Source organism: Equus quagga, chromosome 12 (genome assembly GCF_021613505.1).
Source record: "Equus quagga isolate Etosha38 chromosome 12, UCLA_HA_Equagga_1.0, whole genome shotgun sequence".
NCBI lineage: Eukaryota > Metazoa > Chordata > Mammalia > Perissodactyla > Equidae > Equus > Equus quagga.
Genome location: NC_060278.1, coordinates 2920807 through 2992895, shown reverse-complemented (window position 1 = coordinate 2992895; position 72089 = coordinate 2920807).

The window sequence follows — 72089 nt, the reverse complement described above, 5'->3', positions numbered from 1 at the left end:
CCTAGTTCTTCCATGGGCCTCAATACATACTTTCCTTAGGCTGAGAATCTGCCCAGGAGGATTCCTGCCTATCATGCCACCAGATGCCTAGCAGAGTCACATCAAGAGCTCATGGGACACAGTCACCCATAGGGCCAAATTGGCGCCCCATGTCACAGCTTTAAGACTTGAACAGAATAGTATTTTTATATTCCCTTGATTTCAGGTTTATATAAACCAATACCAAACCTGGAATGAGAAATTTTAGTAGGTGTTTAGATGGTCATTCTGCAAATAAAAATAGAATTCATGAATCTATAAAGTGGGATTATTTCACTCTTTTCTCTATTCTCATCTCGTGCATGACACTATGGGAGAGTACTGGGAGGTGACTCATTTCTCCCGAGCTTGAGAAAATCACATTGTCTTCAACAGAGACAAAACCAAGTAAAATAATACTAAAAATAAGAGAAAGAAAGGAGTTACTCAGATAGTCTTTTCAATCTTTTGTCTACTTTGCCCCCAAAGCTAGTTTGGACTATAGCTACATAACATCAGGCCAAACTATTGGCCAGCAAAAAATTACATCATTTAAGCAATCATTTTAGCTATATAAGGCCAAGCAATTGGTTGGACCTACTTTTTTCCCCACTAAAATGACTGATTCATAGATTTTCTTGGTTGGTTGGCATTTGATAAACACATACTAATGCAGACACCAGAAGGATGTCATTACCAACCTCGATTTTAAAATATCCTCTTTCTTTTCTAATGTATCAAATACAATAAAAATAATTTTGTAGGCACTGTGATATGTTTTCTTAGTTTGTTTAATCATGCATTCCATATGGCTCAAGAAATAGAAAGCATGTTTAGGAAGAATATGATATTCTTCTAAGTTTATAAAGAAAGTTCTTCTAAACTTATTAAAAAAAGTTCAAATCTGGGTAAAAGACAAGGCTTTTAAACTATTTCCCATTATGAAAATGCTAACAGTACAAACCTCCTTGTTTTATTTTATATCTTAGAGTTACTGAATCTACCCAAGATGATTGCAATCAATATTTGTTAGAACACCAACAGAAGAAAGCCATCTTTCAGAACTTGAAAACTGAAAAAGGGTGCTGTTGCCTCCCCCCAAAACACAACCTATAATGTTATGTATCTGGGTTCATCCTGAGGTTAGAAATCTGCCAGTTTCGGAGGGAGATAAGCAACTGCTCCAAAGTATTTACAGACTTTTCAACATTTCCTTGTATTACTTTACAAGACAAATACAATCAACTGATACACTCCCAGAAAGAATATCAATGTATTGCTTTTTCAGTTTCTTGTGAATTCTAGGCCATTAAAGATGTAATTAAAACACTTCCATGCAAAGAAAGCCCAAACTGAGGCAGCTTCAATCCACAGCGGCCTGTCTCCTCAGAACCTGTAATTCCTCTGTTTAGCTCAGTGCATTAAACAACAGTTGCCTGTTATTTGGGGACCCTACTGTTCGTTGTATGTACAAAGCAGCACCTGTGTTCAACAATACCCGGTTTTACAGAACGGCAGCTCTTCCTGCACTACAAAAAGATGACAGATCAGCACTTCACCACCTTGGTGTCGTCTCAGGCTGGAGGATTCCAATGATTGTAACACAGAAAACTCACACGTTTTTATAAACTACCTCAAGAGATAACAATAATTTTAATTCTCTTGGCATTCTAACTCATGAGCCTAAAAGATAAGCTTTTAGAAAACAGAGAGAGTTGAGGGTAGCACAATCCTGATAATAAAGTGTGGCAATTCCCAAAAGACTGGGAATCCTTGAGATAAGTCGTCTATCAAAAAGTAGCAGCTTTATCTGGGAGGCCTGCACCAAATTTGAGTGGCCCCTAAAATTTTCCATCATTTCTGATTTACCCTGATATTTGGGCTACACTGGGTTAAGGAGCGTAGCTTAACAGTCTCTGCCAGGTGTCTGTTGAAGAACAGAGGTTGTGGTGAAGGATTTCACATAAAGAGATCCCTCTGCGTGTATCCTGATAGCGTGAAGGGGTTGGAGGATGAGAAATTATACCGAAACACAAGCATTTGCGTTCATCCAATCCCCTGAAAACATTCAAAGCACCAACTAGCGCACGCTCTTCGTGCTAAAAACTGTGAAAGACACTTGAGATGGGAAGCCTTCAAATGTGCATTACAATCATGGGCTGGCACATATCCATTATTGGTTGAATCTTTCATTTCTCAGCTACTCTCTGATGCCTAAGTGTGAAAAAGTCAGTATGCCTGAATTGAATTTTTAGATTGCTTTACGTCAATACACATTTGTTTGTTTTCAAAATCAACAACAAATGCAACACTAAATGCTTTCGGCTGCTCAGTTGTGCAGCCTTGCCTACTGCCTTGTGCTGAAACACGGTTCACTCTCCTGTGCACAGGCGGCTTCCAGATCAGCCAATGGTGCCTGTCGAACTCCAGTTCAATGAAGTGAATTAAATGATAAAACAAACCTGCCCTCCAGTTACTTACCATTTTCCCTATAGAAAATAAACATCGGTGTTTGTACGTGCGTGTGCGTGTGCCTGTGTGTGTGTAACCACAGAAAAATGTTTCCCCGTAGCTCAGAAATAGATGCTGAGACGGTCATGAACGGGGATGGATGCAAAGGCAGTGTACCCAGTTTTGTCCAGGGCTATCAGATCAAACTGGAACCCAACATTTAGGTCTGATTTTGAAGTGAAGTTGCAGTGTGTACTGTCCACAAGCTGGAGAAAGTTCTAATCCCTCTGAACAAGCAGGCATGTGGGAAAAGGCGGACTGGAGTGAATATCAGAAATTTTGTTTCCAATTAGTTCCACAAATCCTGTGGATATAGCCTACAGTTAAAAAACAACCCTATAAATATGCAAATGTAAAAAAATCCATAACTTAATGAAGACAAAACCCTTCCTGATTTCTGGAAAGAATCTCTTCCTATCCAAACAGTGAAAGAAATATCAGCTGTTCTTCCCGAGTGAGGGAGAGCTGCTGTCCTCCAGAGATGGCGGAGAGCAGGGGCCCCACCCGCCGGGGCCCCTCCCTCCCTGCTCTTGTGTTCTGGGAAAGAGATCAGGTTGAGAATCTTCAGCATATTAACTTAGAGTTTCAAGGATGTCCATTCACTCACTCACTTATCATTCATGTCGGTGTCCCAATCCAATGTACACATCAGGATAGATGCGGAGAGGGCTGATGGCCACTCTGAGTTTATTATAACCAGCGTTTCAATATATACATAGCTTACAGCTGTTAAACATACACAGGTGTTCTGGATGAAGTAATTAGCGAATGCCAAGAATTCTTAGTGATTTCTCAAGGAGCCCTCCCTTGGCCTCTGTTTTGATATTATCATGTTGTTGCTGTGCTCCTATATTTTTATCTCAGAGCAGGCAAGGTCTCTTAGGCAACGGTCTCTCTGGCTCCCGATATCAGTATCGTTTCTCCATCTGTGCCCCCGGGCGGCCGCCGCCTGGCTTAGGTTGCCCCCCCAGGGGGTCTTACCTGTCATTGGCTAACCGGCCTTCTCACCTCTGGGTCACAGTTTGTTGGCAAGCTTTTTCCAGTGATTATTAACCCTTCCTGTGTCAGGGGCGGCTACAATTCATTCAACTGTGGATTAGTTCTTTCTATATACGTCTAAGGATCCCTCCTAAGTGCCTCCAGCACCACAAATATGAGCGGGGAAAGACTGAAGAACTGGACAGCATTTTCTTAAACTGAAGTCAGGGAAAGTTACTGCCTATGCGTAGTCGAAGAGAGAAAAAGAAAGAAACTCAAAGCAGAAAGGGCACTGTATTCCGATTTCCTAGAATTCCTCTACAGCTGGAAAAAGCCGACCTGCAAGGTCGAAACCCTAATGTTTGACCATGGACTTGGTCACAGGACAAGTGGCAGGAAGGTGAGTAGTTACCTAATGTAAGTGTTTCCTGTGGCCTGGCTGTCATTGATTCCACTCTGAGACAACTTGACCTGACATAGGCTTCCTCTAAGGACACCCCACTTCTGGGACACCTAATCTTATCACACTCACACCTCCTGATTTCCCCTGTGTTCAGTATTGTGCACAAACATTTAAATTCTACGTGGAAAGACTATACAGATGTCATGTTAGATAATCTGCACTTATCAACTTTATTATTAGCTTCAATTTATGTTATAAATCTTTTACCTGACCAGGTAAGTCTCTCCACCTGGGAGGCAGATGCCTCTTTAGTCATAGGTCATCACAGTCTGAGAGAATCTGACCACCTTCTTTTCTGATATTACTTTCTCTGTGGTCTCTAGTCCTGGACCCTGAAGATACAAAACCTCCTGGTGAGACACAGGTAACTGAGAAGAGGCTGGTGTGCAAATGACGGTGGAGCAACCACCGGGGCAGGTTCAGGATGGGGAGGAGGTGGACGAGGGGCTTGGGTAGTGCATTAGTTTCCTATAACAAGTTACCAAAAACCGAGTAGCTTAAAACAACAGAACTTATTGTCTGACAGTTGGGAAGTCGGAAGTCCAAAGTCAAGGTGTCTTCAGGGTTGGTTCTTTCTGGAAGCTCTGAGGACCCATCTACTCCATGCTTGTCTCCTGGCTCCTGGTGGCTCCTGGTGGTCCCCGGCAATCTCTGGTGTCCCTTGGCTTCTAGCTGTATCACAGCAATCTCTGTCTCTGTAGCCACATGGCTTTCCTCTCTGAGTATCTCTGTATCTCTTCTTCCCTTCTTATAAAGCCATCAGCCATGTTGAATTAAGGGCCCGCCCTGCTCTCCAGTATGATCTCATCTCAACTAATTACATCTGCAGAGACCCTATTTCCAAACAGGGTCACATTCAAGGTATCAGAAATAGGACTTGAATCTTTTTGGAGCACACAATTCATCCCACAATAGGTAGCAGATTGTGGTAAAGGATCTCTGTGTACTAATATTAGGTATAATTTTAATATTAGTCAGAGGCTGCACAAGAGAACTGGGGAAAGACATAGGAGAGATAGAAAAAGCGGAGAAGCTAGGACCCCTAGAAGGAGGCCACTGTGGCAGTCCCGGGAAAGGAGGTGTGATTGAAGCAGTGGACCAGCATGGGGACGCAGAGGAGAGGCTGTTCTGGCCACAGCTCCACTCCTGTTTGCCAGCTCTGCTGAAAGGACATTCCACACAGAGCCACTGTCGATGGTTTGGGCCTAACAGTCTGCTCATCTCACTTCCGAAGTATGAAGTTTGGAGGTCCTCAGCTCTCCTCTCAGATATACAGTTCCACAGGATCACTAGGACATGTGGAACCTACACTTGGCTGCATGTTTATAAAATAGTAGCTAAAAAGATGCAGACTAAATAACGGGAATATTTCCAACCAATTTGACCTGTTAACAACCTTAGGGCCCCAAAAACCTCAGGGCAGAGGGGTCCTTCAGAGTCCTTCCCAAACCACGTGACCCTGATTGGGAAGAGGTGTGTTTGTGTCTCCTTAGGGCTACCCTGGGATGGAGGAAGGCACCGGAAGTGAGGAAGTCCATCCCATCTGGGAACCCCTCTGTGTGGACCTGAGAGAGCAGTTACAGCGGCTGATGGGTCCCAGTCCGGAGGCGGCCTTGGCTCTCACAGCAGGAAAGAGGAAAGGGGTCCAGGGAGGGCCTCGGCGGGGGGAGTTTCACTGGAGACTGGAGGAGCTGCAGCGGGCGCAGAGGCGACGGGCTGCACACACATCTAGCCATTTCAGAGCTGCTGTTTGAGGGCAGCCTGGGGAACCAACAGCTGCTGGAGCAGGGTCACACAGATCTAGCAGGGCTGAGGAGAAGGGCCCGGCGAGCGAGTGGGTGACTCACAGGAACTCCTGCCTCCTCTCGTATTCTCTGGTACCACATGCCATTCAGCATATGCTTTTCATCAATTTGCGTGGATAGAAACCACCAAAGAAAGACGTTTTTTAAATGTTAGGAAATTACCCAAGAAGGGAAAGCTTCTAGAACTTGTCAGTGGTGACTATCATTTTAACATCATGCTGGGGTTCAATTGGTGGGGACAGGGGTGACACTAACATCCTTATTTGATGTGGGGAGACCAACAGGGCCAAAGAGTGAGCCTAAGAACTGGGACACCTTACCTTTTCTATGAATAGTTTCCCATAGATTCATCCTGCTCCCTCCTGCCCTCTTGCCACCAACCAGAGATGGAATCTTCTATTTGTCTCTCATCATAAAGCTCATCACTTTTTTTTTTTAAGTGTGTTAAATTTGACTCAGGTAATAGAATTCTGCAGGCTGCTGACTTGTGAGAAAAGTAAGACAGCTGTTTTCATGTGTTAAAAAGAACTTGGATCGACAGTTAACATAATCTACTGTGAACATTTTTCCCCACTGCGGGTAGATAAGTATGTTTGGTTTGAGCCATTAAATCTCTACATTTGCACATATGCATTGATATGCAATGAGCTGCAGAGAGCTAATTGTCCACAGAATAGTGTGACAGCTCACGTTCAGTATGGACACTCTTTCCCGGAGTCAATCACTTTCAAAAAGAAAAATAAATCTTAATTTTTCCTCTCAGCCAACAAGGACAACTCCTGTGTTCTTTTGACAAGATGTGGACAGACTCCGTCCATGAGGGCTCATATTAAGACTGAGCAGAAGTCAACGCACATTTTCACCAGTGAGCGCAACTGTGATCCAGTAGTGTGGAGATCCAGAAGCTGAGGACTTCCTCTCACCAGGGGAGAAGGGGAAGCCGTCAGAATGTGAAGCAGGCCCGTCAAAGGGCTGGCAAAAGGCAGGAAATGCTGGGCGTGCTCTCTGAATTTTCAAAATGCCCAAGAAGAGGGAAAAGCCAGAAAAAATCAGCATAAGCTCAAGCTAAAATTGGGAAGATTTGTGCTCGACAAAGGGAAGAAGGTCTGTGATCAGGGATATAACAAACCCTGGAACGGCACACTGCAGGGGAATGGCTCACCCATTCCACCGTGTCCGTGACATCGGATGTGGAGCGCTTGCTGTCTACCTTGCTCTGGCGAGCTTTTCTTGTACCTTTTAAAATATATAAGTGATAAATAAATAAATACTATAATGATGTGCTAAAGTAAGGGCCAGTCTTCCTCAGCAAAAAGAGAAGGATTGGTGGCAGATGTTAGCTCAGGGCTAATCTTCCTCAAAAGAAAAAAAAAGTAAATTATAACTAACAAATGAATAAAATAGGTAAGTAAAACATAAATACTAATTATCCAAATTTTAAACCTTACAAAGAAAGCTGAAGGTTCCCTAGAGCACAGCCTCCCCAACTACACCCAATTTCAAAAATGCACAACACACTAGTCAATTTGCTCTGTACTTTTCCAGACCTTTTTCCTAAACACACACACACCCCACCAGTGTGTATGTATATCTGGTGGGTAGCATTCTATTCATATATGATAGATACTCTCCTACTATACATATTATTCTGTATTTATTCTTCATTCCAAAAGTATACATCTTGCTTATCTTCCCATGTCAGCATATATTGATGCACCTTTTGCAAGGTATTGCATAATATGGATCCAAATAGTTTATTCCACTATTCCCTCATTGTAGATACTTAAGCTGTTTTTAGTTTTTTCTATTACAGACAAGGCTGAAAGTATCAACTTATAGCTGCCATGCGTTAGAGAACCCACTCCCTCCCACGCTTGCCAATACTTGATATTATCACTGGGCTCTGTAAGGACAAGGCAGACAGCCTCTCTGCCCTGGGTGATTTGGACATTCACTTATTGAAAGGAGAAGAACAGAAAAGAAGATCTCTCAAGGTCCACGCGACTCCTTGATCCAATGACATAAGGTAAGAGGATTCTACGTGCCGTTTTAGAGAAACGTCACCTGGAATGGGCATATTTTTAGGAAATACGTTCTCACTTTGACTTGGATACACATACTCACTAGAGGGGATAAAACTGGCTGTGGGATGAGAGGCCTCCTTCAAAATTAGTTGGTGAATGTACCTCTTTCCAGGTTTTTTTCTTAGTACAAATCTGGGTGCCACGGGAAATACTGGTTATTTTAAGGCCTTTTCCCATGGACTCCCAATCACAGGGTGGGCTTGGCCAACTGCTAGGCTCTGAGGTTAGACAGAGATAAAGGAGACACTGGCTGTCCCTTCACGGTGTGCACAGCCAGAATCCATTACCTTCCAACAAAAACCACAAAGACAGACGTGGGGGAGTCCATCTTTCTGTGGTGAAACAGCACTGTTTGGACAGTGTTCTGAGTGCTATTGTCACTGTTAAATTCCCGATTTTTTCTTACCACTGACATTGGCAAGTGCTTCACCCCCAAACACATCCTTTTCCTCATCCATGGTGCCCGATACACTGGATTCCACACTGGTCGCCATTTCAGAGCTGCTGTTTGAGGGCAGCCTGGGGAACCAACAGCTGCTGGAGCAGGGGGTCCCTCCAGCCCTGAGAATAATGTAATAATTGAAAACAGAGAGGCTACGTTTAGTCGTGACCCAGAGGAAAACAGATGTTTGCATAAAGTGACCAATGACCCTAGGTCACGGCCCTCCTTTAAACTTTAAACTAGCCTTAAGTAAGATATCCATTTTTTAAACTTTGAAAATCAAAAGAAAACCAACTACCCCTTGTTGTAAGGATGAATCACGGGCACTGACTTCATAAGTGAGCATATTACCTAAAGTGGTACTCAGGTACCAATTCAATTAAAGTCACAAGTGGTAAACTCTGGATATGCTACAGACAGAGCAATTTATCTATAGATGTTCGCATTTTGCCGAAAACAGAATACAGCCCCTTCTATAGATGCTCTTCCTACTTTTCTAAAGATTAATTGCTTCATTTAGTAGGCATTCGTTATCCTTCTCCCCCATCCAGATAAGAAGGACAATCGAGGGGTGAGCAGTTCACTCGGATCTCCAGGGGCAGCTGGTGAACTGAATGAGAGACAGAGCTGTCTGCATAAAGGAGACATATCCAGCCAGCATCACAATGGCCACCATTGTTTCCTCTGCCCACTAGGAGCTCATTGTGGATGGATGGGCCTTCCTCCAGGGTCCATAATGAACTCTGGGCAGGTGGAGGTAAAATAAGCCTTGGATGGAACCCACTGCTGCCAAACTCTCAGAGGCTTGTATCTGCCAATTGGGATGATACCCATCATAAATTGGAATTGCCCATTATGACGGTCCACCCTTGCCAAAGGAAACTGGCTACAAATCAGCAACTCCTGGCAGGGATAACTTTGAAAAATTGACCTAGGATCCAAACTTGGATTGAAAAATGCTCATAATCTTTGACCCTGTAATTCTTCTACTAGGCGTTATTCTAAGGAAATGATCTATTTATCTATCTACACACAAACACATACACAAACATAAAGATAAATAAATATAACAACATTCTTCATTGAGAGCTACATATACTAAGTAAAAATTGGAAACTCTAAGTGGCAAACAATGGAGTATTGGTATTATTAATTTTTGAATATCCATGAAGTATTAATCTGTTCAGTCTTCAAAAATCACATTTTTAAAACATAGTTAATGTTATGGTAAATACTCAAGATAAAAAAATAAGTGGAAAGAGGAGGGCATATAATTGTATATTTAATATGATGTCAATGTAGTTACTTTGTGTCTATAGATGTGTATTTCTGCCAGCCCCCCAAAATATTTAAAGGTGGTAGGATTATGAATCATTCTATTAAAATGTTCTTTATATTCTTCAATACTTTCCATATCTTCAATGAACATATATTACAGTTAGAAATAAATATGCATTTAGAAAGATTTTAGTCATGCAGATGAAGATTTGCTTTTATCACTCAATATCTCCTGAAGACATTTATACAACTCCTAACTATTATTTTAAAAAGTGAAAACCCTAATTATCTTGAACTAGCCTAAGCCTTTCATGACTCTATCTAAGGATACTTCTAGATCTATGGAATTTAAAATTTCAGTTTATTAATCCTTTAATGCTATCTTTGAAATATTTGGCAGTTTCAAATACCTCTCTCCGTAGAAAGCCAGCAGTTAACACAATCTGGTCCCCCAGGTTCAGATACTAAGGGCAGCAGTCTCCATGAGTCAGTTTTCAAATGTTTTACTTATGTCCACTTATTTGTATTTCTCACAAAAATGCCTGCAAAGCCAGCAAGAGGAACAGCTTAGAGCACGAGGAGTTGCTTTAATGTTACACAAAATTGGGGGGAATTAATCTGCAGATTTTTGTAAATGTACTCATGGACCATCGATTGCATTTACAACTATTGCTTTCTGTTCAATTTAATGAATTAATACATATTTAAAAACTGCTTCTCTCATGTGCCACATTAAGTAATTAATTGATTGACTGATTAATTAATATGTAAATTCCAAGCCAACACAGAAAGAAAATGGTGAAAAAAAATTCTTGTAATTTCTGAAGGAAAAAGCAAAGTTTCCAAATATATTACTCAAATGTTCTCTGGGTTTTTTTCTTCTAGTTTTTACCCCTTAAATATCAGCGTTGAGTTCAATACTGTGCCCAGGAGAAAGCATCTCCTTTGTCGGGAACAAAGCGACACTGAGTAGAGGTGGGGAGGACGACAAGCGTTTCCTACAGGGTCCCAGTTCTCTTCCTCCTTCCGGTCATTGGTACCTCTGGCTCTGTTTACTTCAGGCTTCTACAGCCTTTACCATCTCTTTCCAAAATCCAAACACTAGCCAAACTCTGCTTTCAGAAAAAACAATAACAGACAAACAAAACCCTGAAACAAACTCACTTTAAGTGCAATAGAGGAGGCACAGTTAAAGTCAAGAATCAACCAATGAGGAGGAACAGTTTTGAGAAAAGCAGAGTGAGAAGAGTAGAGGGGGGTCAGGAGAGAAGGGTAGGTGAAGGCAGGTAGGCTTCCTGGGGGGACCCCAGAGAGTCGTGAAGATGGAGGTGCTTGGGCTTTGATGCCAGAGAGCCCTGGTTTGAATCCCTTGGGACCTTGGACAAATTAAACTGAGCCTCTGTTTACCCATCTGTAAAATGGGAAGATTGAGTAGGATTCTGGACCAAAGAGAGGGCCTAACGCGTAACTAAGTGCTGAAAATGGCTAATATCAGGGCTGGCCCCATGGCCTAGTGGTTAAGTTTGGCGCGCTCCACTTCCATGGCCAGGGGTCCAGTTCCCAGGTGCAAACATACAACACTCGGTGGTGGCCATGCCGTGGCGGTGTCCCACATGCAAAATAGTGGAAGATTGGCACAGATATCAGCTCAGTGCGAATCTTCCTCAAGCAAAAAGAGGAAGATTGGCAACAGATGTTAGCTCAGGGCAAATCTTCCTCAGCAAAAACAAGGTTAATGTCATGATGACAGTAATTATGGTTATATTTGGAATAATAGAGGGGAAAAAGAGGACTTTTCTCCATTCCACTTTCCTGATGAAGACAGCGAATTCCAAACCCCAGGCTGCTACTATCAAAGTTATGAGAAAAATGAATATTTTTGTGTCTGCAAATAATCCTTTCTTGCCACAAGAAAACTACATCTATTTCAAAATTAAAAGCGTGCTTATCCATTACCTTCTAAGGGAAAGGCCTGAAGAATAGCAATGCTCACAACAAGAACGCAGGATGAAAAAAGGGCCCAAGAAGAGTGTTGTGAATGTTTTTTTCTCTTTTGCCCAATATCTACCACTAACTCCCTTAGATTTTTGAGCACTTTGAGCCACTGCCTAATTTTCTGTTACCATTTTTTTTAAAGGCCACAGGATATGGCCCTATCTCTTCTGAACACCCCCAGCGTCACCCCGTGCCTAATTTAGGACAGTTCTCACATTCTGCCTCCACTTAGGGTCACAGCCTTCGCAGCCCTGCTCTGGACTCCTACCCTGGCCACCTTTCCACCCCGCCCCGTGCACCAGACTGTCTCAGTCCCAAACAGCTTTGGGCCTCTGAGAATCGTCTGTACTTAGAAGGGACTTTGCTGCTCAAGGGAAGCAGATGAGAGGGAAGTGGGTGGGGCGAAGGAAATGATAAAGAGAAAGAAACTGAAGAGCGGGTACTTGACCTCTGTGCTCCCAGGCAGAGATCTAAAACTAAGCTTTCTGGTCGTTCGAGCCTGAAAAGACGACCGAGGTACTGACCACCCTAAATTTTATTTAGGCACCAGCTGACCCCAGGGCCGCTCTCTTCTTTATCAGACCCTCTGGAAGCAGAGGTGGGAGGCAGGAGGCGAGCGCGCCGGGAGATGCTGCGCTCCCCTGTCGTCTCTGCTCAAACCCGGCTCCCGGCTCCTGTCCACGAGCGGGTGCCTCGGGTTGATCCAGCGCTGGTGCCGACGCAGGACGTTTACGACGGGCTGGAGGTCTCCGGATAAAGCACCTTGTCATTTTTATTGCCTCTCTTTAAAGAAATATTTGCACAACAATTTTTATTTTATTAATAGATATATTTTTTCTTGTAGCGAGAAAGGATTATTTGCAGACCCTAAAGTGTTTATTTTTCCCATAACCTGCAAAGTGTTGGCCTCGGGTTTGGAATTCGCTTTCCCTATCAGGAAAAAGGGATAGAGAGGATTCCTCAAACGTGACGGTGAAGACGAGCAGGCGGCTGCGAGCGGGCTTTTAGCACCGCCGGGCGTGCTGACGTCTTTGTCTTGCCAGAGCAGAAGGGCACGTTCGGCCCTTGTGTACGTCACCCTCGGTTACGATGCTCCCCTTTGAAAGGGACCCAGGACCGCCACTCATGCTGAGAGTCGGGAAAGAATCAGAAAGACTGCAGCTGAAGAATCTCCGAAGTTGATGAAAAAAAAATAAAGCAAATCGAAAGGAATCAAAAAGCCAACCATATTACTGTTAAATTAAACTTTTAAATATGCTACTAATATGAGAGTGGTTTTAGTGCAATTGTCTCCTTAAATTTGGCAGGGAAATCATTAATGATGTGATGTGAAATTTATACGATTGTTGAATAAATGAGTGGCGCTGGGCGTACTCGGAAGTGAACCAGAAGGAAACCGGAGACAGATGAGAGAGAACAAAACAAAAGGGGAAATCTCCTCTTTGTAGACCACTCAGAAAGCGAATCCAGTGGCTCTGGTTATTTCAAGCCTCAGTCTCTGGATTCTTGCCTACCTAAATGGCAAGTCGTTGTAAGAGCTTAAAAAAGCTTGCCAGGCCCAAAGATAGAACTTACTCTAGTATCAAGCAGCTTTTAATAAATTCAAGCTCAGGGCAGATATGAGGGTTGTATAACTCCAGGGCTTATGGCATCCACTTGGTGTCATTTGATGAGCTGCCAGCTTTCCTCTGTCATCACTGGCACCAGAGAGCACAGTCCAGATGCAGGCTGGTGTTCAGAAGATACGACGGTTCTGCTTTAAGGGAACTTTGTGAGTGTGACTTTACAATCTTGCATCCACGTGGCTCCCAGGTGAGGCAGTTTCCTTCCTGCCTCCTGACACAGCCATGCCGATTCAGGTCTAAGGACACCACATTCTGCTTTCTCCTGCTGTCAGCCTAACAGTGGAGCGAGGGAAAGCCAGCAACCCAGACACGGACAGACAAGCCGAGCCAGCAAGCCAGAGAAACAGAAGTCTATCAGAGAAAAACATTCCTTGGAATGTGCTGTTTTTGCATATCTTCTGCTAACTGGCCATCTTCTATAGTTAAAATTCTCAATTGGGTAAACTTCTAATAGTAAAGTCCTGAACCAGCCATCCTAGATCAGCTTTGCCTTATGATTACCTTGTTCAAATGTTCCCAGGTCACTCAGTCAGTTATCTACCAATTTTTTTTTTGAGCTTCCATGCGCTCAGGTCAAAACACTGTATAAAATACTACAGAGAGCACGGGAATGGATGAGATGTGGTCCCTGCCAAAAGACCACCTCACCAAACTTACGATTTATTCCCTGGCAGGAATTCCTAAAGCACTGCTCCCTCCAGTCAAAGGCCACCTGTATTATTTCCTTGGGCAATTTGAGCCTCTTACGGTCATGTCAGTCAGCGCGAGGACTGAGCCGTTACCAACCTTCTTTATCCATTCACCACCCGCTAGATGTGTTTCTCTTCCAGATCCCCAGGTCATCATTCCCAGTTCACACTCTCATGGCTTCAATGGCAGTGGCCTCCTCACGTGGCTCCAGACCTGGGGTTCCATCAATCATCCCACACAACCCAGGCAGATTCATTTTGCAAAAATTCGACCGCCATCCTATCACCACCCCCTGAAGAACTCAGGGAAGCTCCCTGCTGCCTGCAAGATCAAATCCAGATCCCTCTGTGAGCATGCAGAGCAGGGACACTGATGTAAAATTAAGAGACGTGGCATAATAAACATCATTTAGCTGGTGCCGTTCCCAGCTAGGTCTGAATGTGTTAAGCGAGAATCGCATTTGAACTGGCCTCACCCGAGGTATTTGGGGGCTGCATTAATTTTTGTGAGTGGCAGCCCACCTTTGTGCATATAAATTGGGTAATTACAGTAGTAAATTGGAATTTTTGCATTTAGAATCAGCACCTGTAAATAACAGGAGGCCAGGGAGAGAAGGCCAATTGAAACTTCGGCCCTTAGTATTTGAAAGCAGCGCTTTGCAGACAGCTTGAAGACGGAGAGGTTTGAAGAGACCTCACGGGAAAAGGGTGGGAATAAAAAAGAGTACCTAACCATTTTGTTTGTACATTATTTTCTATTTAAAGATAATAGTGTGGTGCAGGAAAATTGAAACACGAAAATTATATATTTGGTTGTCTCATCTCAACTTCCAGCAGAGTAACAATTGTCACAAAATTACCATACTTGTGTTGGACATAATTTGTTAGAAGTTGACGGCCTGAAGTCTCACATCTACCCTGAGACTGAGAAGAACGTGTCGTAGAGTGAATCAAGCTCTCTGTCTTTCTGGAAAGAGCATAGATGGCAAATGGACTTTGTTGAGGATCAGCTTTGCCAATGAGCCATAATTTGTAAAATGCTGTTAACCGATATATAGAAATATCTTTGCATTGATCTGGAGTAAATCGGTTAACCTCCCAAAGCCTGGTGTGTGGCCTGAGGAATTGACCATGTGAGAAATGACGCTAGCATTGTAGGAATGCTTGCAGGGCACCAGGCAGTTTACTTATGTCATTGCATCCCAACAACACTGCAGGTTAGCTGTTCTTGTCCCTGTTTTGCAGATTTAGGAAACTAAGGGAGCAAAAATAACCTGTCCACATCCCTCGGCTGGTGAGTGGTATAACTAGGACTCAAACCAGTCAGTCTAGGTAGGTGATTCTTAACCAGAGATTCTTAATCAGAGCTTGAAGGAGGCCTCTTACCTCTTCAAACTCCTCTCCTAGGCTGGATGCCTGGGGGGTCAGGGAACAGAACAGCACAGCCACTGGGGCTGCTAGGAACGGGTCGCCTTCCTCAATGCTGTTAATGCACAAGACTAAAAGCCCTGGTCCAGCTTCAAAACTCCAGCACTGTGTCTTATAGCCGTCTGTAAGGTCTCTTCCAACAATAAAGCATTTAAAATTTTTTAAACAATGGTCGTGAAGCTTAGGTCAAGTAGGACCTTTGAACCTGGTGAATGAAGTATTTGATTTCTAATGTTATTTTCAAAACCAACATAATATTTGAACCACTCGTAGTGATGTCACAGGACTTGAGAGACAGTAGAAACGACTTCCTTGAACCAGTTTCCCCTACTGATCCTGACAGCAACGTTTGCTAAAATGTAAATTAAACTGGCAGCTTAACAGGCTCAACTATTAACAACCTTCTCACCCCCTGCACTTGGGCTTCTACACGCTTGCACACACACACGCACGCCCAGTCCATGGCCACGAGATTTAGTTGATCAGATTATTCCTAGCCAAGTGCAGAGTCTGAAGGATCCAGGAGAGAAAGCAAGTCAGCTTTGATGGAAAATGAGATCAGAAGAGAGGCAGAGCCCGGGGCACTTCCTGAGGAGCTGTGAGGGTGGGGGCCACTGAGCAGCCAAGAATAAGGGTGGGAGAAGTGGAACCAGGGGTCCTGAGAGGCAAGAGCAGACCCCCCTTCCCAGCCTCTCCAGAGTCTGAGGAAGCCCTGGTCTCCAGCGCTGTGACGGCGCGGGTTCGGCCTTTAGGAGGCAGGCTTTGAGAACCCGTTCCTACACAGCCAGCTCTTTCCCGAGAAGGAGAGAGACGTGGGCACGGCAGCGCCTATGAAGGCTGTGCTGGGACAGGAGGATGCAGATGCGCTTTTGATGGCTTGTGATCCAGTTGCTCAAGAAGTTTACTCAGATGCTCTTCCAGCTCTTAAAAGCCGTCTTCCACATGTGAGTGGGGCTGAGTGTGTTTACGCAAATATCCAAGTTCTGACTTAGTCATTGTTTATCAGTGAAATCTTCATTAATGATATTGAAGAGTAAAATGTGGCCGTAACAGGGGACCTTGACCAGCTATTTACTGGAATAGTAAATGCTACATATTAAACAACAAGCAGCTGCTTGTAGGCTTTGAAGTTATCTTTTATTTCAGTAGCAACACTTATGGTCTGCAGGACACACACTCCCAAGGAAAAAGAAAGGAGCCCTGGGCCAGTAAGGTGCTCCAGAGCTCAAGAAAACTCCCAGAAGAGATGCCGTAAATACACATCATGGGTAGTCAAGTGAGACGCTGAGAGCGGTTAAAGGATGACAGTGATAGGGCCAACACTTGTTCGCTCTGAACTCTCCCAGCAACCGTACAAAGTGGGACTCGTCTCATCCCCATCTTATGGATGAAGACGCTGGGACACAGGAAGATGACGTCAGCTGTCCATGTCACACATGGAGTCAGAGATGGAATCGAGATTCAAACCCAGGCTGCTGGCTCTGTGTCCTTGCCCTCTTGAGGTCCGAGTGACACGCAGCCATTTGGGGCTCAGTCATCTCTCAGGAGTCTTCCAGCCCTGCTGCTCCACTGGAGTACCTCTATCCCAGTGGAGGTGGGACAGAGGAATAATAATAATAACAGTGCAAACGGCCCACATTTGTTATTGCATGCCAAATAAAGGTGTTGGAAACTTCTGGAAAATCAAATTTTTCACTTTTCTTCTACTTTTCGGCATTTTGCACAGGGCTCTTAAATGGTGGGCTTACAGATGATGGAAACCCTGTTTATCATAAATAGCCTAAATAAACAACAAAAAGGGACAAAAAAATAGACAAAAACTAACGAATAGCTAAAGATTTCCCTTCTGGAACTGAATTTTGATATATGCAAGATTTCTGTTATCTCTGGCATAATCAACAAGAGATCCCCTTCTCCTGAGAGATCTGAAATGAGAACTGAAAACATCAGCTCTCTTGGGAAAGGCTTTTCGCTAGGGATCTATTTTCCTAGACAAATGAACCACTGTCACCTCAAAGAGGTAGTGTTGCCCTGAATGTCCCTGCCAGGCTGGCTGAGGTGGGTCAGGCAGGTAGTCACATGTTTCAGGTCTCAATACACGTTAATCCTATAGACGATGGATAGTGTATGGGGTGGGAAAGATGAAAGGAAGCTCTTGGAAGAGAGAGGCCTAAACAGCATCTGAAAACTAATTTCACATAATAGACCTACTATCTTCCTTTTTAATCAGACAGTACTACTTTCTAAAGAGGTTTTGGGATAATGATATTGTCTTTAAATATACGTAAAGTTTACACTCAAAAATGACCATAACATTTAGTTACTGTGTTAGTGCTAAATTGAATCCAGATTTGACAATAGCCATTACTGGCATAGTAGCCTTTCCATAAACCACTCACACTGCCCCAGGCTTCCGTGGTCTAAAGGCATCCTTTGTTCCTTTACATGCTGGCACTTCACCGTCCTTTCTCTGACTCCACGCTCACACGTCTGTCTGGCGATGGGCTTTCCCATTTTCTTCTTCTTCTACCCTGACACGCCCTGTCCTATGGCAAGCTTTTTTTAATTGACTTTCAAATGATCTTTAAGGAGGCTCATAAAATGAGATCCTGGGGCCCTACGTGTGGCCCCCAACTCTTTTAGCTCTGTATGAGCCTTTAAAGAATTTTGGAAAAAGTTGTGTGTATGTGTGCACGTGTGTACATGCACACGTGCCTGTGTGTATGCGTGTGTGTGTGAAAACTGGGTCAAGCATCTCCCAGAGACCTTGTATTCCACAGGCCCCAGCAGCCTCAGGGCATGTGTCCTAATAAGGATTTATTTTCCTTGAATACATGATCTTTCTGGCCCCTGAAAGAGGTTCTATTCCCATTTGATGCGTGTTAGAAGCTCCCTGAGATCAGATTGAGCAGGTGGTCTCCGAATACAGGTTTCGGTGCAAATTATCCATATAGAAAACAAGATCAGGGCTGAGAAAACCCAGGGGGTTTTTTTTTCCTTTTTTTTTTTTCCTTGAGGAAGATCAGCCCTGAGCTAACATCTGCTGCCAATCTTCCTCTTTTCGCTGAGGAAGACTTGCCCTGAGCTAACATCCGTGCCCATCTTCCTCTACTTTACATGTGGGATGCCTACCACAGCATGGTTTGCCAAGCGGTGACGTGTCTACACCCGGGATCCAGATGGGCAAACCCTGGGCCACCTGAAGCAGAACGTTCGCACTTAACTGCTGCACCACCGGGCTAGCCCCAGAAAATCCAGTTTTTGAGATAGAGGAGCAAGAGACAAGTTGTCATTCTTGTTTGACCTTGGGCAATTCACTTAACTTGTGTCTTCACCCTTTAGATAATACAGGGAAATAAGTCCTGCCCCCTTCCTACCCCATTAGAGAATTGTGTGGTCAAGGATATGATGCTTTTGGAGTTCCTCTGTATATTTGCCTTGGAAATGTAAAAATTATTGGTATTATCATGATTCAACACTTTCCAGTGGCCCTGTCTGAGATGGACATTTCTCTGGCTGACATGCAAATAATAAGGGATCCAATTTGTTGCAGCTGTTGATAAATAGAAATCCAGGAGTCATACACGAGCTGGCCTCAGGTAAACCATGGGCCCACCCCTATTTATAGTTAATAGAGCTCTGCTGAAATGTGTCAACAAGTGCAAATCTCTTATAAACTTTCTCTCCCCTGGTTCAGTCTTGATCACATGCAATAGCAGTTCAGATTAAGAAGGTCACATTGAGCCATGTTAAGTCATAGAAGAGAAAGCCAGCCAGGTGCCGGATCCAACGGCCACAGAAATCGAAAGTCACTGTCTCCCTCTGGGCAGCAATCTCTCCAGCTGCTCAAAGGTAACGCAATGAAGACTGAGCTCATCCTTCTCTCTGCTCAGCACCCACTTTCCCCACACAGGCATGTGCCCACTTTGAGGCAATTATTGGCAATTTCACTTTCTTCAGCAAATTGTCTCAATTTGGTTGTTTCGTCCTTTCTGCCACAGCCAAGCTCCTGCGTACTGACTCTGATGTGTCTTCACAGAATCTCATTTTCATCCCTGTCACTAGAGTCCAAATGCCAACATGCTGAGTATTCTTGCTGTGACAAAGACAGTATCTTTTCAGCAGTCTCTTCAGGTCTCAGTCTCCTGAGAAAACAGCTCCCTCCCCTCCCAGCCTTTTCACAATATTGTACACTAAGATCACCACCATCCCCTTTCAATCCGTTTGCACTGAACGTTTTTCGTATTAGTTCTGAGATGGCATCTTTTCTTTAAGTTCTGCTTCACCTGTTTCCTGCCCACCCGTATGTCTCTGGGCAGTCCCTTCATCAGCAGGACAAATCCTTCTGCTCCCGTGGCTGTCACCAGGCTTAATTTTAGCACTCCACAAATGAGAGTAAATCCCACTAATCAGATCAAAGAGTTCATGCCTGCACGCTGGCCGGACTTGGGACGATTCTTCATGACATAGCAAACAACCTCGAAAATTTCTTCTGAGTCAGCTCAGGAGCTCTCAGCCATGCCAAATCACAGGACAAGTTCACACGTTCAAGCATAACGATACAGGAGGATCATTTAGCCTGACAGGCAGACTCCTGCTCTGGCTGCCACGCCAGCCGGCTGAAGGACAAGCTTCTGCAGAGATGCCTTTTTAGAGACTGGAACTTTAGGACATCCCAAACACTCCCACTCAGGCAAATGTGGCCTCTGTCACCTTTTGATAAAGAAACCCAGCATCTCCAAAGACCAGCATGCCTGGTCCGTCCCTGCCACCTGTGACTACAGGAATTTCTTTCTCAAGTTTTTGGATTGAAAAGCAATCAACTGAATTTTTCTATAAATATTATAAATCTTACTTCTTTCTGTTTCATATATGTCCACTAAACTCTTAAGCAAAGAAATCATTCCTGCTTTGTATCATCTTTTTATTGGCCTGTTTTGCTATTGAAAAATGGTGGAGAAGACCTCTCCTTGCCTCTTCCCAATGGCGTTTGGGAAAGTAATGTGTACACACAGTCAAGTCCTGTCTGTTCTCTCAGAGTATCTCTGGTATCCCAAGAATTTAAATGTTAGGGTTGTTGACAAGAGGGCTGACATTTCCCATCTGAAGGCTGGAAAGAGATCAGTCCTGTGGAACAAGCAGGCTGATCTTGAAATAAAGTTCACTGGAGGATGATTAAGAGAAGGCCTCAGAGGCCAAGTGTTATCAGGTAACAGAGGCAACTGCAAGGTCCAATATGGGCAGTCAAAAAATCAGAGAAGTTGTTTTTGTTCTTTTTTCACGTTCCCTTCCATCATGGGAAAATGTGGAGGAGGCAGTCATGCTCTTCTTCGTTCTATACTACCTCCTACATATTTTATTTATTATCTTCCTATTTGTTAATTTTATTGCAAAAATATTCTAAATCTCCAAATTAATTACAGCTTGATTAAAGCCATGTAAATGATGAAATACACAAGACTATGAGATCCAAGAAGGCAAGGACCACCAAGTTCCAGCACTTTGCACAGTGCCCGGCACATCGTAGGTACCCACTAGACGTTTGTGTAATAAATGAATGAACAAAGGAATTGAAGAAATCCACATCACAAGCTTGGGTTAGAAATTGAATGAGATGATCGTTCCAAGCACAGAGTAGGTATTCAGTACTTTCTCTTTCCTTTCCCTCCACGAAATAGCCAGAGAAATCTGTCTTTATGCCAGACCACCAATAAATTTTTACAGATAGCAGGTCAAGAATGTTCGGTTCGTTACTCCACCAGTCCACCAAAAATATGCAGGTCGGCAAGCAAGGCCCAAAATGCCCATGATGAGAGTCTAAACTCAGATTACACAATCAGATGCTGCTCCACGTGTCCTTAGCTCGAAAGCCCCCTGAATGCTCTCAACAATTACCTCCCTGCAGAAAGGGAGTGCTCAAGAGAAGTCCCCCTCCCTGAATAGTGAGTGGTCAAAGCTCAGCCCTGCTCAGTATCCTTTCCCGTGGCTGCCCTTGGCTGCTCTCGCTGCTTATTGTTCCAGAGGGAAGTCTGAAGAAGGAATCCAGTTCTGCCTCCCTGGTCAGCAACAAAAGCTGAGTAAGAGAGGAATAGTGGATACTTCCAGATTTCACTACACTTTGTATTTTACCTATAAGCTGACAACTTCCTGAGATGGTTTCAGTATAACCCTTACCAAAGATACAGTGACAAACTTCGGACTCTTCAATTCTTTCCATCCCCAGAAATCTTTGAACAACTTTTGTAAATGTTCGCACACCGACCTAAAAGAAAAAAAAATATGTCGAAGGGCCTATTCATTCCTCCACGGAGAAGATTTCTCATTTGGTAGGACACAGATTATCTTGCATGCACGGATATAGTCTGGCCAAAGGTAATCGTGGTTGAATGAACTTTCACATCAAACTCCTTAGAACACTTCCTACCAATCACTCATCATTTTCCTCAAATAAAATGGCAAGATCAACTGTAAGTTTTATATAAGTAAATGCTTGGCAATTCATTAAAAAGTAAACGTGGAAGATCAGAATTTTTTAATGTAACCCTGGATCAGTATTTGCACTAAGGAATTAAAGAGAAATGAAACTATTATAAAACAATTTTATCTTTTCCATTTAAAGTTTCGTTGATGGATTGTACCTATAGTCCATATTTACATATATGTACATAATGCATTTTATATACATACATGTTAATGTTCGAAATTGAAACTTTGTTATCAAGTTCAAGTATCATTATCAACTATGCGTAATGTCCCTCTAAAAGAACCTATTCTGACTCCAACCACTATATTGCAATTCAGTTCTGGCACTAACAACCTGGAGTTAGCACAGACTCGCAAGTAAAAGGGAACAGTACACAAGACTGCCCTCACTTCAGGGATCAACCACAAATGGTATCCCCAGGCCACTTGTACTTTTGTCCAACTAGCTACAAATCCAGGGGGTCCCCACGACCCCCCTCAGGTTTGATAATTCACTAAAACAATTCACAGAACTCAGAGAAGCACTGTATTTACAATTATGATTTTATTATAAAGAATGCAAATCAGGACCAGGCAAACAAACAATAGCATGGGGCAAGATCTGAGAGGGTCTTGAACACAGAGCTTCCATGCCCGCTCCCTGTGTGATTTGGGGTGTCACCCTCAGCACATTGATGTGTTCACCAACCAGGAAGCTCCACTGAGCTTTAGTGTCTAGAGTTTTTATTGAGGTTTCATTGCAAAGGCATGGTTGATAACTCAGTCTCCAGCCTCCCTTCCCTCCCTGGAGGTCAGGTTGCCTCAAAACTTCAACCCTCTAATCATACAGCTGGTCTTTCTGGTGACCAGTCCTCATCCTGAGCCATTTTATTAGCATAAACTCAAGTGAGATCCAAGGGAGTCATGAATAATAAAGGTACTTGGGAAATTCCAGGGACTTTAGAAGCTTTGTGTCAGGAATCCAGGACAAAGAACAGACAAAGTCTCTATTATACAACAAGTCCAATGACACAAAATCAAATTCAGTCAGGTAAAGCAATTCTGCACATATCCAGCTTCTTTTGGTCCAGGTACATGGTTTTCTTATGATCTGGCTTAAAACAAGTGTCAGTTTTAGAGCATCTAAAAGGATGAAATGACTTCCTTATCTTCCAAGCTGTCTTTCACAATTATTGACTCGCTCAGCTATATCTTTAAAATTTACATTATCTAATTAAGACCTCTAAAAAGCTGAATGTGTGGAGAAACCTTGCAGCCATCCCCATAATCAAGTAGTTCAAGTTAACATCACCAACAATGGGAGAACAGACACCATGTGCCTCCTTATATGATACACTAAGATGGATACAACACTATTTCTGTAGTATTACGACCCAAAATTTATGACTTAAATCTATTCATGGGGAAACATCAGATAAACATACTCTGAGGGATATTTTATAAAATAACTGGCCTATACTCTTAAAAAATGGCAAGGCCATAAAAAATAGACAGACCAAGGAAGGGTTCTAGAAAAAGGAGACTAAAGAAACATAACAACTAAATGGAATCCATTACTCTGAGCTGAATCCAGGACAGACAAAAAGTAGTCCTATAAAAGACATTATCAGGTCAATTGATATAACCTGTATATGGACTGCGGGTCAAGTAACATTATTATCCCAATGTTATAGTTCTTAGTTTTGATAATTGCATTGTGTACAGAGATGTACACATGTAAGAGATTTCCTTGTTCTTAGCAAACATACACTGACATACTTAGGAGTCGCCATGCTGTGTCTGTACCTCACTCTCTCTCAAACGGTCCCCCTGAGGGATAGAAGGAGTGTGGCATATAATAAAGCAAATGGAATAAAGTATAAGCAATAAGTGACATTATTGGTAAAGAGTATACAGAAGTTCTTTGGACCGTACTTACGACTTTTCATTAAGCTTAAAATTATATTAAAAAAAAAATAAGAAAAAGCCATTTGTGAAGAGGGAAGAAATGTATAATATTGCCAAGAAAATACACATCAGGCCTAAAAGAAACACAGACAGAGGTGCTGTAATTTTGGTGCCTGCTCCTTGTTCTAACTTTGGAGGTATTGATAAAAAGATGTTCTCATTGAGGCTGGCCCCAGGGTGTAGTGGTTAAGTTCAATACACTACACTTTGGTGGCCTGGGTTCAGGGTTCAGATCCTGGGTGTGGATCTGCACCGCTCATCAGCCATTGTGTGGTGGTGACCCGCATATAAAAGGGAGGAAGACTGGCATGGATGTTAGCTCAGGGCTAATCTTCCTCAAACAAAAAAAGAGGAAGAATGGCAACAGATGTCAGCTCAGGGCTAGTCTTCTTCAGTGAAAAAAAAAAAAAAAAGGGCCAGCCCAGTGGCACAGTGGTTAAGTGTGCATGTTCTGCTTTGGTGGCCTAGGGTTCACCTTTTGGATCCTGGGTGTGGACATGGCACTGCTTGACAAGCCAAGCTGTGACAGGTGTCCCACATATAAAGAAGAGGAAGATGGGCATGAAGGTTAGCTCAGGGCCAGTCATCCTCAGCAAAAAGAGGAGGATTGGCAGCAGATGTTAGCTCAGGGTTAATCTTCCTCAAAAAAAAAAGAAAAAGATGTTCTCATTTGTTATTTTCATTCTTAAGATTTTTTGAAACATTTTTCTCAACTTGAATCTCTGTTTTCCCCATTCTCACTGAATGAGGAAATTTCTTTTTTTTCCTTTTCTTCTTTTTTTTCTTGGCACTTAGCATGTGCAGAGTCCTGTCTTTGCACTGCAGGAAACACAACATTGAACAAAATGTGTTTCCTACTCAAGGAGCTTACAGTTTTGTAAGGTTGAAGGCTTTCTCGTATTTAACTGCTTACATGTGATAAGAACTGAAAAATTAAAAGTAATCCAAATGCTACGGAGCACACTAGTCTGAAGTCCTGCTGAGTTTTGAGATGAGAGGAATTGGTAAGGGGAGAAGAAGGCAGAAAGCCACCGCAAGGCATCTGGCACCGCCTGCCCCTGGGCAGTCCTGACAAACCCTGTGACTACCCTTTACTATAAAGGAATGTTCACATCACTTCCTCAATATTTTCTCAGAACCAGGTGTTGATGACTTAAGTTGAAAGGAAGTTTTGTTACCATTTCTCCCTCTATTTTTCCTCCTATGCCCTTATTTCCTCTCCGTCCCCCAGTGTGTTGGTGGGGCGGGTTCATGCCGAATTATTCAATCAACAGCCAATAGACAAGAATTGGAATTTAGCTTCAGCGTCTGATGAGCCTGGGCAGAGCAAACCAAGGTTCAGTTTGGCCAGAATCGTAAGCAAAGATAGGCAAATCCTGGCTCAGGTAAGAGAAAAATTTGGTTAATGACCTTTTGATGGAATCGACAGGAGGCAATTCTTGACTCATTTGGTGGCAGAAATTTTCATGCACTAAAAGTGAACACCATCCGCTAGCTTTCCTTATACCAAAACAGAGACACTGGAAATGAACTGAGAAGTCAGAGATGGTCAGAATAATTCTTGATGTATAAGTTTTAATGCTACAAACATCTGATCCATAGAAAAGTGTTGCATTAGTTATACGAAGTTTAGAGAGGAGACTCCAAATGGATTCCTATAATATGTAGTTTACAAATCCCACCTAATCCCCACCCTTCCTCTCTTTTAGAAACTACGGAGAAGCTAGAAATGTCTGTGAGGTATCAACGGAGGCCTTGTTCCTCCTGTTTTAAGAGCTTGAAGGTCCAAATATTTTTCAATGGGAGATGTAACCATTAGAAATCATGACGCCTCTGTATGACTTTTCCACATCCATTGAGATAGCTTTGACCAACTGAGATAGATTACTTCAAAAAATATAAAAGAAAGAGAAGTAGCACCTTTATTTTGTCAATATGGATGAAAGGGGACTCCTTGCATTTGGTACTATCATGACACAAAAGAACAATTTCAGCTTCACTACACTGTAGTCAGATTTATGTCTGGAAAGCATTCTCCCCTCCTTTGGGCAAGAACATTTGGCATTATTAATAAAAATGCTGTGACCGACTATTTCTTGGCCAGAATTTTTTATAATATTTTTGGTCTGGTCCAAGCTACTGGGGAAAAAAAAGCACTTTGGTTAATTTTATGTCTATAGATATAAACATTGATGTATATAGAGAGAGAGACAGACAGACAGAGAAGATTTTTGCAGTTTATCTCATGAATTTTAGGCTTTACATGCACATTATTACGCATTTTGCCATCCTATGCTTTGTAATTAAAAACGACAATTTCTCATGACAAATTTTCGAAAATTTCAGTTTAGTTCAGGGCACTTTGGAATTGTACCTTTACAACCATTCAAGAAAGACCTCAAAGTTAATACGAGCAGTGTGACTGTGTGTTTATTTGTGGTTAAGATGACCAGGAAAATTGAGGCAAGATACTAATCACACTGCTTTCAATGCCCGGCAAAATTCAGTTATACCCACGTCAAACATTCAGGAGATTAGGCCAGCTACGTGTCGGTCCAAATATGTTCTGTCTCATGGGGGACTTCCAGCAATATTCATTATCTGCTCTCTTAACTGGCTTGGGACTCCCTTTTGACTGTCCTCGCTTTTCCGTTCTCTATCTATAGCCAAATTGAAAAGGGAGATGAAGGAAGTTAAGCACACTAATCCGGTTTAGAGGCCCTACAAGCAGTGAAGGAAATCATTCAGCAGAAAATAAAGTTTTGGGGGCATACGAGAGGTGCTGGTTATATATATAAATTGAACCAGCCAAGAACTTGTGCTTCTGGGCTCACATCTTCACCTAAAGAAGATCCATGTCGATCATCAACTTCCTGCTGCCTCTGGCCTTGAAGGACATGGCTCCCATGTCTCAGTGGGTGCCCTGCCATCCCACCCCAGCGCCGGGTCCCCTGCCTCCTCACATGAATCGTTCAATGAGTCTTGCTCATGATTCCAGACATTAGCCATTAATGTATTTTGACCATATTTCATCTCTGATTTAAACCTTCTCTCTACCTCTCTTTTTGTTTTTCTCACCTCTTAATGCTTGAGCTTTTCAAGACTCTGTATAAAAAGACATTATCACCTCCAATACGGGAACCGAAAGCCTCAAATTTCTTCTTTTCCCTTTTTCGCTTTGCTTCAGCTGTCATTATTCATGTCAGTGTTGTCCTTCTCTGATCCTCATTTTCCATTTCCCTTTTTCTCATCTGCTGTGGCCTTTAACTCTATAACTAGGTTGAAGACCATGATGCATTTAGACACAGGTTGTACAAAGAGTGATGTGTGAAGGAAAGCTCTCCTACGTAGGGTGAGAGCTTCCATTCTTCCCAATCGGCTGGCACGAGGGGGCGTCTCACTCTACCGTTTTACCCAACTTGATTAGTTTATTCTCAGACCAAAACCACAGTTCGTAGACATACACCGGAAATTTTATGTTATTAGAATGAAAAAGAAAAGTTTGTGCTTTTTTACACAGTAGTGAAAAATATAAGTGAGAATCTAATAAACCTTGAACAGAAGACGTTAAAAAATGATTTCTCTAATTAGGCAAATTGGTAGTGCCTATTCCTGTTAAATAGCTCTTTGGGCTCCAACGGTAGTGGCGTTATGTGGGACAGCACCGGGGAGAAGAGCTGTCTCCCCTGCTCTAGCTCAGAGCAGCCAGAACACATTTTGTTAGAACTTGTTGTAAGTCACTGCCAAAGGGAGGAACTTTTTGGAAGTTTGTCATGGTAAATCAATGTATTTGTCATGGGCTAAAGAATGGCAGAAGAGACATGAAAACCCAATGCTGATCGCTTGGTTACAAATGACTTGCAGATGTTAAAATGTGTTTCTCAATAAGAAATAAGACGAAATGCCGCTGCCTGGCGAGAAGGCGCCGAACACCTGCCTGAAAACAATGAGAATCAAAATAAGCAGCGACCACCTAGATCTTTCTGAAACTTCCTGCCTAAAGGTAACAATGGGTCCTTCCGTATTCTTTTTCACATGAACCACAAACTCCTAGACTGAGCACACGTAAACGTGTATTTGTCATTTTTTTCTCAGCACATAGGAAATGTACCCATTTTTGCAACTTTTTTGTGACATTGTGATTTCTAAGGAGCCTGCTTCTAATTCTCTCGTTTCTATACCAATTGCAGAACACTCCAGAGCAGCCACACAGGGCCTGGCATCAGGCTCCTGCTTGCTCTTTAAGTTCATTGTAGAGATTCAGGAGAATTTTCATAATGTGACAGATGGTATTGCGACAGATCCTCTGGTTCTCTAACCTGTTTGAGATAGAGATCTACTCAAGTTGGATCATATCGCAAAAACAGACTAAGCAAATTCCTAGGAGGCCTCTGGCCCGAGATTAAGGATCCACGGGTCACTCCTGCATAAAGCAAGTTTATTTCTCAGGTCAAGAGGCAAATACCCAATTACCATCTAGGATAATCAGACCTCACTGAGACCCAAGGTTCATATTTACAGGCAAGTTTAATGAATGGATTAGTCAAAGGATTTGCAGACTCCAGGAGCACACACAGGAGAGAAAATGGATTATGAAAGTCCACAAGGATTAATCAAACATTCTGAACTTCTTATTTTACCGTGAATGCTGTAAAGACATCATTGTGACATGGTTCAAGATACACTGCAGTTGCGCTGTGTGAATGTGTAATTTTGACTCAAAGACCAAAACAAGGAATTCTTTTTAAAATCCTTTTAAAATAAATTTAGGAAAATATCAATGTCAATAAACTATCTAGGGCAGGAGACTATGGCTAGGCATTACTGTTAAAAGACATATCATTTTTTCCCCTACAAATAATGGGAAATGGTATTTCTTGATTCACATGCATGTATTTCATGTGTGCTTTGGGAGGATTTTAATTTTCAGTAGCAATTGGTGTGGGGGCTTTTGGAGTTTGGGTTTATGTTTACTCTTGAAAGGTTTCTATTGGTTAAATGTGAGATAACTGTATTTAAAACTATTTAAAGCATATAATTAAAATAGTTTAGGGGCCGGCCCTGTGGCCAAGTGGTTAAGTTCGTGTGCTCCGCTTCAGCCGCCCAGGGTTTCCCTGGTTCGGGTCCTGGGCGCGGACCTGGCACCACTCATGAAGCCACGCTGAGACAGCGTCCCACACAGCACAACCACAAGGACCTACAACTAGAATATACAACTATGTACTCGGGGGCTTTGGGGAGAAGAAGAAGAAAAAAAATAAGATTGGCGACAGATGTTAGCTCAGGTGCCAATCTTTAAGAAAAAAATAAATAGTTTAGATTTTGAGGCCAAACATTGTCAGAGTCTATTGCTTTGGCAGTTTAATTTTATGCAAAAAAAAAAAAAAAGCCAAAAAACAATGAAATCCACTTAACAGAACACCTGCTCAAAGAATAGACTTGTAGAAAAGATCGTATCTGAAATCAAACAAATGTAAGTTAAAAATAACATGATAAAATAATACCTCACTACTCTTGGTATGCTTATAACGAAATACTGAATATTTACACAATACAATGATGAAACAATATAGATAACCACGTGGTCATTTTTAATTCCAGTCTCAAACACAATCATTCTTAGTAAAGCAATTTGAGGTAAAAATATAAACAGATATAACAACCATTGAAATGAAGATATTCATAAATTTATCCCTATTCTCATGTGGTGCACAATGCATAATAAAAATGAGCATGCAAAAATCAAACCAGCAACTGAAAATTTTTTAGAGATTTGCCTTATTAAAATAGTCTTTATTTACATTTCCAAAGTTCAACTAATGGTAGGCTATCTGTTTTCTGTATGTAATTCCTATGGAATTTTGTAAATATCATTTACTTTTATAAATTCAAAAATTCAGAAAAGATATGGCTTATTTGGGATATTACTTAGACACAATTCTTTAAATCCCATTCTCTAATAGCTATTCATAACATTTTCTCTTTAAGATTACCCTATTTTGCATTATTTTTACATAACATAAGGCTGTAAGTTACATTTAAGACTCTAAGATAAGATTTCACCTTCTGCTTAACTATGACGATCAGACTGTACTCCAAACATTTCTCAAATTAGAATCAAAATTCTTCAGGAAGAGTCCATACATGAAAATTGGTTTTTATTTTATTACAGAAATATTTCCTGCTGTAGAGCATGTAAGCAAAATCGCTGTTTTGTGTCACTTGACTCTATTCTGTTTTTAATTGTTAGTAGAAGATTCCTGAGCTGGCAGCTGTATCCAGCGGAAACTACGGGAGCCTTTTGACCAACATTTTCAGGAGTCCTACGAACAATGACTTCTGCAGAGTAGCGTTACTGGGAAATGTGCTGTTGGAACAGGTTTACCGTCTTAAGGAGCTGGCGTGACTCCTTCCTGAGGCGCTCCAAGAGTTCCTTTCCCAATCTTACAGCAGAGAAAGGCTTGATAAGATTTTGATACTAAAGGAATAAAGAGCAAAACAGGCTTCTCCTGTGATTACTACAATGGAAACATACGACAACTTTATTTGTATTTATTCTATTTTGTTAATAAAGACTTTAAAAGCCTTTGTACACACTAATTCCCTTAGAAAAACTATGAGATTGATAAAAATTTCTACTAGGTTTTATAAATACTGAAATGAAAGTGGAGTGCCTAGCTTAGGGGCCCCACTCACATTTAGAGGAGTCCCCTGAACTAGGATCACAGCCCCAGAGACTTGTGCTAACCTAGTGGCCACATTTTCACTAAAACACACTAAGCAGAAGGAAGGGCAGCTTGAGAGCCACAAGCAAGGACTTCTCACATAATCCGTGCAATTCCTTGACGCCTGGAAGGAAGCAAATTTGCCTAGAGAAGGGGCTGGCTCTTGCAAAGTAGAAGAAAATGCCAGGGGAAATCCATAATTAGCAAACAAATCTCTTTTTTGGCTCCTAGTCCCACTCTGGGTTCGATTATGCATCCTCTTCTTGTTACTAATGACTAATCCTGCCTCCCGTGCAAGGCTCAAGCGCTGACCTCCCTCAAACCTTTTAACAGTGGTCTTTGTGGACCAAATTGTCATCATGGCTCAAGGCAACAAATTAGAAACAACAATAGCAATGTATGTTGAATAGCCACCATGGGTCAGGGCTTCACAGGCTCTCTCACTTAAACGTCACAATAACCCTACTAAATAGGAATTATTCTCAAATGTTCCACATTAAGGCTTAGAGGTAAGGAATTTGTCCAAGGTCACATAGCTCGTAATGGCCAATCTGGGGTTTGGATTTGGTGGGTTTGATGCTCATTCTGCTTCACCATGCTGCTTAGGGATGACCTCTCAGAATACATGACAGGAGATGAGGGACACACTTTTTTATAAAGAGGTCCTCTTAATACACCTGTATATTCCCATCACACAAACGAGAACCTACCTACATGGCTGACTCTAAGGCCGAATTTCTTAAAAGTTTTGCTCAGCCTGTTGTCATATCGCTTTACCAAATCCAAGTGGAGTCTTCTAAACCACATGGGACCTAGATCACATCCTTGGATAAAAACAACTTTATAAATCACCACTAGATTAGGGTGGGAGTTCATGTTACTTGAGTGGTACAGGGGATTTATTTCATCTTGGGAATCCATTTGGCAATGCCGGGAATTGCTGACCCTGGCGTCCTCTCATTCCTCTGGCCTGGATTGGCTATGACCGGGGAAGCCACTCATGACTTTCCCCACACACAATATATAGAATGAGAGACTTCCCATAAGAGATGAACTCTGTCTCATTTTCTAGTTCCTTGCATTTAGTGCAATGTATGAGCTTCTGTTCCCTTGATTGTCTATTCCGCCCCTCTGTCTCACCACAACCTTCATCTTCTGTATAGTACCTGCTGGATCTGTAATATTCGTGTGTTCATTAATTCATTCAGTGAATGTTTATGTTCTACTAAGTACTTGGCACCAGGGACACAGACAATGATGAAGACCTGGTCCTGCCCTGAGGGGTTCTTATGTCTTAGTCTGACTGTCATGGATGGTTCAGACCTGACATAGAGGACATTACCCATAACCAGCATGATGGGTCCATACCAGTCACAGGCATGGTTGTAGGTTTAGATGTTGTACGAGTTGATAAAGGGTTAGTGGTTATTTCCAAAGCTGCAAAGTGCTATAGGAAGTAACATTCTCCCTGTTGCAAGAAGGGCCGCTGTCTCTTAAAGAGTGTGGTTTCTTCTAAACATCTGGGCTTAAATGATTAAAGAAGTTTCTTAATCTTGATAAATTGCCCCTTGGTCGTGGATATTCTATACGTGGGTTTGATAACATCTTTTATCTGACAGTAGAGGGGCCTCTGATTCAGAATGGCTTCAGTTCACATGGTGGATGATTTTCTCTGGAAAACGAAGAAAGGTGATCTGGTTGGTTTCTTTGATGCTTTTGAACTAGATGGATGATTTTCCTGGGTCCAGTGATTCGCATGTGTGGGAGGCCGTCCTTTGTGGGAAGGAGTTTCTTTCTTCCAAGGTCTTCCCGAAATGATATTTTATCTTACAGTTCAATCTTCAACTTGAAATTCCTTGTAAATGAAGTGAATAAACCCTTAGCTCTTGAACTATATGATCCTCTTGACTTCTTCAATATCAAAATTAATTCTTGAAAGATCTGTAGGATGACAATTCACATTAATTATGATCACATCTGAAATTCTTGTCTTGACCATTCACTAATCTAGTTATCCCCATTTTTGTATTCAACCCAAAACAGAAGCAAGTGATATAGTAGATGTGAGGGTTTGCATAGGAGGTATTTAGACCAGATAAATAATTTTGCAATAGCATGCTTTTTTTTTTTTGCAGTAGAGTCCTATCTTCTAATAATGTTGTAAATTAATATATAAAACAGATAATAGAATTGCTCTTATCGAAATGAAGAACAGAGCTTTCTCCTATTTTGTCCCTACTTTCTTTTGCCCTGTCTACGTTCTTCCCCCATTGCTTGGGACACCTAGAAAGGAACCTGTAGACATCTAGAAGAAGAGTTTGAAAATGGCAAAACTAGACCTTGTACGTCTACATTCACTTCTAGCTCTAAAATTCACATCAGGATTCCTAAGTCAGCCACAGCCTGCTACAATCATGTCTTTCCAATACTGCTATTTCAAGATATTTGGAATCTGAATTTTTGTGCAGATTATAATTACCATTCCCTTCACCACGTTAGTTATCTTTCACCATATCCTGGTGTCCTGTCCTCTGACCTGCCACACAACCAAGCCTAGAATGAGATATAATATACATTTTTCAGTTTATAGATGCTTGGCCCTCTACAGATGAAATACTTGAACGTCTTTGAAGGCGGGATCCATGTCTGCCTTCCTTACCTTTGTAGTCCCAAAAGCAAGCAGTAAGCGCTCAATAAATATCACTGACTGAATAAAATTAGTTTACATTAATTTATTAAAAATATTAATTTTATCTAGTTGTTTTTCTAATTTGTGTCACTTTATCCTCTAGTATTTTCATCTGCAAAATAGTATATCTCTAGTCGATGGAGGTATTGGAGAGATTAAATGTGAGGGATGCATAGCCTTGGCACAAAGTGGGCACTTAGTGAATATTTGTCAATAAGTGAAGAATGTTGCCTTTTTCACATAGGCTGAGTGTTTGAATCTACTGAATTAGTCATTTTCTTTATTATCTTAATGAGGCAGGGCTGTTTTGTCTTTTTTCACCTGAAAACCAGAATAGTCATAAAATAGTAATAAATTTGCATTTTACGTAACTCCAACTGTTCTGAGGGTTTTTGTTGGGATACCTTTCATTGGTTGAGTTTTGCAGAGATTATAAAATGGAGTACTTTACAATGGAAATAGCCTTTCGATTTAATTCACCAATAACTCAGAAGCAGCTGCAGGCAATCTTTTTCTTATGTTCCAAAAAGAAAAAAAAAAATTGGCCTCAAAAGAAGCAAGGAAAATTTTAACCCCAGAGGATAATGTTTTGGAAAGTTTCAATGGAGTGAAACTGGGGGTTACAATAGAAATTTCTTATAAACTTAACTACAGCTTACACTAGAGTGAATAACATAACGCATGTGGTGGTACTCGACTTAATTTACTCTGTAATTGTACCAAACAGGATGCAAACCAAAAGAACAGTGATGCCTTTTAAAATGAATAGCTGGTAAGAGAATATTGACAAAGGGTATTTGTCAGCAAAAAATAGAAATGGGACCTGCGTGTATCTAGCTCTTCCCTCTATTCCTTTACAAGGTATTCATTTAAAAGGAATTCACTGTTCTCTCATGCAGTTTGCTTGTCAGATGCTACAATTACAGTTATTTTGCAGAGTCAATTTTCTGTTACATAATCACATAGACTTGTGTCTAATGCAACAGAAAATTGCCTTGGTGGAATAACTTTCAGGTGTTGGTTTGACTCTAGGGGTTTCATGTTTGCTTTTTGGTCACAAAGTTTTATTTTTGTTCAGATCTTTCCCAAAAGTCTTAGTCCCAGCCCCACACAGGAGGAGCACTGTGTGTGTCTGTTAGGAGAGTGGGCCTTAGAGTGGGATAGAGCTGGTGTTGAATTCCAACTCCAACAAGTACCCGTCGTTTATTTGTGGGTCCGCCTCCTGTTGCCAGCACTGCTCCTTGATGAGACAAAGCTTATGCAGTGGAAGAGAACCCGCCTCTGCGAGCTCTGGTAGGGTCTTGGAAGGAAAAGGGCAAGACTGGATCTTACTGAGAATTTGAAGTCTGGTTTCAAGGCGAGTTTTCAAAGCAGGGGCTTGATTAGAATTGGGTAAGGATCACAATATGACAGTCCAGGACTTCTGAAAAGAGTGAGGTGAGTGTTTCAAGACCAAGGATTCAAAGAATTTTAGGGCTCATACTTTCCATTGAAGAGGTGATAGGTCTTGTTGGTAAATTCCTGAAATGAACAATCCAACCATTTGCCTGGCAGGAGACTCTCTGGAAAAGTAAAGCAATGCTAATTTGACACTATTATTAACCTCTTGGAAATGGGCGCCATGCCTCTGTAATGGTTCAGGCCACAGCACCAAGCAAACGGCGTGAGCTCAGGAGCAGCTGCGGATGGGAACGGGCTCCCCTCGCCAGCCCCAACACCCCTTATTCACAGACAGAGGGTAGAGCTGCAGCTTAGAAGATGCCACGTTCCCAAGGCCACGGTGGAGCTGGATCTGCTTGACATTTAAACAATTTAGTCAAATTCAATCTAAAATCGAGCCCATCCAGATGTCTTTAATTGGAGAGACAATGCCTAAGCCTTCTGCCAAATGGCTTTAAGAAGCATGCCTTCAAGTCTGGCTTCCCTTCTTTCAGCCTCCTAAAATAACTGGACTTGGTTGGGGACGTTGACGTTAGCATTGTGCACAGGAGGCTCAGGTTTTCCCACTCAGCAACACACCTCACTATGGATCTCGGGAATTTCAGCAGGAGTTGAATTGACGGCCCGTTAGACTTCTTGCAAAAGATTTCCTGTTGTCGTGCATTCCCCCTGAAAGTCACATTCTTCACTGGGCTGTGGTGTGAGCAGGATGGAGTTGTTCTCCTCATTAGAATCTCAAATGTCCTGGGAGAAGAAAGGAACCATTGTGTCCAGCACACCTTGGCGCTATCTGGTCGCGGTTCTATTTATCTCTTGTGCTTTCTTTTTCTTTTTTTGAGGCCCCTTGGAATTATTCCAGTTCTTAATAGCCTACCTTTGGATGTTTTCCCAAACAAAGCATCCTTTGTGTCAACTGTCAAACACTTACATTTGACTTTGCTTTTTGGACAAATATGAAGAGGGTCTTTCAAATTTTTTTAGTTCTCTTCACTACTTTAAGACAGCAATTAAGACACCAACCAGAACTCTCTTGTGCTCTATTGGAAACAAACTCATCATACTCAGCTTTCCCTATAACTGAATTACTGAAGCTTGATGTCATTTTGGTTTCCATGCAGTACAACCCCTTAAGAGCAATTTCATCATTTCTTAGGCCTGATAACCGGTCCTAGTGCCAATTCTCTAAGGTCCCTGAGATCGAATCTTACAAGGCCATAATTTCATTTTCCTTATCTGTATTATATCATTTCTTGCCACATAACTGCTCTTAACATGGTTTGTATTGTCTTTATTATATCTGTGAATAAAGTTAATAAAACTTATGCCATTTAAAATACTTGGAAGATTTTTAAATTATTTTTGCAAAATAATTTTAGCAGGCTAGAGGAGTTGACTTGACTCTTCCAAATGATACTGTAATCATGCCATTCCAGAGCATAATATTAATTCTTCACATATTTCTCACTAATTAGTTTGTCTTGTGGTCAGTTTTGTTATTTGCCCTATATATTCCTGCTAAATCTGAGACTGCCAACTGCTGCATCCTTTACATGTTTTCTGTAGTGCTAACCCTCTGTAGTAGCCCTCAGAGTTGAAAATCAGTGTCTGTTTTCTTCTAGGTAACCAATTTTCATTATAACGGAAAAATAATAATTATTTTAATTGTACTATTCTTCTAATGGAAGCACCAATCAGTGGCTATGGAACTAGTCTGACCTCGGCTGCATGTTGAAATAACAGTCTTATTATTACAGGGAAGAACAGAATCTGGGCTATCATTTTAACTCAGTCTAAAAGGCAGAAAAATGTTCTACAAATTATTGTCACAGAATTGCAGAAGATTGTACTGCCTTGTGACTAGTTTCCAGGAAACCAAGATGCACTCTGTTCCTAAAGGCTTCCTCTTTAACTTTAGCTGAGCCCTCAGAGCCCCTGGGAAGAGGACAGGAACAGGACCCCCTCCTCATACACAAGTGCCCCTGTTACCTGCCACTGTATTAGCGTTCAGGGGAGCTGATGAAGGGACCGCTTGAGCTATGGTGAATTACTTAATGAACTCTGTTATAGCACCGGTTATAGACTCTTATAGTCACGTGTTTCATAAATTCAATTCAGGCAATATGTTGTGATCTGAGTTTATGAGGGATAAGCTATATTCAATCTTCAAACTAATTGTTTAAAGGTAGAATTAATATCTTACAGGGCATTTAGTGCCTTGCAAATCAAAGCACAGCATGCCACCTGGATTTGGGATCTAATAAAAAATTCTATCCCTTTCTGCCAATACATTCAACTTCCAACAGTTTTCACATATTACAAATTAACCTTTTTTATTTCTGGAACAAATCTGTTTCAAATATTTTTAAGACTTGTCTCCTGACAGAAAGAAATTTTTCTGTGATTTCCAGGGGAATAGTAATATTCCAACTGAGGGGAAGTCTTTCTATTATATGCGAAGACCTTTCTTACCACTCTCTGAAGCGCAGAGTCAAGTGCAGACTCTCCAAATGTCACCAACACCCTGTTGATAAGAAAAAGCTGAACTCATTGCTGTGGAGGGAGAGCACCACCTCCACAGAGCTTTGTTAGCATCTTGGGCTGGGAAGGACAAGGCTGGATTTTATCGAGATTTTTTAGCTTGGTTTGTTGGGAAGGAAAAACTTTCCTTATGCTCTTAGGTTCAGTATTGGAGGTCTGAAAATTAAACTGACAAAAGATAGATTAGGAAGAGAAAAGACAGATTTTTATTCATGTAAGTATGTGGGAATTCACAGAAAACGGTGACTCAAAAAGGCATTTAGAATTTGGGGGTTATTTACTATCTTAATAGGGGACAAGGAGGGGAGAAAGGGCGCTTATGGGAAAATAAATAACTTTTAGGAAAGATAAATGGGCCATTAGGAAACTAGATGGGAGGCAGATATGACAGTTTTGTGACTGTCTGTTCAGGTGAGTTCTTATACCAGTGCCGATTTCTGATTTCTCACGTCCAGTGAGAGGAGTCAACCTTTCCTGGTCGCAAAGCTCCCAGGGAGGGGATTTATGACAGCTGAATTATTTGCGGAAGCTTTGCTTTTAGACAGACAAGGAGAGTTCAGGGAAAAAAAAACCAGAAAACCTCTTCACAGTGGTAATTCTGGATCCCGTCAGGTTTAAGGTAGGTCTGTCTATGAGGGGGCGGCAGAGGGGGGTGCTTGGTTAGAGTGGAGTAACGATCACGATGTAACAGTTTAGGATGGGCAGAAAGACGAGGAGGAGAAGCTCAGGGAAAGAGTTCAAACTTGGCGTGAGAACTATGCTTTCTGTAGAAGAGCTGATAGGTTCTAGAACTGCCAACTGCCAACTGCTGCGTTCTTTACGTGTTTTCTGTAGTGCTAACCCTCTGTAGCAGTCCTCAGAGTTTAAAATCAGTGTCTGTTTCCTTCTAGGTAACCAATTTTCATTATAATGGAAAAATAATAATTATTTTAATTGTACTATTCTTCTAATGGAAACACCAATCAGTGGCTCTGGCTCTGGAACTAGTCTGACCTTGGCTGCACATTGAAATAACAGTCCAGCACACTGGACTTCCGCTATTTCTTCTTTTTTTTGAGGGAGAATGGCCCTGAGCTAACATTTGTGCCCATCTCCTTCTACTTTGTACGTGGGGTGCCTGCCACAGCATGGCTTAATAAGCGGTATGTAGGTCTGCGCCCCGGATCTGAACTGGTGAACTCCAGGCACCCAAGCAGAGCACAAGAACTCAACCGCTATGCCGCTGGGCCAGCCCCTAGACTTCTGCTATTTCTTTGGCTTACATTACAGGTAATATATCCCTTATATCTGTCTTCCTTTGGCAAGAACCTTTCAATCAGAATTCATTGCTTTTGATAATAATTTCATTTATAATTTGAAAAGGTTGATCTTTCATCCTTTTATTCTAATTTTAAATGTTCTGACATCCAGATCACTTGAGCTACTTTTTACACCAAACATTAATGATTTTACTGAGGTCCAACCCATAAAATATAAAATGTCTCAATGTGTGCAGTCTCTCACTGATATGAGGACTCTGCCATTTTTGGTTATACCTCCCGGGCCTGTCACATAGTAGTACCCCAGAAATATTTTAATAATTTCCACTTCATATATTTCTAAAGCCAAGAGCTTTTCCCTGTACAGCTGATGACACTTCTAGCCATATCAACATTCCATCGACAGAAGGCTAATAAAGGACAGTCCTTTGGAAAGAGTAAAGAAGAACAGGCTGGACGTGGCTGACTCATAGGACCCAGGCCAAATTGGAAAAGAAGGAAGTTTGGTTCTATCAATCTAGATATATGTTCTTCTCCCCCGCTTTTACTTTCCCAGTGTAGGGGAGGAAGACATTTCCTCTACCCTCTCTGGGTTCTTCTGGCTGGAGAACGAATTAAATTCACTTGAGAGAGAATAGCAAGAGAAAATTAAACAAAGCTTTATAACATGTATACATGGGAGAGGCTCAGACAAGCTGAGCAACTCGCCAAAATGGCTGAAGCCCCCACCTTAAATATCATCTTCAGCTAACGACAAAGGAGGATGTTGGGGGTGGAGGGGGAGTCGATCATGGGAGATTATCACACAAGTACAGTAAACAAATGCAGATTTAAGTCCTTGCCTTTGGCGTTGATTAAGAGTTTCCAGAGATAAGGTCATCCCCCCTTCTTCCTGGTACAGAGAGGGAGACAACTTTACAGATGGAGATTTGCTTTACAATGTAAATGTCTCTTAACAAAGGGTAAGTAAATTCTACTTTTCAGTTGCTTTCCTGTCTGCAGTTTATTAAAAGTAACTGACCCCAAATAATCCTCATGCCAAAGAGACATATCTTGGGGTGGCCAATTCCAGGCCCCCACACCAGCTCCTAGTTTGATCTCTGCTATCCCTTGTCTCCTCAAGATCTTTCAACGTAGAGCCAGTTTAGTCTGCACTTCTCAGCTTGATTGTACCTTCTTCAAAAGCAAAGTTAATATGTTCCCAACTTCCATTACTCACGGACTTGCTCTAGGATAACAGTTATTTCGGTTAATAGGTTATTCCTCCAAGAAAACACATTCATATTGTATTGGGGGAAAAAAACATTTTTCCTCCTGTGTTTCTCCCTTACTCTCATACTATCACCACATTCACACTTCTGACACCGTGTGTGGGAGTTTTCCCCACACCGAGCAACTCTGCAGCACCAACTGGGTGTCCTACAACTTCACTCAATTGTGATGCTCTCTGCCTAGAGACAGCTTCAGATCCCACAGTGTAAGGGTGCAGTCCCACCTTGGATGCCAGTCTCCAGTATTTAGGTCCGCAGGTTACCCACAACTTCTGTCCCGACCTCACTACCCACAACCCCCTCCTCAGGTTCTGCTGATTTACTAGAACAGCTCACAGAATTCAAGGAAATACTTAGTTACACTTACCAGTTTATTAAAGGATATGATAAAGGATACAGATGAACAGCCAGATGAAGAGATACAGAGGGCAAGGTCTGGGAGGGTCCTGAGCTCAGGGGCTTCTGTCCCTGTGGAGTTGGGGTGCGCCACCCTCCTGGTATGTGGAGATGTTCGCCAACCTGGAAACTCCTTGATCCCCATACTGCTGGGGTGTTATGGAGGCTTCATCACATGGGCACGATCAATTACCAACTCCATTTCGAGCCTCTCTTCCTGCTCCAGAGAATGAGGATGGGGCTGAAAATGCCAAGCTTCTAACCATGGCTTGGACTTTCCGGTGACGAGCCCTCATCCAGGAGCCCACCCAGAGTCACCTCCTGAGATCGAAAGACACTCCTATCACCCAGGAAATTCCAAGGGATTTAGGAGCTCCGTGTCAGAAACCAGCGTCAAAGGCCAAACATTAGAATAAAAGATGCTCCTAGTGCTCTTATCACTTAAGAAATTACAAGAGTTTTAGGAGCTCTGTGCCAGGCATGGGGACAGAGACCAATTTATACATATTTTCTATTATCTCACACGTATAAAAACAAACACCTTCAATATCTTCCTCATAAAGGAGAGAATCTCAGAAACTCTGAGACCTGAGCTGCAGCTAATGTCACTTTAAAACCAATGTGTCTCAAGCAATATGCACTGCAATTAGGTAGGGGCAAGCGTGCCTAGCTCAGGAGGGGTTTATCAGGATTCTGTGTAGGATGGGGATATGTGTACTTTCAAAAACTATACAATAATTTTATATTTGGGAGAAATGATTCTTGATAACAACCTGAAGAAAGCAAACGTCGACAAGCTCTCCCTGGGGAGCTTGGACAGACGTGCCTCTCGGCAGGTGGGATGCCTCCCTCAGGGGGCTCGCTGGAAACCCCACAGAGGAAGAGGGCAGCACTTTTCCTTTTCTCTTGTTTTAGCAAAATGGAGTATGGGTTACAAGAGAAATGCTCTGTAAACTACCACATGTAAATGAGGCTCCAGCAAGACGAGATGTCATGTCTGCGAACGTGTCAAGATTCTATCAGAACACGGTAACAAAAGGTGGTAAAGAAAGCCGACTTGCAGAGGACTCTTGACTCTACCATTCTTTAGCTGTGTGATCTTCGACAAATTATTTAACCTCTCCCTGAGTCTCAGTTTTATCATCGTATCCCAGGATTAATTAGTAGTCATTACCTCATAGGAAAATGCTATGAAAAAATAATGCACATAAAAAGCTAATCCCACAAAGTACCCACCAGGTGGTAGCTCTTATTATCTATATTATTATCCTGAACATCCTAAACCATCTTTTGATTTCATAACAGTTACCTAAACTGTTCCCATTCTTAAAGCAATCAGAGATCCCAAATTTGTCTGCATGTTTAAGTATTTTAGTTTGAAACTCAAGTGACATTTGCCCACACCCATTGTGAGAGAAGAGCTTCCAGTGGCCTAGACTGCCACCAAACTGGCCAAAAGAGACAAGGAAGGATCTGTGTGCCTGCAGAAGCCCTCATGGTCTTTGTAGACAAGAAACCAAGTTCGTGGAGAGAGATGACTGGGAGCCCTAGAGGAGAGAAAGATCACGGGGCAGAAACACCACCGAGGGGCAGAGAGGCCCACATTGGAGGCTGCGGCTTGCAGGATGCGGCTCTGGATCACTTTCCAAAGCCTGATGAAAGGGAAAGATACTAAGCCAGCGCACGCTTTGTCTCTCTGACTCTCAACGCCCACCCGTACTCAAAGACAGCCAACAGTCTGAGTGTTTTGGCACCCTATAGATAAAATACTCACTTTGCAATGGAGTATTCCACATCTCTATTTGGCTGTTTGACAGCATGTATTTATTTATTCATGTAAGCCCTACCTGCTTCTCCAAAGGGTTCGAGATGGTGACACCATAAAGACAGCCTTAGGTTATAAACTGCTCTAAAAACCTCCAGCACAATGCCTTACAAACACCATGTTTGAAGAGGAGGCGTTACGGGCTTATGTATACATAACATCGCTAATTGAAGTAGCAAACTAAATAATAAACAGTATATTAGGCATAAAACCAAATCCACAATTGTATCTTGAAGTACCAGCATGGAAACAATCATTTTAACAGATGAGCATATCCTTCATTATAATAAAATTAATCTGCAAAACCCATTTGCATCATTCTACACTTTTGACACCCACACTATTTCAGAAGCAAATTTCCTAAAACTGGGGTTATTACCACATCACGCTGCTTATATTTGAGCAGAACAAAAATTCAGCTGGTTTTTAAGTGAGAAAAGAAAGAACACATTTTATGCCACACCAGGACAAAGGTTTCATTTCTTTGTGTAATTTTTATATATAACACAGTCATAAAAGGAAATTATCAAACAATAAATAGCAACCACAACAGTGACAGCTACCATCTCCTGTGCACTCACTATGTGCCAGTTATTTCCAATACACGAACTGTAACGGCACTGAACGGGGGCCCGCCACCGAGGTTGGGTTGGGGACTCAGTGTCAGATCTTCACCGCCATCATTAGATTTCATTAATAATAAATTTAAAATAAATGGGTGAGTTAGTTTACAAATTATACAAGCATTACATTCCAGCCTGTAGTCTAAGCAGCACTTTGCAAAGAATGCGTTTTCTCAGGCTATGTGTAAACATTCCCCTGAGAGTGCGTTTGTCCACAGTGGCGGCCTAACTGCCGTCCCTCAGCCTCCATCCAGGCTCCCATGTTTGGAGCTGCGTGGACCGAACACTTCTCATGGCACGCCAGGCACGAGAGGACGTCTTTTGGTCTTCACCACAAGCCTCTGAGGAAGGTATTAGTGTGCTTGCCTTAGAGTGGGAGAAACTGAGGCCCAGAGAGCTCGGCCCACAAGCAGGGCAGCCAGAGTCCTGCCCGCTTGGCGCCAAAGACCGTTGCTCGCAATCACCACACCCTCCCTCCCTGTCCTGACATCCCCATCTGATCTCTCATTTTGTTATTTCCTCACATGACTTCTTATCCCCGATACCAAAAGTACGCAATGAAGTAAAACTCACCGTCAGATTTTATGATTTTCATTATTTTTCTTGTGAATAAAATAAAAACACTAAAATCAAGGGTCTGTCGTTCACTTCTCTGGTGTACATTCCTTCCTGGGGGTGTGTTCACATCTGAAGGAGGCCTATCCAGTCAGTACTCAGACAACGCAGGAAAGTCACCTGAGGGCCGCCACGCCGGCTTCTGGTGAGCAGCATGGAAGCCTGTCTTTCACGCACAGCCTGGGCTCCTTCTGCTTCCCAGACAGGCTGTAAGTTAATCGAGGGGAAGGACGGTACCTCACACTGTAATTCTCCCCACAGATGTGAAAACACACAGCACAGCCCTGTGCTTGATATAGTGAGTGTATATCATTACATAATAAGTGTTCAACAAATATGAGCTGAACTGACTCTAACGTGATCAGGTCAGGGCTGCGGGAATCTGGCTCACAGCCTACCCCTCCACTGTGAGCCAGCTCAGTGTCTCACGGAGGGTGAGACGGAAGCCTCAGAGTTACGTGGATTTAAGCTCTACTGTACTTCAGAAGTCCACTGTCATAGCCAAACCCAGGGTTCTTAATAATCACACAGAAGTGCTTCAGTGCTAAAGCACCTCCTAATCTTCCTGTTATTTCTCTAGATTCCTCCATATTAATATAGTCAATCACTCAGCAAAACGTTAAGGATCTCCTAATGCTGGGCAAAGCGGGAGGGAGGGAGGATACAGAGAGGGAAGCTTACTGTGCCCTCCCTCAGGGATCACACCATCTAGGGGGGAGAAAGACGAGAGAAACACCAACTGCAATCCAATGAGGAATGAACCAGGTGCCACGGGCCCACAGTGAGGGGGTACCTTCCCCGGAAAGTTAGTGTGGCCCCTCCCCAACCCACCCCCAATCGGAGTCATCCCAAACATCTGTCTCCTCCCCTCTCCATCCTGTGTGCTGTTACCAAAACCATGCTTGGAGAACCTACATCCCCATCCACCCCCTCCCCCTTACCACTGGGCTCAGCCCCCTCAACGACAGAAAAGAATGGCCATCAGACACAAACCCCTAAACTCCTTATGTCCCGCCAATCTACTTGTCACAGTGTGCAGTCTGCTCTTGGGTACCTCCGTGGACCTCTGGGCTAGCCCTCTCTCCTGCCTCCTCAGGGTGCTGGCTGCGTTGATAATGCTCCATCCCGGTTACTCAAGCCAGAAACCAGTCCTTCAAGATCCTCGCTTTCACAACCTCCCACTGAATCAATTACACTGTTTCGTTAAATTACTAATCTCTTTCAAGAGATTTGTTTCAAATACCTCTTGAAACTGCCCCTAATCACCACAGAATAACACAAGTAGTGGAAGTCAGATCATGTGACTTCTCTCCTTCACATATTTTGGTGACTCTACTGCTTTTTGATTGACATTCAAGTCTCGTCATCATTTAATTCCTGCCTACTTTCAAGGCTTCAAGGCTTTCAAAGCTGTGTACTTTCACGCAAGGTTTTTCATCACTTGACCCAGCCTTCCTTCTCACCGGTTCCCTTCCCAAAGCTAAGTTCTAGAAACCCCAAACTACTTACAATTCCTTAGACACATCACGCTCTTTCATATCCTCAAGGGTTTATTCAAGTTTTTCGTCTGAATTACCCTAGACTCCTTCCTCCCTTTACTCTCAAGTCCCCCTGGTCACCAAGTCTCGCTAGTTCCATCTCTTAAATGTCTCTTTAATGTGGCGCTTCTATATCAGGCTAAGTCCTGTGTGCATGCAAAATTTCCCTTGAAGCACCCTCTCCTCTGGGAATCTCCCCTGGAAGCTTTCTTACAAAGGCTGCCTTTGGAGCCTCTTGTTGGTCCTTATTTCACAAGGGATATCCGTGGCCTGGTTTTCTTGCTTACATGTCAGGCAATGGGAACCTTGGCGGAAGTGGAGAGCTTTTCTGTAATCTCATCGCCTACTGTGGTGTCTGGAACATCATAACCATCTAAATTGTCGCAGCGTGGATGAGTGAGGTAGAATTAGGAGGAAGAATGGAATGGGGGTGATTTGGGTTTTCTTACTTTCTGTCCACTACTGAGTGACTTTGGGGTCCTTAGCTTCCGTTCTCAGGGTAGAAGTATAAAAGGGAAACATTTACCCCGGGTCTCACCCAATGTCTCCCTGCCTCCTGTAGCAGTTGTTTGCATCCCACACTGACCACTGAAATACTACTTAATTCAAAGACATGAATTAGGGGAGAGAGACAAACTGTATATGGTTGAGAGTATCTGTCGGCTCAGACCATATCTCTACCTTGCTTTCATTTTGTAATTCTTTTAACTCCAGTGTCTTTCTACCCTTTTCCATAAACATCAGGCCCTGTATATCAAATCATATCCTATTGCATTATCCCTTTTAGATCTTCAAACCATGTCTCCTTTTTAAATATAACTTACAGTGATATTGCCTTTACTTTTAAAATGTTTATACTCTACTATTTACATTTGAATTAAGACAATTATGTTAGGGGGTTAAGGGAGCACTTCTAAATTCAACCTACCTTTTAGGAATTGTTTCCATCATCCCCTCTTCACTCCATTGGTGAGGGAGGGACTCCCACCCTGGGGATATGGGGGTGACCAAACACACAACCCCTGACCCTGGGCCAATGAGCTCGACAGCAGTGTGCTAGTCTCGTATCCTCACAGCCCGCTACACGGGAGCACACAGGGGTTGTACTTGAGGACACAGTGAACAAGTGTGTCCTGGCGACTCTGGGAGGCAGGCTTTGTAGTATCAAGAGGGTGAGATGACCCTGGTTCCTGTGTGAGGATGTGATAGGCTTATTGAATATTTCCTTGGGCTGTCAGGGAACTGAAACTCGCTCCTCAGGGTAAGCAAGTACTGCGCACGACCCCACGATCAGGAGATTGTTTGGCTATGGGCTTTATCCACAGGAGCAAAGTAGAGAGGGGAACTTGCCATTAGGCCACTTGAAGCCCTCCTGGTTTCCCCAGATAGCAAGGCACACATAATATTGGGCCTTGATTTTAGGCCTTATCACAGGAATAGACAGGTTACCTAAAGAGAAGGGGAGGTTTTCTTTTTCCTTATACCTAATAGAATATAATTATATATTCAGTGGGAAAAGAGAACTGAGACCATTGTTCATAATCAATAGGGGGAGGAATGTCTGGCCTGAAGAACTGAATCCAAGTGTGTGAAGACAGGGGCTCAGTTTCCCAAAGTCTCTTGAAGCCTGCTATTATCAGGACATGTTCTTCCCGTCGCATATGGGGTTGGTGATATGATGGGCATCCCCATCGGACTGTCCCCTTCTGAGGGTAACAGGACAGCATGTGATGACCATGGCCTGATCACCCTCACATCTTCCTTACCTCCAAAAGGACTACAGGAACTTGACATGGGTGGATCCTCTACTGGTGAAGCTAAAATGTCTAATTGTGGGTAGGTCCTAATATTACTTAGTTTGTACAGAGATGTTCCATATGCACTCAGGGAGGCATTTTTACCAAAATAACTAAAAGCAATGGAAACTTTGCAATATTTCACTCTCTCTGGTCCACATTTTTTCTCCAACTATTCTAGAATTTATTTTTCAGATATTTTACTGCCTGGAAAACACAAGGTCTTTAACATTGGGTGGAGCATCCTTGCAGACTTATTCCTTCTTCTTCTCATCTTTGATGTGCCAACTTTGCCATTGCAAGCAGAGTGTATAAATGTGAGCCAGAGGCTACTGTATCAACGAGGAGGGGGCAGCTGGTTCACTCAATCCAGCTGATTTGTGGTATTATGGATGATGATAGGCATTTATTTTTCATTGAGGGAATATAGACTTTTTTTGAAAATTTGTCTTTTTCCATGGATTTTTCTTAGAGAATCTTGAAAAGACAATGTGAGGCTGCTGCTAAGCTGTGGGAACATGTAGATTATCCTGCGCAAACATGTGCCATTTCCTTCCTACCATTATCTCTTGCTTCTAAAGAACAGCGATTTTTTTCTTTGTTGTTTTTGAACGTGGTCTAAAGCGTTACCCTGCAGTAACATTCATGGCAGCCCTCAGTTGAAAGCTTATAGTAACCACTATTCTTACAGGTCATATCCTGCCATTGATTTTTACATAGAACTCCCCATTGATTTCAATAGGGAGTTTTTTCCTTAGATCGATGGCAGGATATAGCTAGTGACATTAAGCATAGATAAAAGACCCTTGAGTTAACTGTCAACAGAGCTAAAATTTAGATGTAAACTCATTTAACAAAAATTGGCTTTCAAAGGTTCATCAGCAAAGAAAGCATTTCAAAAACGCCTTTTTTCCCCTTAAGGTCAATGTAAATAAGATTTCTTACTCCCAAATCATTATTTCCTTAGATTTGTCTTTTTGCTTTTCGTGTTTATCAAAATCACATTCTCATTAGTACTTCTAATAGATTTAAAGATTTTTTTTAAGAAATGGGATTTTTGCCCTCAAATCCTGTAATATCTAGTGGAGAGGAAAGGTAGGTGCACATATAATTCTAGTACGAAGTGGGAGGAACAGAGAGAACAGAAAAGGGAGAGAGTGTTTCAAATTCTTGGTGTTAAGAAATATGTATGTATAGTGTGTATACAGGATCTCAAGTAATGGAAGTAAAAAAAATAAAAAACGTAACCATCTAATTTTCTGATAGTATGTGACACCACACATTTATTGGTTCTTTTGCTATCCCATGTATTTCAAGCCAAAAGCGGGAAATTACCACCAGACAGAATGGGCTATTAGGTAAACCTACCTCCTAATGTTTTTGGAAAATCCCAATTTGCACCTGATGTCCCCTAGTAATTATTAACAGTACCCCCTCACACTCTCAGAAGTGACTCTGTTTAGCCGATGAATGTCACGGCCACACTGTCAGCGATGCTGATGTCAAAATCTCTCTTAATTGTGGCAAGTCAATGAATGAATGAGAATGGAAAAGGGGATGTGCAGGATGTGGAAGTGCTGGTCTGGGTCCAGAGCCTTGGGGCCTGAGCTCTCAGTCCAAGGGTAGCCGGGTAGGGTCGTACTTTGCAGTGTGACACCCGAAGCCTGCTGCAGCAGTAGAGATGGGCGCTCTGCCATGTTCCATGATCTTGGGTTCTTTTCATTCTTTTCTCACCTGTTCTTTTTTTCTTCTTGTCTCTTGCTCTTTTTTCCCCCTTCTCTGTGTTTCCTTCCATCGCGGAGTCACCAGTTGCTGGTGGTTATTCCTTAATTCATCTGCTTTGCAAACCTACACAAGAGCATCCAGAATCTCTTCCTGATTATTGGAAAGCCATCCTTTCTGATCTGCCAGCTTGTCAGTCAACAAATGTTTACTGAACAACTGTTTTGTGCTGGGCAGAGGGCTAAGTATTAGGGATATGATGGTGAAAAAGTCAACAAGAGCTGTGATCATTTATATAGCTGGATTTTTACACGAGTTCACCATGCACGATAGGTACCATGTAAATGTGATTTCGAATTTGCCAACAAATTTCCAGTTCTCAGGCTGGCATGTAAGAAGCTTGGAAGTTGTCATTCCATCCTGAGAACGAGTAATAAGCTGAACAAACTGACAAATCAACACTCTTTGTAGATCCATGAGAGATGTGAGGTCATAGGACAAAACACTGCCCCCCAAATTGGAGACAGGTGAACCCAGAGAATCACCCCCGTACTGGAGCAGAAAGCCACAAGCAGCTACCTCTGTGGGAACCAGAGCCGAGGTGGGAAAACCTGAACTGTAATTGACTGGATTTGAATTGAATTGCTGGAGGCTCAGTGCCGACAAGACTGAGTTAAAAACTCCAGGGAGGCCCCATCATAGGCGTGCCCCCACACTTTTGTGGCATTACCTCCAGGTTCTACCAGGTTCTCCCAGTGAATATCAGAGCAAAGTCCCTGTGCTTCCAGCGTGGGGAAGGCAAACAGGAGCGATTCTGAAATGTACCAGAGCGCCCTGTTCTATTGACAAGGCCTGCCCTCAGGAGAAACTAGTTTACCTGCCCCTAACCTGCTGGGTTTTATCAGATCCTAGCTGACCTGGGGGAAGGGAAATCTCCAGGCCATCACCCTACCCCGTCTAAGTGGGGTGAGGCGGTGTCTGAGGAGCGGGTGCAAAGGTCACGGTCAGAGCCGCAGGCCCATCAGAAGACTGAGAGCTTATCCTAGGACCACAGGACACTTCCGCTCCCGACAGACCTCACCGCCACAGCACCTACTTCCAGCAGCTCCTTCTTCTGCCCAGCACATCATGTCCAACCAGCAAGGAACAATTACAAATTTGCAGACAAATTTGTGAACGTAACCATATAAAATTGTCTTGAAGGTTTCATCAGTCTGAACAACTTAGGTTACAGCCAGTAACTGAAACATTTTTCTAATTAGTAGGGGATCATGTGGGGTTGATTCATGTATATTTGAAATTCACATTAATCTCATTCAAACATGTTTAATGAACAATCATTAAAATTTGATACAAGTAGACTTGACAAATCTGCTCCATTTTTAACAAAGGAATTCTGTGAGTAAAATAAAACACAATAGAGTAGCTTTCTTCCTTGGACATAATCATGACTGAATGACAGATTTAGAAGATTCCGTCAGCCTAATGTTTAGAAATTTTATTTTAGTTTTAGGTGGTTTCTTCATTTTCCCCCAGATTCGTACACCCAAGAAACGAGTCTCAGATTTTACCCAGGATAAGCTGCTTCTGTTGACATTCTGGAAGTGAAATCTTAAATTTGAGGAAATGGCTATGAACACAGACAAACTCATCGTTAATGTACTTCAGACATTTGGCTTCTAGAAACTTCAGTTAACAGAGAAGTTTATATAACTCTCGAAGTTATTTTACAGGAAACTGAATTGTCTATCTCATGGTTCTCACCATCTCTGCCCACCAATTCCCTCTTTCACTGCACCCAGCAATTAAGAAAGCACTGGATCTGGACATTCAGATGCAAGTGTGGCATTTGGAGTTAGCCTTATTTGTAAACAGCATGATTCACAAAAACCCATGTGAATAACAAAAGGAAGCAGACATTGCAGTGTGAAGCTTTAATTAATGTGAAGCTACCCAAGGATGTGCAAACTGTCAATTTCTTCCTGGCTGCATGGGACTTAGCGGCTGGTGTGTTAGCCCCGTTCAAGAATGCTTTTCAGTCTCAATAAAGCAATAAGCATGCAAAAGATTGGTAGATGTGAGAAGAAGTACCAAAAATGATCACTCCCTTCTTAAGGATTACCCTCTGGGTGAAAAGTGAAGGAAACATTCTCATTTCCCCCAATTGCTTCTGAGCCGGATAAAATCATCACCCAAATTTAGAAACCCAGAGGGTGGCAATTGCTTCCCTACCGGGAATGCCTTTCTGTTCCTCTCTAAGCTCCACGCCTCCCACTGGTGTCCTGGCGGACAACTGCCTCCCCGCCTTGCCTCCAAAGGAGACAGTCCATCCCTCTCTCCTCTCGGGCTCAGGGAAGCTCTTCAGTCATATCCAGGAGCTGTCCTGGCTTGTTTTCAGCTCTAACAGACAGGGGTTCTTAGAACATAAATTAAACAATTGTATTGTAGCTAAGCAACTGATTCATAAGGGGTTTATTGGGGTGATGGGGGTGGGGAGAGTATAGATTTTTTACATTCTTAGAGTTATCTTTACTCAACCTTAGCTCTTTACTTTGTGTGTACATCATGCACGCACACACACAACACACACTCACAAGAAATTAGAAAGGGCTGTCTAGAGTTGTGCCGTCAGCTCCCTTGGTGGTCCACAGCTCACCTATATGCATCACTTACAGCTGTGAAAGTCATCAGTGCCATCTAGCATATCTTTCTGGATTTTCTTCTAAGCACATGGTAGGATTGCAATTCCTTGCCCTCCAGGTCAGGTGTGGCCCTGCAATTTGCTCTGGCCATAAAGGGAATAGGAGCGACATGCCTGCCTTCCAGAGGGAAGCTCTAAGACCAGTATGCAACTCGCCATTCTCTCCTATTTCCCTCGGCCACATTGATCAGCATTTTTTTTAGCCAGTGATGTTCTATCACACTGGATCCTAGAGATAGGACAATGTGGAAAAGAAAACAGACAAGTACGTGGACAGGAGATATGCCTTGTTTTTTCAAACTGAGATGTAGGGGCTGCTTGTCACTGTAGTTTAACCTAGCCACTGTGGCTGATGTACTAACCTCAAAAATCTCATGGACTTCTACGCATTCTCATGTTTACACGGCCTGTCTGGGAACAGAGTCCCAGAGACCAACTCTTTATCTATGTCCTTTCTTTGAACAACACTAATGGAAATATCTGTCAGGCTAGAGCCAGCATGGACTGCTGCTGGTTTCCACACGAGCGAAATGCTTTCCAAAAGCTGCCCAAAGCTCTTGACATCCAATCTGGGCTGTGCACCTCGGCAAAGGGAACAGATCACTGTAAATGTCCGTGCCTTTGTTCTTGAGACCAGCTCCTGCTCTTTATCCCTTTCCTACCTGAACTCACTCTCTCATAAATTCAAACAAGATAACTAGCCCATCAGACATTAATAAAGACATAGGGCCAGGCTATCCATTTTGGGAAATACACACTTAGTCATCCATTTCTCCACCTCACTACTCATCCGCCCCCACTTCCAGGAATTATTTCTGTTGAGAACAGCAGTTATTCACTCTCCATCCCCCAATCTTCCCTGGCTGAGCCATCTCTCAACTCATAACAGGGCAATCTGAAACCCTGACTGACTCGGGAAGCGGACCACCCCAGCACGTGCACGGCTGCTCTGGCGTCTCCTGCGTGCCCCTCCGCTGGGTTGCCCTGTCAGCAGCATGAGCTGTTGGCTCAGGATTCACGCCTCTCATCAGCACACACCTAATAAGGATAGGCTCTCCAAATGCAGCTTTCTGCAAACTTCAGATTTATTAACTTAAAGAAAAAATTCAACTGATGATACCAGAACCTACTCTTTCCCACAGGCCTGAAAAAAAAGAAGCTTAAAAGGAAAAAGAATAGTGAAGCTGAAATATTCAAACATGGAATTTACATGATAATGGGGGAATCGGTTACATTTTCCACCATTCTACCCACAGATGATTACAGAGCTCAGCAAAGGCAAATCATATTTAGATTAAAAGCCTAGAAGTTCAAAAGATTGACGGAAATCTTTTGCTTATTTCCTAAACAAAGGCAACGAAAGGCGCCAGAATACATCCTTGATAACTTGTCTCTCTTTCCGACCTAAATAACTGGGTTTTTCTTCTCATGTCAAAGCCCTCTGCTGAGACAATCCGTACAGTGAATTAAATTATGTCATGTTCTTCTGAAGACATTTCTGGGTAGGGAAAGTGACACCTCCCTTCTGGTTCCCACCCCTTCTTCGTGCTTCCCTAAGACTCATGCCATCCGTCTCTTGTGTGCTGTTCATGCTGCTTGGGGACCGTCTGACACCCTTATCAGCTGTGCATTCCTTAAGGAAGAGACCACGTCTGATTTCATTGTTGTATCCTTGGCAAGCGAGCACCATGCCTGGCACCAAGCAGATACTCAATAAATACTGAACGTTCAGTGCTTTTTAATGATGCCACCTTTGAGCATCCCAGATTCTCTTCCTAGCCAGGACAGAAGTCGGGGGAGGCCCAGCGACTCCCCTGAGCAATCCTCACAGGGAGGAACAGGTCAGGAATGGGGAAGAAGCCTTGCCTCTGGCTCAGGCTTCTCTCCATTTGGGGGAAGTCAGGAGAATGGCCCATCTGCTAATCTTCTTAAAGTTCTATAATGATATTGAGGAGCTTTATTCCTTTGTCTTAAAGCTTGACTTCTATTTAAAAAATTATGCACACACTTGATTCTGCATTTGGCAGATTAGAATCTTAAATACACACACATACCACTTGTCAAAGGCTTCCAATCAGACTTTTAAAAATCCAAAGTCAGTATTAGAACTGATAAGGCCCTTGTGATCTGAGCCTTAGGGCCCAGCTCTCTGAATTCGTCTTCTACCCTCTCCCCACTGTCTGCTCTTTCCACTCCAGTTCCATCCACTCCCGCTGCCCAGGTTTCTTTGGGTTCTAGGCTCACACCAGGCACATTCCAAGTCCAAGGCCTTGCAACATGACGTTTCCTCTGCCTAGCACGCTCTCCCGCTGGAACTCACTCCTTCCCCATATTCTTGTTGCTTGCTCAGAGAGGCTTCTCCAAATCACCAATCTTCTCTCATTCTTACACTCCTGATCCCTCTTCTGGTTTGTTTCCACTGACAATACTCCTGACACCAAATGTGTAGGTCTTCTCCTCCCACCAACCAATTCTTCAGCTCTCTAGACACCAACTGGGAGTCCTACAATTCAATTCACTTCGGACACTAACGAGCCCGGGTTATCGTCAGGCTTCACGGGTTTTAGAGCTCAGTCCCACAAGACTGCCCTCACTTCAGATGCCAGTTTCTAGTTCTGGGTCCCCAGGTTACCCACACTTCTGTCCCACTTGTCTGCAAGGGGTGGGGGAGGGTCCCACTATCCTCATCTTTTCAGGTTTGATAATTTGCTAGAATGGCTCACAGAACTCAGGAAGGCACTTTACTTACTCTTTCCAGTTTATTGTAAAGGATACAACTCAGGAAGGGCCGAATTGAAGAGATGCGTAGGGCAAGTTTTGTGGGGTTGAGGGGAGTGTGGAGTTTCCACGCCCTCTCCAAACACATCACCCTCCCACCACCTCAAAGTGTTCCCAAAGTGTAGGAGTTCCCCTGGGGTTTTATTCTGTAAGCACAGTCAATTAAATCACTGGCCATGGGTGATTAACTCAGTCATCTGCCCCTCTCCCCTCCCTGTTTGGGGATTGGGCTGAAATTCCAGCCCTCAAACCATACCTTGGTCTTCCCAGCAATCACCTCCCATCCTGAAGCTATCCAGGGGTGCCCAGGCCCTGGTCATCTCATTAGCATACAGGAGATACTCTTACTCTGGGAGATTCCAAAGGTTTTAGGAGCCACACCAGGAACCAGGGCCACAATTGTCTCCCCGACACTGACCCTATCTGCAATGACATCATTACTTATTTTTTTGACCTGTTACTCTGTTTATTGTCTGTCTTCCCTTACTAGAATGAAAGCTCATTAAAGGCTAGGACTCGATCTCAGGACTCAGACCTACTCAACAGACACTTGTCGGGTGAGGGAGGGCGTTGGTGAGTCAGTAAAGCCGGAGGCTGGAAGGGTAGCTGATTGCTCAGAGCCACAAGACCTGGAGATTTTGCTCTTACTTGCAGTCCCTGCCTCTAACACCAGGAGGAAAGCAGACAGGAGCTCCATCCAGGTTACTTCCTCTTTAGTCCAAGGAAACTGAGGACCGTTTTTGAATGCTGTTGTTAGCTTGCTAGGACTGCCATACCAAAGTACCACAACTTGGTGGTTTAAAACAACAGAAAGCTGTTCTCTCGTAGTTCTAGAGGCTAGAAGTCCACAATCAAGGTGTGAGTAGACCATGCCTCCTCTGAAAGCTGGTGCCAGCATCCTTGGGGTGCCTTGGCTTGTAGTTGCTTCACTCCAATCTCTGCCTCCATCTCCACGTGGCTTCTCCTCTGTGCATGTCTATGTGTCTGTTCTCTTCTTTTTAGAAGGACCCCAGTCCTTAGATTAGGGCCATGTCATAATCCAATATGACCAGTATGACCTCATCTTGATTACATTTGTAAATGTACTTATTTGCAAATAGGTCACATTCACAGGTACTGAGGTTAGGACTTTTTGAGGAAGACACTTCAACCCACAAGAGTTGATTAGGTCATTCACATGGAGCACATGGGAGCCACTTGACGAGGAAACCAGTCCTGGCTTGGTCTTGAATTCAGGCCACACTGGGTCTCCCAGGACACAGGCAAAGGAGCCTCCGTACGGCATTGTTTTAGCAAGAAGCTCATCAACCTCAAACACATAGAATTTTGGCAGTAATTGCAAGTAGAGAGAGTCTCTGAAATCTTTATTGAGTGTCAGAGAAGGAGATAAACAGAATACAAAGTATTTAGAGGACAGAAAATTTTAAACATTAGCAAGGAGAGGGAACCACACTCCTGTTCTTAAGAAAGCTAGCATTTTAGGAAAGTGATGGGCTCAAATTTTTAACACAGAAGCAAGCAAGTTTAGTCCTAGCAGTAAAAATATATTTACTGAGTTCACAAATTTCTGGAGCACAAATGTGAGAAATGACCCCAGAAGCCCAGACAGCAAGTGGCTATTCTCTACGTGAAGCAGCTAAATCTGCACCCAGTAATTTCAAAACCACCAGACGGTGGCGTAAAAATTTAGTGAACAGATATTGGTTCTATATTGTACCAAATGTCCAACTGTCATGTTTTTGTTGCTTTCCTGCAGAACTTACAGTTTGACCTGGTGTCATGAAGAGTGCAGGAGAAATTAGGGACTCTGGGTGGTCCCATACGGCGACCAGGATCGTCTCCTCCAGTGAACCAGACTTTGAGGTTCTACCTTGACTTGGCTGTGAATGCAGAAGGCCCTCTCCCTTCCCTGCCCTGATAGCCATAGAAGGGTCGTGTGAGCATCACCAGGAGCACTGCTGAACTACCAGGAAAGCAGTGGATCTGCTGAAAAATTAAATTCAGCAGAGGGCATTAAGTTTGCGATTATCAAATGTGAACACATTCCACTCCCCAGCAAACTGATAGCTTGATTTGGGGCTTATGAGAAGTTACTGAGGGAGGATGTGCCGTCTATCTCTAAGATTCGTATAACCGGAAGACCTCATGAAGAGAAATGCACTTCAGTTGGCTTGGCGGTACACTCTCCAAAGATGAAATGCCCTTCCACAGGGGGCAGTGGGTGCCTAAGTTTGGAAAATATACAAGGAGAAACTGACTAGGATAGTATAAAATGAATCCCTGCAAAATTGTAGCAGATAATCTCCCAGGCTCCTTCCAACTCTAAAAATTGTGTAACTTCTAAGATTTATTTCAGCTCCAGAAGATTTCATACACAGAGATATTTCCAGTTCATCAAAAGAGAGATCAGAAAAGAACACAATAAATGATATAGAGGGAACTTAATCATGGATACAGCACACAAAATGAACAACTGATACTCCAAAGCAAGTGTCTGAGGAAATAAGAAGTTGTCTTCACAGTCAGAGGCTGATGCGTCCCGACAGAACCAGGGACACGGAGGAATTTCAGGAGCTGGCCATAGGACCACGTATCGGAGAAATCAAGTCATCCTCCCTCCAAAAGAGCCATAAGAAGCTGCGCTTCCCTCAAGAGTGTATATTTTATAGCACTGGTTCTAAAATTGAGAAGGAGGGGCTGGAGAGGGCGTGTTGGATTTAACGCAGGAGTCTTCTAATTGCGCGTGCCCATGCTTCGGAAGAGCAGGAGGGGAGGCAGTGATGGGGGGAGCATGATCAGGCAAGAGTGTGACTGAAAGATGCCTCAGGTGACTCGAACAGTCTTCCCTGTTTCAGAATCACTTTACATGAAGGGGAATAAAAAGAATTTTCATTCTTTTCCATCTACTGTTGTTAATCGTTTTTCCTCCAACGTTGGCTTCATTTTTCACATGGTCTGACTTTTCTCATGCATGGTAGGCTGTTATGGAAATCACTGTAACAATTTACTCAGTAAAACTGTCTTAGCCAAGTACAAAAGTCTTCTTTTCTCAATTTCAAGAACTATTAATTTGTAGTGATAACAATCTTTCACATCTTGAGAGTTTCAAGAAAAAAATTCAAAAATATACGATTGCCAAAAAGTGTGGTAAATTCCCTTTTGTGTTGCTTCACAAGTATGAATTTATCCCAACCAGACCTCCCATGTTTAGGGACTTTCCTCAAACCCTTAACTTTTTATGATTATGGAACGTGCTCTGGGTTCAACTCCCCTAAGTATCCACACCCTCCCACTCCATGAAAGAGACGGAACATCTGCTCCTCAGCTCTCTGGGAAAGTGTATTTAATTATTGGATGCTTTCCTTTTCAAAATGGTGCTGGCTCTGGTTTTTTTTAAGCCTCCAGAGCACAAACAAAATAAAATCATCCCTTCGATGGTTAAATCAGATAATAGCATCTGCATCAACAAAAATAACAGCTAATAGCATATAACCCTGTCTTCTATACTTGCTGAGAAGTATCCATATCTGGCATTGGTTCTCTCAGCATCGATGAAACGAGGTGAATTGACCTCAGGATATTGCTAGAAGCAAAGGTGTGCTGAAGATGGGACAGTGGGAGAGCAAAGGAGGACGACGGGATCTCGCAGACTTGAGGATTGCACAATGATCAGCTTTTGTTTCTCAATCCTAGCAGAATCTACCAGAATATTGTGTGTGTGTGTGTGTGTGTGTGTGACACAGAGAGAGAGAGAGAGAGAGAGAGAGAGAGAGGAGATAAATTGGAGGAGACAGGAAGCAAACCACACATGCGAGTCTTCCTCCTGAGAAAACTAATAATGCCTTCCACATTCTGGTATAAAAGACTGATAAAATGAGAAGCAGGGATTTGACTTCAGTAAATCTTTACCAAAAACAGAAAAAGTTTAAGCCTGTGTGGGCTTGGCATCATTCACACTTAAACAACCACCAAGGACCAATATTACCAGCTTTTGTAAGAATTTTTTTTGTACATTTGCAATTTTTCTAGTGTCTTAAGTCCTGTTTCTCTAAAAACAAACAAAAACTAGGCAAAAAGAGGTTTGCTTTTGTTTTAGCAAGAGCAAGAGAAGAAAAAGTTTAATTCAATTCAGCCAAATGAAAACTCTGTGAACCACTGTGAAGCCAGACAGAATCTCCGCCCTCGCGAAGTGGACATTTATTGGGGAGACATACAATTAAAGGCATTGTCGTCCAGTTTGGAGGGGAGCAGCCCGGAGCCAGAGGGCTCGGGTAGGGAAGCTTCCCAGAGAAGTGATGTCTACACATGGTTCCCACACTTGGCTGCTCTTCAGAAATTCCAGGAGAGCCTTTGAAACTACATACTCCGGGACCTCTCTCTCCAGATCTTTTGAATCAGAATCTCTGAGAGGGGACTGCAATGTTTACAATTTCCCCAGGTGAAACTGAAGCAGTAGTCTGACCCTGGGCTCTGGGAGGAGAAGAAAAATGAAGAATGTATAGGAGACTGGAGGTGAGAGAGCAGATTGGAGGAAGAACTAAAGAGCAGTTGGGTGAGGCTGGGACTTAGCATGGCAAGGTGAGGGAGCTGAGAACGCTGGAGATGAGAAGCAGCCAAATCATGAAGAGCCTTGTGCATAATGTTAAGGAGGTTGGACCTCATCTCGAGGACAGTACAGTTGGATGGGTGGGAGGTGGCCTCTGGAAAGGAGCAGAGGGGGATCCTGAGGGTTGTGGGAATAAAGATGAGGCTGTTGGGGAGCCACACCAGAACCTTGTCCTTCTCCAGAGATTTTAAACAGCCAAGAACCAGTTCTGTTGTCCTGTTGCATTTTTTATCGCCCCCTCCTCTCCTTCCCTTTTACCCATATCCCCCCGATCCACCACTGGGGAAAAGGGATGACGTGGAAGTAGACATGCTGTTTATGAGCAGCTGGCACACTCCAATTTTTCCATGTGCACAACAGAAAGGTACACAACTTCACCAAAGGAGAAAGTGAGGCAGCTCTGAATTCCCCCGCACCTGTCAGGCTGCCCCGTGGGACTTCATACTCTACCTGAGGCTGCCTGAGATGCTCGTTTCAACTGACCTCACTTGTAAATAGACATTATGGTTTCCTTGAGCCCACTCTCTCTGATCATGATGCTAGGCCCACGTGCCTAAGACACACCATGTGATGACATGCATACTGTCCTCCCTGTCATATGACCACGTCCTCAGGTTGCAAATCTCCTCCCTGGCTTCACTGGAGAGTCATAATGTCGTAAGAATCGAAGAGGACACAACAGTAAAGAACCGTCAGATAACGGAGGAAAGGTGGGGTCTTTGGTCTTCCTGTTGCAGCCAGTCTCACCTCTGCCCTGAGGTCCGTCACTGCCAGCTCAACTAGAGAAACTGGAAAGCCGGAACAGACCTCAGGGGAGGATTTAATAAAAACATTTAGTGGTAACAGGTCAAGAGATAGATTTTTGAAAACCACAAATTTCTCCCCAAGCCTCTGTTTAAGTGAACACATTGGCACAAATAAGAAGTGAGGTTTCCCCAAGCAGAGGAAGCAGATAAGAGAGAGAGAACCACTTCCTCCTTGATAAAGGCTGTTATCTTTACCTGTAACCACGTATAAAATAAACTGTGCTGGGAGATGACTTAAAGGCATCCCCCTTCATCCAACTGTTGTTTTGTTTTGTTTTTTTTTTTGAGGAAGATTAGCCCTGAGCTAACATCTGCTGCCAATCTTCATCTTTTTTGCTGAGGAAGATTTGCCCTGAGTTAACATCTATGCCCATCTTCCTCCATCTTATATGTAGGACACTCACCACAGCCTAGCTTGATAAGCAGCACGTAGGTCCGTGCCAGGGATCCAAACCGGTGAACCACCGGCTGCCAAAGCAGAGCACGTGAACTTAACTGCTATGCCACTAGACCAGGCCCCATCTAACTGGTTTTTAAACAGGACTGTTGTTGAAAGAATCACCCAGTGTAGAGAATCTCAATTTAAATGTAGCTATAGATGTTGGTCAGCAGGTCACTCCATTCACGCAGCTTCCTGCAGCTCTATTTCTGGAGTCCCCAATTTTAATTAGCCTCCATACATTTCTGCAGGGAGAGTTGGGGAGCCAAGACGAAGAGGAGAGCAACCAAAGTATGACTGACCCCCAAACTCTGTTTTCTACTCTGAATCTAACCCAAACAAACTATTTGAACCCCAAATTAAAAGATAGATAGTCCAGGAGTCTCAGTCTCCCCTACTCAGAAGAATTTTCTCTTAAAGGAATGTCAATATGTGGGAAAGAGTAGTCACAGGTTGAAAGATCATTATAAGGTTTAGAAATTCATTTTGGTGAAAGAAAGCTTTACTACAACAAATGACCCTGAGGAGTGTGTAGAAGTGTCTTTGCATTAGACTCCTTTTGGAAAAAAAATAAAAATCCTTAAATGTGAATTGAGTTACTTTTCTAACGCTGTAGTTTAATTTGGTGCATGAAGCCGAGATTCAGATTAAAAGTAAAGCAACTTAAGGGCCCAGCCTGGTGGTGTAGTGGTTAAGTTCACGTGTTCCACTTTGGTGGCCCAGGGTTCACAGGTTTGGATCCCAGGAGCAGACCTAGCATCGCTCATTGAGCCATGCTGTGGCTGCATCCCACATAAAAAATGGAGGAAGATTGGGACAGATATTAGCTCAGCAACAGTCCTCCTCAAGCAAAAAGAGGAAGATTGGCAATGGATGTTAGCACAGGGCCAATCTTCCTCATTAAAAAAAAAAAGTAAAGCAATTTAAAATACAAATCTAAAAGATAAGCTCACAACTGAGCTCTCTAAAAAAGAGAAAACCTCACACAACAAAAGCATCACAATTTTGATCTATTCTTCCCAGGAGAAGGAAAGAAAAATGGAGCAAGAAACAGAAACAGAAATACAGAAGAGAGTAGGAAGCCAGAACATTCTGTCATTCACGGGCAGGTAGCTTGTCTGTGTCTCACACTTCAGCTGAACCCAAATTCTGAATGTATGAGTGAGATAGAATAATAACTCTTTCCTTGGGTGTTTGATATAGTCAAAAGCTTGCAAATATGGATTCAGAAACATCTGTCGTCCACATCATCTGTTTATGGCTTGCCATAGGCTAAAGTCTTGGGTGCAACTAATAGCTCCAGTCGCGCAAGCTGGTGCCTCCAGGCAAGGAGGTGAGAACGCAGAAATGTCAATATAGTCATCAGAGAAACGACTCTAAGCCAGCAGCTGACACGGTTTAGTCTCATTGACTTACGAGGACTGGGCAGTTTTAAAAGTGAGTTATGAAAGTGGTTAAGGCCTTGCTTGAGGAAAACATTGGCAGGTATCGAAACCAGACTGCTTGTGGCCACTTCTAGGATTTCAGTTGACATGAGTTTGTGGTTGAGAAGTCAAGAGAGCTCCCCAGGAGCAAGAGTTCAGCCCTTCCTAGACTGGTGCCAAATCCAATCGGGCATGAAAACCAATTTTTATAGAGTCAAAAACACCGACAGTATATAAAGTTTTATAACCTGATGTCTACAACACGATCCTTGCTGTTCAAATTTCCATCATGCTGAGAATGCAGAATGGAAAACACTGAATGCAGGGAGCAAGTCTAGACCGGCTCAGGGCCCAAGGGTGAAAGAGTTTATATGAGTAATTGCATAGGCTTTAAGCCTGAAAACTTCAATATCGAAATCAGGGCTGGTCCTATAGAGATAACCCAGAGTACTAGGAAGGCTGGACAGGGAAAAAGGCATGTGGCAATTGCCAGGTCTTCAATTCTTCAGTGCTGTGCGACCGTGCAAGGTTGTCCTGTAAAAATCAAAGGCAGGACACGCACATGTGGCTTGTCCCTCCACGCTCTCCTTAGAGAAATCATTCTAAACATCAAGGTGATAAACTTCATCGTTTAGCTCTGAAAGCAATTTAAGTCAATGTGGCTGAAATCAAAAGTTTCAGCTTCACTGCCACTCCCCAAAATAATTTACATGCTTAAGTAAATACACAGTGAGGTATTAATTCTGACTCTGCACTTAACACACACTTAGCCTTGGCACCACGCTTTACGTTTCTTTCATTCATAATTCTTCAAAATCATCCAGAGAAGCACGGCATGATATTGATGGTAATTTCATGACCTGACTTCAAAGAAGTTACATTATTTTCCTGGCTTTAACCAGCAGTACGGATGACAAAATCACAGAACCGCGTATTTCCAGTTGTCTGCATGGCAGGTCATGCCCCGTCTCCAGATGGGTGATTCTGTGACACTGAACACACTTCCTTTTGAATCAGGAGACCTGGCTTGGGGACCCTACTCCACCACCTCCTGGCCCAATGACATTAGACTAATTTACAGCTATCCATACTTTTGACTTGCCTTATTCCTATCCCTTTTACAACCACACGCCCATCAGTTCTGTTCTTAAGTTCTTTAACTTTTGCCATTCGAAGTTTTTATTGCTTTTATTAGAATCATGCTTTTATGAAACATTGAAACGCTGAAGAATACAAATTCAAGCTAGCAACCTTTGCATAAATATGGCCTGAGAAGCAGAATGCTATAGTGACTAAGCATAGTTTCTAGAGCCCACTGTGGAGTTCATAGCCTATTTATGACATCTACCAGCTGTGTAACCTTGAGCAAGCTTCTTAACCTCTCTCTGTCTGAAGTTTTATACCCACCTTGTAGCTTTCAATGAGGAAAGGTACCACTTCACACAATAATTACGTGGGAATTAAAAGCAATCTCGCACGTAAAGTTATTAAGAAGAGTACAGCGTGAGATGGTCTGTTTTTGTGGAATCAATATTTGTACATAATTTAAAAAGTAAAATGGTACCACAGAGTTTATCATGAGTATCAGGAGTCTTCTCCTCTCCTCTTCCTTTCTCTCAGTCCTGCTGCCAAGCGGCAACAGCTTTCAACTTTTTAGTTGATTCTCTTGATAGTTGCTTCCATTTTTCTAAATCCTGTGATTAAATTCAGACCTGACTTATCAATTCCTTACTAAAACAGGTAAGAACTTAATTCTCTTATACCAATGCACGCGCGCGCACGCACACACACACACACACAATCTCTATCTTTCTGTTCCCCACGATCCTCCCAGAATGTTATATAACAACTTTGGTTCACACGCAATTATGGTTCCTAGCTGGACCACATGTCCTTCATATAATTCTTTTTAGTTAATAATTGCCTGAGTTTGCTTTGTTTGGTTAGCTTTCTAAGCCCCATCACTAAATCGTTCTTTGACAGCACTGGGGTGGGGGAGCCTGCTAACATGGCCCGATACGTCAGGAATACTAGCATCCTTGTGCTGCACCTCTCCTCGTCTCCGTCTCCTACTCTGATCTCCTCCTGTCTGACTCCATGCACAGCTATAGTTTTGTGCCTTCATCTCACCATCAACCTGGGAATCTCAATTTTCTTTCTTTAGTACCAAGTGCGTGGTTTCCTGATCTCCTATCTTTCTCTTTTTTTATTCCTTTGTCTTACTAGAGCAATCCTTCAGGAGCTTCCATAAAAAAGATGCACGGAACGTCACTGTTTTGAGACTTTAGTATATCTTTAAAAATCCCCACTTTTATTTGCTGATTTGCCTTGATAAAGAATTCCAGGTTGGAAAACATTTCCTTCAGAATTTTAAAGGCATTGTTATATTGTTTTTCTAGCTTCCGCTGTTGTTACTAAAAAGTCTGCTGCAATTCAGTCCGTGTGTGTGTGTGTGTGTGTGTGTGTGTGCGCTAGTGTGTATGTATTTTTGGTTTTGTTTTGTTTGTTTGTTTTAATCCGTAGAAGATTCTGAGGTTTTCTCTTTATCCTTATTGCTCTGGAATTTCCTAACAATGAGCCTGGGGTATCTTGTTCGTTTGTTGTTTTTAAGCTATTACTTTGTATTCTCAGTGTCAAAACTCATGTCCTTCAGTTTTGAAAATTTTTCTTGAATTATATCTTTGATAATTTTCTCTCTTTCTTTCTCTCTTTCTGAAACTCTCATTAATTTCATATTTTACTTACTGGATTAAGCCTCTACTTTTCTTATTTTTCCTCCTTTTATAAGAAGAAAAGTTCTCTTAGCTTTTTCTTCTACTTTTTGAACAATTTTCAACTTTATCTTTTCACCTCTCTATTAAATATCTTATTTTAATTATTTTATTTTTACGTTCCAGCAGCTCTTTCTAGTCTTCCCATTGTACACTGTTCTTGTTTCATAAATGCAATGTCTTCCTTCTCTCTCTGAGGATCAGAATTATTGGGGCATTTGTTTTGTTTTGGTTTGGTTTAGTTTCCTTTTCCTCTTCACATTTGTTTTTTTCAAATTTTTCCCTTTTTTTTTTTGCCTTCCTTTTTGTTTGTTTTGCCTTTCATGTGGGAGACTCTCCTAAGGAACTGGTGATCCTTAGCTGTCACTCATGCTTAAGGCAGAGGAGCTAGAGACCTAATTCGAAGCTCCGTGTGCCTCAGTGGGGTTTCTGAGCGTTGCATTAGAGTGCCAAACAGGGACCAGTCTTTTCACTGGATGATTCCAAATATCAATATCAACAGTCTTTTTTCTTGGGCCAATCAATTTCTTGAGAGAGAAATCCTCGAATCTCCGGTTCCTACCAGGGTGCTGGGGACCTCAGGGAGGGAGGGTGCTGTGGGGTAGGGAGCTGCATCTCTCAGTAAGACACATTTGTAGAATCTCCCTGCTCTCACTACTGCAACACCCCTTGACTTTAGCTGCCCTCGATGGGCTCCAATCCACATTCCCTGCTCTAGTTTCTATGGGGCTATGCCGGCCTCCTGCTCAGGCTGCAAGGACAGTCACCATGCTGGGTGGGAGTAAGGGGAGACGGGGTTCTAATACTCTGCAAACGGAATTTCCAGCCTGCTGAGGTACCTTTTCTGCCAATTCTTGAGCCTGTCCCAGATTCTATGAAAAATAATAAAAGGACTCCGTGGTGTTGTTTCTCTCTGAAGGCACATAGATTTCAGACAAATCTCTTTCCAATTCCTCTCCTCTTTCCATCTTCTGAAACTTCCTTGATGCTTCTAGTCCCCTCTGCCTCCTCTCAGTCTCTTTGTCCATTGGTCTTAAACCTTTAAAGTTATTTGCTGATAGCTTTGAAGCACTTGGGAATGAATACGAGCAACCACATGTGTTCAGTTCACCATGGCATTTGATAATGTTAAATATTTTCCTATCATATTATCATTAATAAAAACAACATTATTAGCTAATATTACGATTTCAATAACCATTGCTCATGCCCTCTGGTCACTATGAATATAAAGAAGTTAAAATAAGGAAGTGTTATTGGTGAAAAGTCAGAGCCCGGATGTTCTGTGTGTCTCAGCCTAGCTCTGAATAGTGCAGCAGTGGAAAATTCTTTCTCCTCCCTCTCAGCTAAATTGAGCTTCCTTAGTGGCTTTCCCAAAACTTTCTGGGATCCTTTCCTCCAGTAACTTTTTAATAGGCCCCTGACTGCATTTTGCCCTTGCAGTGACCCTCTGGGAGCAAGTCCTCCTCTCACAAATCCATCTTAGTATTTCCACATTTCCTTCGCTTCTTACTGTTTCCAATTGCCCTGATTGGCTTTCTCCTTGTCAGGTCATCAGCAGGTCTCAATAATTCGGCGTACAGATCACTGACCCAGCAAGGCACAATTGAACTTCAAATTAAGTCCTTTAATTGTGGCATGTGGTCCTGAGCTCCTCAGAGAAAAGCCTCTGTGTGGGGGTGAAATTATAAAGGAAATAAGAACAAACAATTGCTTCTCAGGACGTTTCCAACCATGACACAAACAAGCAGTGAAGGAAACATTGGTACATCAAAACCAGAGGGACGGGAGCCCAGAGTGCTGCAGGCAAAGCGTGGCAGCAGAGCTAAATGGAGATCAGCAGAGACCTCACGTCTGTCTTGGGTTGTTCAAATGGAGAGAAGAAAGGATGATCTCTCCTCTTCTTAACTTGGAGTGGTTCAATGGCACAAACCAAAATCCTTTCTTTGCCTGGAATGCGAACTATTGGCAACTCCCCCATAGACCTTTGAATACATGGACTCAAGTTTCTGAAGAAATCTTCAATTTCCATTCCTGTTTCTTTCCATCTTTTCTCCTAAGTACTGCATAATCATCCTGCGGAGACAATTGGAATTCAGATTGCTAAGGAGATCACTACTCTTCTGAATGTCTCCCTTGACTTTGGGAGTCTTCAGTTTACTTATTTACATATAGACTAGAGAGACGAAGCCCTAAAAAAGACTGCCATGTCCTGAAACCTCTGGTTTCTCTGGAAAGGGCAGAGAAAAATGTAAGGAGATAACAAAGGGACAACACCCCCACAGCAGCAAAAGTGACGAGCCTTGAGGTGACATGTGCACAAGGGTAACTGTTTGGTAACTTCGTCTCTACCAAGAAACAATACCATAAGACCAAGCTAGGAAAAATATACAGTGAATCATGCCGTATGTGAGTAAGGTTAAATAATGGAATAATTCAGGAGAAGATACTGTTGTTGGCTGAAAACCCCTGAATTGTAATTGTTTAATACAAAAGAAACACTGGCAAAATCTCAAGTTAGAAATCCCTGATTGATTCAACTCTCCATTCCCATCGTCCCTTAGCAAACCTCCCAGTACGTTGAGAAGGCTTGCCGGTGCCACAGAATATTTTGGTCTAATAGAAGATTGTTTATCTTGGCTGCTAAAATTCCACATGTGATCCCCTACCTTCTCTTCAGTTGAAAAATACTGAATTCACAGAAGATATAAGAAAACTTGCCCTTTGGAACAAAGCAAAGCAAATACATCTTGATTTATCAATACATCATAGAAAGAGTGAAGACATGCATGTTCTTTAAATGTCCCCCACGTCCTGTTGCCTTCCCCAACTTTACCTCCCCAAAACAGGGGTGAACAAGACGGAACTATGGGACATTATCCCAGGTTCAGACCATTCAGGATACGACCCATTTTTTTTTTTTAAGAAAACAGCTTCTCTTGTCCAATCACAACACTGAGTTAATTATAATCTCCACCATCAATACCCAATTGTGAATAAAGTAATAAAAATATCAGTAGTTTATCATAGAAGTGACTTTCAAATAATTCTTTCATCCACATTTTTTTCCTGGTAAATACAGGATCTTTGTCATTTCTGTAAGGACATTGAAGTGATTTACGTAAAAGAAATTTTGAGAGGTTTGATAGATTGGGGGAAACTATAGCCAATGGAACCAAAAAAGTATCAATTTGAGGGGAGGTACTTAACTAACTATCCCTCATTAAAAATGCCAATATGACTGAAGGTTCTATATCTTTCCGTAAGTGGTGATTGTAAAATAATATTTTAGAGCTCACACCACACCAGCAAAGATGCAGCTGCTGTGCTGTTTTTCTTGGCAAGCACCAGGATCCTTTGTGGGTGCTGAATAAACCTGAGCTTCGAAGCTGAACCACTCTAGAACCAGACTGCTGGATGGTTCTCCTGAGAGTTCAAATATTTGAGTGAAAAGATATGTATAAAACTCACTTCTTGTTTGGATGCGAAGAAATATGGACACTTAACCAGGTGTGAAAACATGGCCGAGCTTCTGTAAATGTGGTGTTGGGTATCGCTGGTCTCAAGAGATGATGGGAAATGAGCCTTCCCAGGCCTCAGACTCTTGGCAAAAAAACTCAGCTGCTCAACTTGCACTAAAAAGTGTCCATCTCTACTTTGTTGACCCAGTTTCCTTGGGGCTTTCAATTACGAGCACATTCCTTCTCTCCCTCCACTGTTTTCAGGTTTAGTCCAGGTCAATAAGCACCTGAAGCTTTTTGGACAGCAAATAATAAGCTTAATCAGCCTCCCGATGAGTGAAAATGTTCTCTGAGTCTTACAGCACTTGAGCCTTTAGCATTTTCCTACTCAAGATAAGCCTAGATAATATCTAGGATCAGATGTAGTTGATGAGGTTTGAAAAGCCCAAATGCTTACTCCTTTTTTGTTTTTTAAAGAGAACTTAGCCCTATTACACTCATAAAAGTAGACAATTAAGTACATGGTTTCCTCACCAAAAATCTTCCATTTTTAAAAAGCGTTCTTTAGAGTCAAAATATATAAGAGTGGCAAGAAATTTCTGCAGCGAAATTAGTTGCACACGGGACGCTAAGAGGCCAAGGAAAAGAATGTTTCAACTTGGCAAACAGCTGAAAAACACAATCCTAATATCTGTAGAAGTCACTAAAGTCTGTAATTTGAGGAAAGCTGGTAGAAATTGAAGGAATAGGTTTATTGGAACAAACAATTCATAAGCAATGCATGGTGGTCCTTTCGGAAGAACAGCATCTGTGGCTTTCTTTGGTAAATTAACTTAGTTCAAGTTACTATTAATAAACAAAAGAATACCTTAACCATTGTATTTGTACCTATTGTTGGTGAGATTAAATGCATATTGCTAGTGTTTTTTCCTATCCCTCCATATGTACAAATTAGTGGGTGGGCCCAGGCACTCGGGATGATTTTTGGCGTGGATCACTTGCAGAAGGCAATCACTTCTCCCGATTACTAGGGCATCGTTCAGCGCACTGGAGTCATAGTCACTCCGAGATATATTTTACCTTTTTACTCACGTTAATGGCTAGATGAAAACACGCACACATCAAATATATTCCTCTCTAAAGAGCTGAGAGTCTTTCTAGACACAGTTTCTAAGCCCCTAGATGGAGCTAAAAGGGGAAGATCTGAGTCATCCCATTAAGGGAGGAACTTGTTTCAGTCAACCTGGCAACAAACCTCATCCACCTAGAAGAAACCTTTTCTGTGGCACCTGCCTTGCATTGTCCTTGCCTAGTTCTTCCTTTGAACTTCTGCTTAAAGTCTTGCCAGCACGACTTCCTCCTGAGTCCATCTCCTTTGGCTACCTCTGATCTCCCAGACCCACAGTCTGCTCTGCACATGGCCGAGGCTACCCTGGGAGTGTGCCAGAGAACGGTCACCTTGTAACTACTTTTTAAAGACAGTGAGAGCGCACTGCCATAAGGCAGTGGTTAATTACGACAAAGTGAGAATCATCTCTGTGGCACAGTGCGGGAACCAAGGAATGACACATATCCTTCAAAATTCGCTGCCAGTGGACCTTGGAGGTAAGTGCCAAGTGAGTTTGGGTTTTAGACAAAGCTAGGGAGTGCTGACTTGAGAAATAATACAGTGTCATTAGGGCTCCACCAAATAAGAATGTTTCGATTCTAATAAATCCAACGTATTCAATAGTATGTGTTATAGGGACACAGTAGAAAAAAGATCGCTTCAGACTGGAAGGTTGGGAAGAGCTGTATGAAGAAGGCAGCACTTGGGCAAGATTTTGAAGAAGAGGCAGAATGTGTACTTGTCACGGGGCGGGGGGGGGGGGGGGGAGTGGAGAAGACGTGGGGCAGAAGGAACAGCAGCAGCAAAGGCAGTGGGGCGAGAATGGGAGCTGGCAAAAGGAGGAGGGGAGGAGAAAAGCTGGAAAAGCAGCTTCGGGGTCCTACTCGGTGGATCTGACTTCTATGCCAAGATATGTAGACTCTTCTGTAGACAAAGGGGAGCCCTTGATAAGGTTTCTGAGCAGGAGATTGTCATAATCAGAGTGATATTCTTAGAAAGATGAATCTGACCACGCGACTGGATTGGATTAGAGCTAGGCAGGATGCAAAGCAGACAGCAGCTAAGAGGCTGGTGCAGTAATCCTCAGATGAAGTGCAGCTCTGAGTCATGGGTGACAGTGGGGCTGGAAGTTGGGGACAGATGGGAGAAACAGAAGCAAGGATGGGTCAGAGACTTGGATATGAGTTAGACTGGAGGGGTGTGGCAGGAGGGAATTACAAGGTCACTCTGAGGTTCCGAGCCCAAGTGAACCTCACCAAGGTTCTATCACCAAGGACGGTTCTATCACCAAGGACAGCTCTATCACCAAGGATGGACACAGGGCACTTGTCTCAGATATGTTTTATTTGAGAAAACAACCAGGCATCCAATCTAGCCTTGAAGACAGAAGACTGCAGGAGAGGAAAGAGTTAAGAGCCAGAAATGGTGATGAGGTTGGGGGTGGGGGGGAGTCTGCATAAGGTAGGAGCCCAAGAAATATCAATTAATTCACTGAATAAGAGCAGAGAAAGGGAGAAAAATATGAATATATGTTCATTAGCCCATTTATAGCAAAAGTTGAACTCAATGAAATTCAGATACAAATAAAGGTTGAAAAGTATAAAAGACCTCAGGAAGCAGGTGCTCTAAAAATCTTAGTTAAATTGAAACCATCCCTGCCATCTAGAATTTACTTAATAAAATAGGCATAACATGATGTAATTATATCATAGAGCGTAACTTGCATTAATGGACTATAGCAACCAGCCACAAAATCCAAGAATATTTTTTTAAAGTAGCGAGAGTGCTGCCCTGCTCAATAAATTAAGTAAGCAAAATGAACCTGTGGCATTCTTCTAAAGTAGTGGAATTTCTGAATCTGAGAATCCAGGCACCCTGCTGCCAGAAGTAGCTCATTACACGGGATGGCCAATGGTTTGAATCTCTCATTGAGAACAATACCTCAGTCCATCAACTGTTGTGATGGGTTTTTTATTTAGGGTTTTTTTTTTTTCCCCCTAAAACTAGCAGCACATTATACCAGCTAAGTCAGAGACAACAGTTATTGCTCCAAGCTCTTGGCTTTTTATCTCTCATTTCTTAAGACGTTGGGTGCTAGTGGAAGCTAAGTGTTTGTACTTGTCCAAGAAACTGCCAGAGGCAGAAAAGAAATGAGGAACTGTAATAATACTAACAATTTGTATTTATACGGCATCCTTACTTGAAAGATCTGAGAATGGTTTTAGAACTATTTCATTACTCCAGTATACATGGAAAACATTATGGTATTCATGTTTCAGATTTTTTAGCTTCCTCAATAAAACTTTCTGTACTCTACCAATAAAGAGTATTATTAAGATGTCAACTCTTAAATCTGAGTCCTCTTTTCATGAATGGTTAGTTCTTTCTAAACCTCCATAGTGAATATATCATCTGAAATGATTTTCACTAAAGTTCCCTTGACTGCAGAGCTAAGCAGGATTACTAATTTGAAGAATCATGGCCTTTCACTTTCAAAGAAAATAATTTTGCCACAAGAGTAATGGTGGAGGTTGGAGGTAGAAAGGAAGGAGTGAGCAGGGTAAGCAGAGATGGAAGCTACAGAGAGAAACCACCATGTGCAAAATTTAGCCTTTCACTATAAATACATACATACACAAACAAGAAAAAGGGCATTCCAACTCTGTCAACAGAGTCCAGAAGTTTCTGAGTTACTCCTCACCTTTTCTCAAGTCGGCTGCCAAGGATGAGGTAAGATGAGTTTGAGTTAATGGAATTCATAAATCATTTGTAAAAGCCTGGGCATCTTTCAACTTTAGCATTCTTTTGTGTGGTTCTCAAACAAGTTGGCAGCTAAGGCATTTAAAATCCCTCTCAACCACTGTCCTTTCCTGATTGCCACAAACCCTCCAAGGAGGAAGGAGATGGGGGACGAAGGATTCTGCCTTCTGGGCCTACCAAATGATTTCCCCATGGGCAAATGGGACCAGAGAGATATCTGTTCCAGTTTCATAAACGGAGTTAGCAAAGGTTGGAAAGCACAGCTCAGATACCCTTCCATTTAGTCCTCAAATAGTCATGGAGAGCAGCTCCTGTGAGGGATTCGACAATAAATAAAACACAACTTCTGCCCTCAAGAGAACGTGTCAAGGGAGAAACTTCCCACTTGTTGCTGCTGTTGGGGATGTCTCAGCTCAGGAAGCTTCACTCCGGACCCCCTTGGGCTATGTGCAATCCTCCATTGCATCCTCTTCTCAGCCCAGGGAAAGCAACAAGCAAAAGCATGAATTATTTAGTTTGTCTTGGCCCCACTCTTTTCTCTCCTTCATGATGCTGCTTTCTGTTCCCCCTCACTGGCCATTTCAGAAACATTGTCATCTACCTCATACCTCCCTCTCCACTGTCAGGGAAGGGTCTGATGTCAGGATTCAACAAAAACTGCCATGTATTTCTCTTATGATCAGAATATAGCAATGCATCTTTACCGAGAGAGAGTCACTCCAAAGTAAGGAGGCTGATTTTCTTGCGTGACTGTTGGAAGTTGGGTTCTCCTTCACGTAACAGCCACCAACCCTCCCAAGCTTAACAAGAACTCAAGTCCTAGTGATACCTGCTCTTAAGGCTTTTGTCTTAGTCAGCTTGGGCGGCTATACAAATTACCAAAGACTGAGTTACTTCAACAACAAACATCTATTGCTCACAGTTCTGGAGGCTGGAAGTCCAAGATCAAGGTGCCAGCATGGGGGGGGGTTCCGGTGAGGACTCTCTTTCAGGTTTGCAGACAGTTGTCTTCCTGTGTATCCTCACATGGCAGAAAGCAGAAAGGGGAAGTA